This window comes from Carassius auratus, chromosome 9, assembly GCF_003368295.1.
Source record: "Carassius auratus strain Wakin chromosome 9, ASM336829v1, whole genome shotgun sequence".
Classification (NCBI taxonomy): domain Eukaryota; kingdom Metazoa; phylum Chordata; class Actinopteri; order Cypriniformes; family Cyprinidae; genus Carassius; species Carassius auratus.
The window spans coordinates 21,517,230-21,589,318 of NC_039251.1; the positions used below are offsets into that span (position 1 = coordinate 21,517,230).

The 72,089-nt window shown below is 37.1% G+C and overlaps 1 protein-coding gene across 3 annotated transcripts; it reads right to left on the minus strand.

The window, feature by feature from the left end:
* Window positions 1-4,936: 4,936 nt before the first annotated feature.
* Window positions 4,937-49,974, minus strand: LOC113108715 (activin receptor type-2A). Of its 3 annotated transcripts, XR_003292806.1 has the most exons (12): window positions 48,774-49,973; window positions 34,756-34,966; window positions 31,332-31,486; window positions 24,931-25,085; window positions 12,235-12,378; window positions 11,446-11,589; window positions 10,637-10,782; window positions 9,439-9,553; window positions 8,180-8,318; window positions 6,939-7,069; window positions 6,072-6,843; window positions 4,937-5,516 (listed from the first exon to the last, which is right to left on the minus strand). XR_003292806.1 is itself a non-coding variant. In XM_026272002.1 (11 exons), exons 1-11 carry the CDS (start codon window positions 48,826-48,828, stop codon window positions 6,649-6,651), a joined length of 1,545 nt encoding a protein of 514 aa, XP_026127787.1. In that variant the 5' UTR covers window positions 48,829-49,974; the 3' UTR covers window positions 4,937-6,648. The 3 variants fall into 3 exon arrangements, 2 of the variants coding, with proteins under 2 accessions (XP_026127787.1, XP_026127786.1); XM_026272002.1 differs by having other exon boundaries at window positions 4,937-6,843; window positions 31,377-31,486; window positions 48,774-49,974; XM_026272001.1 differs by having other exon boundaries at window positions 4,937-6,843.
* Window positions 49,975-72,089: the final 22,115 nt, after the last annotated feature.

Here is a 72,089-nt window from a genome sequence, read left to right on the forward strand (position 1 = left end):
TCCTCTCACTGCTCCTGCTCCTCTCACTCCATCTCTCACTGCTCCTGCTCCTCTCACTGCTCCTGCTCCTCTCACTGCTCCTGTCACTGCTCCTGCTCCTCTCACTGCTCCTGCTCCTCTCACTGCATCTCTCACTGCTCCTGCTCCTCTCACTGCATCTCTCACTGCTCCTGCTCCTCTCACTGCTCCTGCTCCTCTCACTGCTCCTCTCACTGCATCTCTCACTGCTCCTGCTCCTCTCACTGCATCTCTCACTGCTCCTCTCACTGCATCTCTCACTGCTCCTTTCACTTCTCCTCTCACTGCTCCTGCTCCTCTCACTGCTCCTCTCACTGCTCCTGCTCCTCTCACTGCTCCTGCTCCTCTCACTGCTCCTCTCACTGCATCTCTCACTGCTCCTGCTCCTCTCACTGCATCTCTCACTGCTCCTCTCACTGCATCTCTCACTGCTCCTTTCACTTCTCCTCTCACTGCTCCTCTCACTGCTCCTGCTCCTCTCACTGCTCCTGCTCCTCTCACTGCTCCTGTCACTGCTCCTGCTCCTCTAACTGCATCTCTCACTGCTCCTCTCACTGCTCCTGCATCTCTCACTGCATCTCTCACTGCTCCTCTCATTGCTCCTCTCACTGCTCCTGCTCCTCTCACTGCTCCTGCTCTTCTCCCTGGGCCCCTTGCTCTTACTCTTCCTCGTCCATACATTACAGTGTTTCTCTTTTTCTTTTTCTGTTTCCAAAACATCACTCTTCAAAGTCCTCCTTTTATTGTATAAGTTTAACCCCTGCCATTGAGTCTAAGCCAGATTGGAATCAGCTGTGGTTGGCCCAATTTACACAACATAAATCAGCTAAGATATATTGTTTTTGAACTGATATCATTGCAGAAGCAGAGGTTTTTATACTGTATCTAAGGTTTGGAACATTGTTTTTGTTATTGTGGGATGTTGTGTGTTAACATTTGTAAATACTACAAAAACGATCCATAATTTTGTTGGGAGGTATAGCTTGTCTGTTCAGAATATGTAAGCATTGTGGAAATGTGTTCAATGACTCCATATTGTGTGAAAACGACATGAAATGTGTGAATGGTTTGGCCACAATAGATAGATGCTGTGCTAATTGTGTTTGAAAATGTGACAACTGCTTGGACAAATGCTTGTAAGCGACTGAAAAAAACTGTAAGTAAAGATCATGTTCCATGAGGATGTTTTGTAAATTTCCTACTGTGAATATTTTGAAACATCATTTTTGATTAGTAATATGCATTACTAAGAAAATCACATTTAAAGTTATCCAAATGAAGTTCTGAGTATTTAGATTTTTTGTATTAATTTTTTTGCACCCTCAGATTCCAGATTTTTTAATAGTTGTATCTCTGCCAAATATTGTCCTATCCTAGCATACCAATACATGGAAAGCTCCTTTATTCAGAAAGCCTTTATTCAAAAATGGACCATTATGACTGGTTTTGTGGTTATATATATATATATAACATTTCTGTAATTGATATAGCCCACCAATCAACAGTTTTTGAACTGTAAGATATTTTGTTTTTAAAGAAGTCTCTTCTGCTCACCAAGCCTGCATTTATTTGATCCAAAGTACAGCAAAAACAGTAATATTGTGAAATATTTTTATGTATAAAATAACTTTTTTCCCCTATTTGAATATATTTTAAAATGTAATTTATTAGTGTGATCAAAGCTGTATTTTCAGCATCATTCCTCCAGTCTTCAGTGTCACATCCTTTAGAAATCATTCTAATATGCTGATTTGCTGATTATCAATATTTAAAACTTGAGTTTTTTTTTCAGTATTCTTTGATTAATATAAGGATCCAAAGATCAGCATTTATGTTAAATAAAAAGCTTTTGCAACATAATACACAATATTATTCAAAAGCTTAGAGTCAATATAATTTTTGTTTTTTGGAAAATAAATTATATAAATGAACAATTATATTTAGCAAGGACTCTGTTGTGGGTTCGCGTCTCAGGGCAGCATCACGATAAATGATAAAGCAATAATTTTTCAAAAGATTTCTATTTCAAAATAAATGCTGTTCTTCTGAACTTTCTATTGATCAAAGAAACCTGAAAAAAATCTACTCCGCTGGTTTCAGCATTATCATAATGTGTTTCTTTCTTTCTTTTTTATCATTATTATTATTATTATTCTTTTTTTTTTTTTTGAAAAGCAAATCAGAATATCAGAATTATTTCTGAAGGATCGTGTGACTGGAGTAATGATACAAAAAAATCAGCTTTGAAATCTCAATAAATTACATTTTGAAATATATCCAAAAAAAAAACCAATTAATTTAAATAGATTAGTAAAAATATTTCACATTTTTTTCTGTTTTGCTTTACTTTGTATCAAATAAATGCAGGCTTGGTGAACAGAAGAGACTTATTAAAAAAATAATAACAAGCTTACTGTTCAAAAACTGTTGACTGGTAGTGGATGCTATAGGCAACTTAAATTATTCTCAAATTTCTAGCTTTTAAATGGCTTAGAAATCTATAAATGCTGGACAATAACAAATAATAATGATTTGTTTATACTACGTCCCCCGCGTAATCTACGCCCCTGGAGGGTCACATATGGTATTCGAATAACTGGAAGACACATACACTATTTAAAAGTTTGGGTTAATTTACTGAATAATAGTATTAAAAATAATGCTACTGAGTTCAAACATTTTAAATTAAGGGGAATAGGTAATCTCTTAGTCAAAATGGGTAAAACAGTATTAGGCAAAATGCTGACATCTAGTGGTGTGTTTGGATATAACCGCTATTCACCAAATTCCGATCAGGCTGGACAGTACCAAAGTCCAGTACTCATCCCAGCTTTGAGAAAATATGCATGCAAGTATTTTTATAGGTAAGTTCCAGTGAGACACCGTACACATTCGAGAGCAGTCACTATACTTTATTTGAGGGGAATGGTATCATAAAATCTCATCTGTACATTATGTAACAATTATGTCTGATCAGGCCCTGAAATACTCAAGAGAAAGGTGGACGAAAATGGCATGTCCAGCACAACAGTAATACAGCTGCTTGCACCTAAAATGGAGTGTTTTGGTAAAGTGGAGACATTCACTCAGTGGTGTAGTTGAAGAAACATGGTCACCGAAGACCGAAAAAGTGTGTCTGAGAGAAAAGACGAGAGAGAAGCTGCTGGTTGAATCCCAGGAGCAATACTTGCAATGCTGCACCGTGTTGTCTGTCGTGCTACACTGTTTGTTCAATCTTTTGAACGATGTGAGTGGAAGTCTGAGGTAAAGGATTGATAGTGTTTTATCTGACCAGTTTTTAAAATAGAATCACTTCTCATTGATCAAGAAAAGTAGTAATGAAAGTCGGGCCATGATATAAATTAATACAACTAAAATACAGATGTACAAAATTAACATTAAAATATTTAATAATAATAATAATAATATCAATAAAGTTTTTTTTTTCTTTGAGACAAAAAAAAAAAAATGCATGCTCTTTTCACAATCTAAAACGACATTCATATGTACATATGGTGCATTATCATTGGAGTCTTCTACTAAACACAGGGCTTTTAAAGTCTGCCTTTCCATTTTATTTAACCTTCCCCCCAGATTCCTCAACTAGAAAACCAAAAACCGACAGGGAATAGGACAGCACCTGGTGAAAACACTCTACAGGCCAGCAGCAGTCAGCTTATTGAAACTTCTGTAGCGTTTAGTCAAAAGTGAATCACAAATACCACACGAGATGTTCTCAGACCAGAGCGCTCATCCTGCAAATGAACCAGGTGCTTCAGCTGGATGTTATAACCAACTGACCTTAAATGCAATGACCTTTGCATCTAGAGTCCAACAAAGGGCCTTTAAAAGATGGCACAGGGCCCTGTATTAATTTACCATCAGATGAAGTAAAACAGAATGAGCAGGCTGAGAATGCTACAGTAGAGAGATACAGAGCTTTCATTGAAAGGGCTTGATTGCATACGGTTGTATGGACCTGAACATTATTAAATGCATCACACTGTAAAAGAATTGTGAAAGCAAAATGAACCACTGAATCATACTTCACTTGTTCACAGACAGACATCAGAAATCAGATTTTGTTTCAGACTCAAATCAGTTCAGATGTTCGTAGTCTGAACGGATGAAAAAAAAAAACAACAACAACAAAAAACACAAAAAACTAACAAACATGAAATGCATTGTTTACAAACTGGATTCCGACCACAACCATGTGGTTTGAAATCAGATTAAAATCAGGTTTTTACAAATGTGTTGAGTCTGAATGATCGGATCAGATCTCAATTAATTTGTCATTTTCTGGATTATTTGTTCAGACAGGCAGCATATGATTAACTATCGGATTCAGATTAGTTTAGTTATCTGTAGACTGAATGGGGGAATAAGCACATGAAATCAGACAATTTTTACAAACCTGATATAGATCACATGAAGATTTTTAGAAATGCATTGTATTGTCAGTTCAAATCTCAATTCTTTTTTTTTTCACTCTTTTGGGAAGCAATGTAACTAGAAAATTGAAAGCAAAACGAACCAAAATGAGCCACAGAATCGTACTTCAGTACTTGTTCAGACAAGCAGCAGAAATCCAAAGTATTATCCGATACAAATCAGATTTGTAGTTTGTAGTTTAAAAGGTAATATATATATATATATATATATATATATATATATATATATATATATATATATATATATATATATATATATATATATATATACACACACACACACACACACACACACACACACACACAAATAAACAAATACAAATAAATGCGTGGTTTGATGTCAGATTAATATCAGTTTCAGTGTGAATAATCTGTTCGGATTTTAAGCATTTTTTTTTCTGGAATGGATGGTGACCACACTGTCTGAACAAATTAAGCAGATTTCTTGCAAAATATTTGAAAAACAAATTGGATTCAAGTGCGATGTGAACAAAACCAAAGAACAGCAGCAGAGAAGCTGTTCTTTTGAAAGAGTTACTGCATGTGTTCGGTCCCCATTACAGCATATTATTAGCTTAATACTCTCAGACAACCGTGCATCATAACATATGCATAGCCTGACGTCGACTTTAGTTTGTGATGTACATTATGGTCCAAGCAAACTGCTAGGCGCTTGGATTTTTACCACACTGGAAGTGGCCTGTGAGCTGTGAAACAGTCCCTGCTTAGGATGTTATTGCACATAATATGACCACACTAACAGGGTGTTATATTAAGGGCCCTTGCATACATAATACAACAAGGGTCACCAGAATGGCACCAGAGGGCTCAAAGCAAAGGGAAACGCTTCCTGAGACATACTGAGAGACAGTTCTTGTAGAAGTGTGTAGAAGGTCGCCCGGCTGCTGATCTGAAACCAGTTTGATGTGTCACTCGTGCGGTCGGGCTTCATGAGTAGACTGGTTCAAGCGCAGCACAACAGAAGCGGACAGCAAGAAGACCATAGAAGACCAAGATTGGAAATGAAACAAAAAGAGTGACGCCCTGAAGAAAGGAAAGACTTCAGATTAACCAATAATGAAGGGGTTTCCATGACTGCTAATGGGATCTCATGCACAAGCTCCACATGATAAAGGTTTGAAAAGCGAAGAAAATTAAAAAGGAAAAAGAAAAGAAAACAAGGCATGCAAATACGTCAGTCAATGTTGTGAGGACACCGCAAACCTATATTGGTAAGTGCTTCTGCATTATGTTCACAAAATTCATATTTTCAGGGATTTTTTCTTCTCAACAGGTCTCGATAAAGGTCAACATTTGTTTTAACAAACAAATGATCACAATGCTAAAAAACAAAACAAATGAAAGAATCACATTTTAAACAGCAGGGCAACACAGAGAACAACTAAAAGAAAGAAGGCAGAACACTGGTTTATGAATGGCCATCGTTTCTTGGCATAATCTGTCATATAAAAAAAGTTTTCCCCGTATTTAAAAAGCTTCCGTGCCTAATGGAGGTCATCGAAAAGCCTCTTTTTTTATATATATATTATATAGTGTTACAAAACAAACTTATTATTAGGATGAGAAACTGAGGTATACCTTGTCGAGAGGTTGGTGGTTATCTGACAGAAACTCTGAAAGCTCTCAGAGGAAACGCGTGTTGATTTGGGTTGTATCGTCACCCTTTCTGTTGATATCTGTACAGCAGCGTCACACTACACATTCAAAAAGCTGTTTCTTATTGGCATTACAATGGTCATTCATACGAACACATTAAATGCGTCTTTTTTTTTACGGACGTTGCCCTTTTTTATACTGAAATGACACGAGCGCCGCGCGGAGGAGGAGGAGTCTCGTTTACTCCATGAATGGAAAAGTTTATTCTCCGAGCAGAGAAGCGACAACAAAGAGGTTCGTTTTTGATGTCGGACTTCTAATCCATCCGTCCTTACCAGAGCGCCTCGTGGTACGAGTTTATATATACACAACACATACAATAACGTAGCTGGCTCCAGGTAAACCTGTATTAAACCATTGTCTGCATTTGCTCCAGCCGTAGGTACAGGACGATTATCCAGCACGTCTGATGCCAGCCGTCCGAACAGCAGTCCACTACCATCCCCGACGCGTCTTTTCTGTTCGGTCAGCCTGCAATTCACATGCTGATATCCTCTAGTCATAGGCTGGACTCCTTAGGGGGATAGTCAACGTTGGTCACCATTGTTACAACGGTGACTATTTCCTCCGGGGCGGAGACGCTGGTCTGCCGCTGCATTTGGATCACGCGTTCCTCAACGCATCCCGCGGAGAGTCGCGCCTCGGCCTCATGGTCCCAACACTCCTCTATAGTCTCGCACAGCATGGCCAGACCCTGAGAGACAAATGAACGTGTTTTATATCAAGGATAATATATTCACTTGATTAAAAGCTTCAGAGTAGCGGTAGGGTTTAATGACGATTACGTACCGGATGTTTCTGCCAGCACTCCCTGAGAGTGGGCCGGAGCTTTTTGTGGACCACCACCTCCTGCATGTCCTCTAGAGTGGGGTGTTGGCCCACCTCCTCCTCAAACGGAAGCATGTACTCGTCCACTGGACCTTAAGAAACAATAAACCAACATGTGCTCAGGACACAGGAAGTTCTACCATTGAGTGTTAACAGATGCTTTCAACTAAGGTCCAGAGACTCCACAGGTAAAAGGGCTACAAAGAAAATTGGCAAGAATTTTTTTTTTTTTAAGAATGTCTAAATTTATGTTAACTTTAGACATTAGGTAAATGTGGTTATGTTATCATTTTTAACATTTACCTTGATGATTTTGATGATTTACCTACATTTGATGATCAGCCCTAGTTTTAAATTATTTTGACCAGTATAAAATAATTTCAAATAAAAATTGTTCAAGTAAAATTGTGCCATCATTTACTCAGTCACGTTGTATCAAACCTGTGACATTATTTCCACTATAGAACACTAAAGAAGATATTTTGAAGAAAGTTGGGAACCAAACCATTTTTTCAAAGTATCTTTGGCTTTGGACAAACTAAGGGTGAGGAAATTAGGATCATCTTCATTTTTGTGTGTACCTTTAGTGGTTCTTGACATTAAAGCTTTTAAAAGCGAGTTTTGTATAATAAACAAATACCTATTTTGCCATGCGCATCAAAAATGAACTGAATAATTGCTGATAAAACTGAGAGAAATGAACCCAAGATGGGATACAATTTTTCAACATTAAAAATAACGTTCTTCTGCGTTATCATCAGAAACGCCATACAAATGAGGGAGAAGACACTTATGAGAAAAAGTAGCTAGACAGAATGCCGTTTAACCACCTGATCTGCCATCACACTCTGTCATCCATTTAATCCCATCATGCACTGCACTCAATGAGGTTGTCACACATGATGACCCTGTCACAATAGTCCCTGAGGTCTGCTTCACTGTCCACACCTGATCAATATTGTTCCATTAGACCAGACACCAATAATCGATAATAGTGTACTTACTGCACTTACAGTGACAGGCTTATTCAGGAGCTCAAGTGACACGAAAACATACCGGAAATGTGTTTGGGCTATCAGGGAGTGCTGCCAGACCAGATTAAACTCAAGAGTCAATCAAATGTGTACTATAAAACAACTGATGTAACTGCACAGTTTGATGTCAAGATGGTCTAAAAGGAACAGCAGCTCATGTATACGTACCATCAGACGCAGTGCAACGGGCCGCCAGCTCCCACAGCACCAGTCCCACCGCATACATGTCTATCCTGAGGAAAGAATCGCGCTGGAAGTTGATGGCCCCTTCCAACACCTCCGGGGCCATGTAACGTCTGGTTCCCACCTGGAGCACACAGAGAGACCCCCGTCTGGTTAGCATAACATGTACGTGCAAATAGTATTTCTTGATGAGTAGTGAATTATGGGCAAGGGCCAACTGCCAGAAAACTATTACAATAAAGTATGTTTCAATTATCTAGATACACACTAACACTTGAATATGACAGTAATAAAATGCTGTATATGTAGTGGGGAACTAACAAGCACTTCGGTATCAAGTGTATACAATAAAAAAAGTATTGCTACAAGCTGTTCTACAATCTTTCTGCCAGCACTGCAGTCAAATCATTCATGGTTTAAATAATGATTTATAGCCTAATAACAAAACAAAATGTTGCATTTTATATTTGATTCTTTTGTATTTAAATAAATGACTGAATGTTTACCTGAATACTTCTAAAACGTGCAAAACTTCCATTTAATTTGCATCCTTGTTCTACTGTTTTAATTGTTCTGTTTGTTCATGATTTTATTATCGTCTGTTTTCTTGAATTATGTTTTAGAAAAATGTTGAGATATGATTAATTAAAAAACCCTTGAAGGCTACATGCCATGCTATGGTTTTGTTTGAATTTGTAGGCATTTATATTACCATTTACCTTTTTGCACAAAATACTTGTTGTGCTCAATAACATATACATTTTTGTTGAGGTACTTAAAAAGGATTTCCACAGCTGATATGGTATCGACTAGACATTTTGGTGTCTTTTATGTATGCAGCACATTAGGTTTTGAGATACAGCCTCTGATACACCTTCATAGAATCATATTCATATTTAAACACACTTCACAAAGCCAACTCTCGCACAAAGGATGGCACTTTATGATCAGCAGTGGTTCTCAAACCTGTCCTGGAGGCCCCCTTTCCCTGCACCTTTTGTATGTTTCCCTTATCTAACACCTGATTCCACTCATCAGCTCATTACTAGAGACTGCAAGAACACAGGCCCTGTCCATACGGAGACGCGTTTTGCTGTGTACACATACATTTTGTATCGTATAGGCGTTTCGTCCACCCAGAGTGGATTAATCTGAAAATGGCGCCTTTGTGTTTTCGTGTGGACAGCAAATCCGTATATTTCCTGAAACAATGACATCATCAGCCCACGTCTTTCAACACTTACCTGGCCATGTGTGTCCCCAGCGGACTTTCCTGCCTCAAACCTCAAAGCCAGACCAAAGTCAGCAATACAGGCCGTCAGGTTAGACTTCAGCAGCACGTTCTTGCTCTTAATATCTCTGTGCAACATATGATACAATTTTAAGTAAATAAAAGGTTTGTATTAAAATTGTACATTTTAATTATAATGTTTAGTCAATTTTCACCGGTAAGCACATATTAATAAAATGTAAACTCACAGGCCTAACATGGATTATTTTTACCTCATCTACTCTACTGGCTGAATTATAGGCTTTTTATTATATATATTAACACCAAAGATTTATGCACGCTCTCTATCTTTAATGAAAACATTATGAAATTCTTATGAAAACTGATAAAACGAATGAAAAACATTATAACAGTGAATTCCACTAATTCCAAATTGCAATAGCCTATTTCTCTATTAAAAGAAAAGTGGTTGAGTAAGTGCATTTATTCAGCAACCACGACCGCAAACCGTACATACATACATACAGTGGAGATTTCATGACAGAACACAGAGTAGCTGAGTGACACTTTCATTTAGGTCGCTAAATTCCAGCTTGTTTGTTGCTGTTTTCAGATCATCGGTGGCGGCGCTTCTGTAATGAGGAGCCAGATTGCTTAAAATAAGCAAAGCAGAAAATGTATCCTTGTAACAGCGAAACTCTGATTCTGGGTTTTAAACTCTTGATATCTGGCAACCGTGTTTAATAGCAGTCTGCAATAACATTTTGCTTCCATTTTTGACATAAATAAAAAGAGGTTTTTGGTCAAGTTTTTTTTTTTTTTTAAATTACATTTTAGTCTCGTCTTATTTTATCAACAAAATCGCATGTTGATATAGTCAATTATTGTTTATTGACCTTATTTTCGTCTCATCTTAGTCATGGGAAAAAAGCTCAACGAATATTTTTCATCATAAATTAATTTAATTAAGATATAAATTGATTTATAATTAAAACATTAATAAAAATGCTCACAAAGATCCTTTCAATATTGTTTCAGCTGTTTTTGTCTATACAATGAAAGTCAAAAATGACTTTCACTGCATTGACAAAAAATATATTTAAAAAATCCACCCAATAAAAAGGTGTTCACACACAAGAAAATCATACAGTGTTTTCTCTTTGATATATCCAGTGACCATAATCATTGTTAAAGAGTTGCACATTTCTAACCTGTGTGCGATGGCTGGTTTGTGGCCGTCTCTGTGTCCGGGAAAGTCCGAGTGCAAGTAAGCCAGGCCCCTAGCCATGGTTTGAGCAATGTGACACAGCTCATTCCACGTCACTACGTTTGCCTTTAGGTAGTCTGTCAGGGAGCCCTGCACACAGACATGCGGATCAATCATGGCTGTATATCAGCCTGCAGTGCAAAAAACAAACCTTTTCAATTCACAGTAAAAGGAAAGGAAAGTATAAACTCTGCAATCACACTTAGACTGTTGATACTTTGGGTGCTACCTTGTCACATATTTACTCTAAAATCTGGAATAATCTTTTGATGAAAATTATTTTTTTTCACATAATTGCATCCTACCAGGCATTAACATTACAAATACAATATATATATATATATATATATATATATATATATATATATATATATATATATATATATATATTTTTTTTTTTTTTTTTTACATTTATGGATAGACGCATTTTACTACATCAGTAGCATTCAAAAAGCAGCCAATTCTCATCCTCATTTTTTATCACTGTTTCTTATTCATGTTTATTTCTCAGTGTTCAGCAGCTGGAATCAATAGTTTTATAATGCACAGTTAAAGTCTCCAGTATGATGTTCAAAATTCATTTAAATAAATAATTAAAAAGAGTTTTTAAAGTTTATTAGCAACATTTGAAAAATAATATAGCACATAATCCCTGCTGATTGTGATAGCAGAAATTAATTAGTAAAATTTGAGAAACTAAAAGGATCTAGAATGGTTCCACCAATACTGTCCAGCTCTCATACATCTCCACACCTTTTCATGGTAAGCTGTGATGAGCCACAGCTCAATGTCCAGGTTACTTCCTCTCTTCTCTGCCCCGATGAACTGCAGAATGTTTTCATGCCTCATGCCAGGGAGATTGTAAATGTCATACTCATTCTGCCATGACAGCTTGTCCTGAGAAAGACAGAAAGTACAGTTATTACAGCACACCGGCATGATGGGCAGTCCCTTAAAAAACACTGATCCACCAGTAAGTTGACAGCAGTAGGGCTGCTAACTGACCATTAAAACAACTGATACAAGTTACAGAGCTTTAGCTGACAACTCCGATTATGTAAGTAAGCAGTAATTTACCAGACCAAATTATAACAAGATTGATTGATGGATGAGACTAATGATTTCCCTCACACCAAACTCTAAGCTGTGGAGCGAGACAGCTTTTGATTTTGATTTTAATTTAAAAAAAGCTAAAATATTTATTTGATAAATTAATTATATAATTAATGTATAATTAACTATATAAATATTAAACAAAGATTTTACAGGATAAGTTTGGATATAGAAGATGTATAGTTTCCTTTTCACATTGTGTTTGATAAGATTGCATCATCTTTGCGGTCAAGTATCATAGATTAGCACAAACTGATTTGAGAGTATTGTAGAATAGTTTTGCTAATGTCATACATGCAGTGCACGTATATGCACTTCACCGGCCGACGCATGGCTCAGCTCCACGTTTGGCTGTGTAATTGTTTAAGCAGGTTAGATTATCTCATCAGCTTTAGGAGCTGATTCTCTGGCCTTGGGTCCGTGTGGTACCTGAATGGGGAAAATCTTCACTGCCACATAGTCATTGAGCAGCTGAGCCTTCCACACACAGCCAAAGCGCCCCCTAGCTTTGATTTCCAACAACTGCAGAGGTTTCTGGACCAGGGTGGGAGATGGCGGCAGAGGTCCAGGGTCCTGCAAGACAATAAATAAGGAAGTGTGAGCCATTGGGTTGGCTGAATGAAACATCTGTAGGTGTAATAACTGCTGAAGACTTCATCACTATGGAGACCATCGTCTCCCAGCTTGTTTCACAGCGACTCTCTGAATCACAAGCTGGCTGTGCTGATTTCTGAACAACCTATGCAGCGCCATCACTAACCACCATAAGGTTATTTCAACAAGATGCGTGCACAAAGAAGGGCCATTCAAAGTGGCCATTACAGAAGGACACCGTCTGGAAAGAAGACCCTGGATCAACCCGTGACTCTTTAAATAAAACCTCTCCGTTACGTTGATTGCTGGTGCCACTGATACAGTATGTTGTAATTCCCACTTTAAAGGAGTTAAGGGTTGGTTCATGCTATATTTTATATTCAATTTCATATACTTGCATTCAAATACATGCAAACGAAGGGGAATGGGTACACGAGCACATGCAAAGATTTTGTCTTCTGCTACAAAATAAACTCTGATCTATGAACCTGAGAAAATTTGTTCGACCAATTAAGGCTTAAAACATCCAAAATGACTTAATGGATGAAAATCAAGCATTGAGGAAATTCTCATTTTGGAATCCTGTGTTATAGACACTACCATTTCAAAGTTTAGGGTTGGTTAGTGTTCTTAAATGTTATGAAGTAGTCTCTTCTGCTCACCAAGACTGGGCAATTTTTTAAGATGACAGTAAAACCTAATATTTAAAGTATTATTACAATATCCAAAATAAGAGTTTTCTATTTTAATGTTTTTAAAGATATATATTTTATTTCTTTGATGATAAAGCCATATTTTCAGCAGTCTTCAGTGTCACATGGTCCTTCAGAAATCAATTCAATATGCTGATTTGGTGCTCAAGAAACAAATATTATTGTTATCAAAGTTCATAATAGTTGTGGCACTTAATATTTTTGTAAAAACTGTAATACATTTATTCAGGATACTTGAATGAATAGAAAACTATTTATTTGAAATAGAAATCTTCATAAATGTCTTCACTTTAAAAAGCATTTTTACTATTTTTATGTAAAATTTGCACTTTAGTATTGTTATAGGAGAAGGAAAGTGAAAAGAATGCAAGCCCAGCAGAAGACCTGTTCAGTGCATTAAGATTGTAACACTTCGTGAGAACACTGAGGTTCTCATATGGATATTACAAATACTATTGTGACCGATACCATACCTTACATGAAAACAAACAAACAAACAAACAAAAAAATCCTTCTAATACTGGTTGGGGTGATGTGTTAAATGGGGTAAAGGTGGACCATGTCGTGCCATAAAGCTTGGACAGAAGGGGCTTATGGGAGTTGCAGTTCAGAGCTTGTTAAACATAATCCATAGCTTCTGTAAATGGACCACAGATTTGATAAGCAGCTGACCTAGTTTGTGGGTGCTGTGAAAGACACTGGCATGCCATTACACCTTGAAGGCTTGAACCTTTCTGAACATGCCTCATGTAAGCAGAGACCATTTAGTAGTTCATCTAAATGCATGAGAGTGTGCTCAAACCTAGTCTTACACCCAACATGACCTTTTCGGACCAATTGCCCTTTGTCAGCAAAACACAACAGACTGTTTCCCGCTTATCAAATAAGCTAATCCTAATTATTCAAGTGAATCAGTGCAAGAAAGTGATATAGATGGCATCTGTAGGCACAGACCCAACCACTGCCGGTATGCTTGCTGTACTTGGCATACAACTTTCCTAATACTCAACGCAAAAAGTGAATCCACAACAGAGGATCCGCAAATTTCACATTTTTTTTATTTAATCAAATAGAAGTAAAAAGAAGCTAAATATAGCTGGAAGACAAATTACCCGAATACATTCTTCACAGGTGTCTTGTGAAATTCCCCCTTTAAACTCTGTAACAACCTACTTCCCTTTGTTAGTCATAAGTGCTCGAATAGAGAAAAAGAGCTTCGTTTGGCCTCCTTCTGAAACAAATGCCCAATAAGTAGGTAGGATGAAGAAGGACTGTCCACAGAGCACCTGCTGGATTGTGGTTTGGAGTTCAGGCAAAAGTAGGACAAATGCAGAACAGGCATGTTTTTATATGTGGCCTACATTTCCACCAACCGAACATGGGGGGCGGGGGGGGGGGATTGTCTCTGAACTGAGACTCCTTAGCATATGGATCTGGGTTGTTAACTAACTTTTTCCAAGTCCTCAAGGAAACGAATACTGGAGAAAAGTACATCGCATGACAGTGGGTGGGAGGAGACAAGGTTAAAGAACACAACATCCATCACACGGAGAAGAAAAACATGAAACAGTGAGGGCGCAGGCGAGAAAGTGTCTACTTCGGAGATGGCAATGCTTTGCTGTTACACAAACCGAAAGAGCTGATGCGAAATGAGGAAGAATGAAGGTACAGGGGGGACTGAGCTCCTGAGGGGGACATAAAAATAAAAAGTAAAAAATAAAAAAAACTTCACCCTGACCCTGACTTCACACACCTACACCCACACGGGTCAGGGTCATGTTTACTTTTCCATTTGCCTAAACGTCAGTCACTAAGCAGACACCAGTCATAAACATGAAGACAATAGGTCTAACGGGAAGTGTTTGCCCCTGGGGCAGCGGCCGTGGATGGAGGCACAGACTGACATTTTTAAAGCATTCCTTTGCTAAAATAGAGAAAAAGAAAAACAACACAGGTCATTTAAGAGGGCTATCCGTCTACCCAGACGCCTGTGGCAAATATAGTATGTCAGAGTGCAGGCTCCTGGAGTTGTTTGGTTTATTCAGTGCCTGAAAATAAAGAGAACAGTGGCCAGTGGAGACTATTTATTTCAATATGACTTTCCATTCATACAAGTATTTATTCATACTACTGATGTCCTTAATTCTCATTTTTCAGCCTATACTCTGGATAACTGGTTTGAAAAAGGTAAAATTTAAAGGGTTACTCGACCCCAAAATGAAAATATGGTCATTAATCACTTACCCTATGTCCTTCCAAACACGTAAAAGCTTTGTTTGTCTTCGGAACACAATTTAAGATATTTTGGATGTAAACCGGGAGGCTCGTGACTGTCCCATTGACTGCCAAGTAAATTACAAAGTCCAGAAAAGTATGGAAGACATCAGCAGAATAGTCCATCTGCCATCAATGGTTCAACTGCAACGTTATGAAGCGAGGAGAATACATTTTGTACACGTAGATAAATACAATGACTTTATTCAACAATTGGTCTCCTCTATGTCAGCATACAAGGATACATTTTCTAGTCTTTGATTTGAACGAAAACAGCGTATCCTATTTGCTGTCTGAATAATGTATGCTATATGCGTCCAGCAGATATTCTAAATATGGCGCTATGCTGACGTAGAGCAGATGTGTGAATAGTTTTTGATTCATTGAATTAACTTTAAAATAATAATAATAATAATAATAATAATAATAATAATTAGAACTGCTATTAACTCTATTCTAAATACGTATAGAAAAAAAAACAAGATTTATCTCACCTAACAGAAAGCCACCCTAAGGTCCATGACTGTTTACTAAGACTATATTTTAAAGAAGAATGCATAGACTGCATCTGGAATAGCTTGAAAATTTGGGGATTTTAAATGTTGGGGGCTTTTGATCTCTTGTGAATTATTTACATACAGTAATTCATTTGGAAAGCACATTTAGACCAAAGCAATACACAACAGTTTGCTGTAACAAATGGAAGCATAGGCAGCATATATACAATGTAATACAGAGCTAAATCCTTGCAGAGCTAAATGGACTTCTTAGTTCCAGAGTGTTTCTTATCAGTACTGGCACACAGGTGGATAAAAGCATCAATGTGATGTTTTGTATTAAACCTTTAGGATGGACTAAATCTCAAGAGGAATCAGGCAACAATCTTTGGCTCCAGAAACACTGAATGACCAGTTGATTTCCTTTACTTGGTCTTGGCTGCCCAACATTACTGCTCAAACACCCTCAGGGAACACAAAGCGATTTAAAAAGGTTTTAAAATGGCAATATCTTACACTCCTGCAGCATTTTATTTCCCCCTGAGATCCACACATAATGTTAGTGAAGGTTTCCTGGTCTAAAAGTTAAATGTCCTGGTCTCAATTCAGTTTTTCCTGACCATTTTCAGTTTTTTTCTAGCCCCAAGAAAACAGGCTGCTTTAACCATTTGTGTGGACTGGAAAATTATTTCTGAAAAAAAAAAAAACACACACACAAAAAAACCCACTGTATAATCACTATACCACTCCATTACTTGCTGGGAGGGAAAAATCCAGTTTTACATAACATGACCCTAAAAGGGGTCATATGATGCTGCTAAAAATTCAATTATTTGGTGTATTTGTTGTAATGTAATGTGTTTATACCGTTAAGGTTAAAAAAAACATTATTATCCAAATAATGCACTAGGCATGGGCCAATTACCGGTTTCAAGGTATACCGCGATATTAAAAGTATATTTTTCATTATACCGTTCCTGCAGTATGCGCTGTTTTCCATGTCTCCTCTAAGACTGAAAGAGCAGGAATCCCTCAGGCTGAGTGCAGTGTAGAGTAACACTTGACCCCTCCTTCTCCTGTAGGTGCGAGCGAGCAGTGAGTCACGTGTGTGTAGGACGGCCGAACTTAAGGAGCTGCCCCCAACTCAAGGCCCGGTTACACTTCACATTCAGCATTCCTTTCCATCTCACGCACAACTGTGTCTGCACAGCTTTCAAAAGTATACTCAACTGTAGATGAGCAAGGACAGATGAGCTCAATACATGCAGAGTACCATGGGGTGCGCGGATGTCCGCAAGCCCTCTTCATGTTGAAAATAACAATGCCGAAGGTGCGCGGGCAGCCGAAAAATACTTTGGCCTTTAAGCGATCAGCAACCGGAAGTTTTTTTGCGTTATTGCAACTCTCTGTTCTGGACTTGCACAATGTCATTTATGTGATAATATGAAGTCTATTAATAGAGTGTTCTATTTTTGCAGCCTGTACGCAACAGACGCATTGCAGGCTACTGGTTCAAGAAACAGTCCTCATCCTCCATAAAATGCATAGCACACATCTGAATATTTGAGTTGGACTGTTCTGGAACAGTGTTGAAATACAACTTAACCACTAATTTCTAGTCGTGTCCTCTTTTGGAAGGCTAGTAGTTTCGCTTTCACAAATGAAAACACACAGCGTCTCCATAACATGGCAGTGGTGGGAACAGAGAGAATAAAAGTTACGCCTTCTTACTTTGCGTGAAACATTTGGGCAGCGTTATGCAAATCTTCCCACATAGTGACGTAGACATGTGGGGGCGTGTTAGAACGAGCCGTTTTAGGGGGGTGTGGACAAGTCTTAACCATTATATCTCTTTGCATTTGAGACTTTAGTTTTCGCAACTTTACAGATCTTCATTATGCACCAAGAGCTTGTAACACTCCAGAGAGAAAGGACATTTTTAAATCGCTTCATATGACCTCTTTAGCAAGGAATTTTTATATTTTGCTGTTGTAGATTTATTTAGCTCGTTGACGAACATCTGTCAAGAAGCACATTCAAGCAAATGTAAATACTGCTCAGGACTCATCAGGGAATAATATTAGTTCATTCCAGTTTTTAAGAGCTTTGTCTCTCTGGCCAAAACTTCAAGTGAGTGCTGCAGAGTCTCACATCTTTCAAAGGTATCAAACCACTAATTTGTCATATCTATTTTGTGTGTGCTGAAATGTAGAATGTCCAAGGGGTGACACTGATGCAATATGACACTTTGCCATAAATCTTTCAATATTATGGCAAATTTTTTATAGGTCAAGTACAATAAAAGCACTTTAAGCTGTTCCCCATTCCCACATTCATAACATTCATCATTGCATACATTTGCTGCATGCTTGGAGACGTGCATTTTTAACCTTAGTACTGCCATTTTTCCATGCATCTAAATTAAGGGATCTATGCCTAAATCCCCTGAATCAGAGAGGATTTTGTTTTTGTTATCCGTGCACTGGAAGTCAGAACATCACAGATTGATGAGGCAATGTGCAGGGATAAACGCAAAATAAAATCAGTGGGATATTATAGGAAAATGTGCTAACAAAAACAAAGGGGAGCTTTTGATAGCAATGAAAAAAAAGGTTTAAAATGAGGTTCCAACATAATCTTGAAAAAAAAAAAAATTAATACAAATAAAATAGATGAACGAGTCAGGCTTCTCTTACCTCTATCATTATATGAAAGGCGTGCTAGTTGAGGAAGGAAAGAGGAAATCAAGTGTTAGTTTTAGTTTAACGTATATGAGATGGAAAGATGTGATGGGGAATTTAACGATCTCTTAAAGAGGAAATAAATGTGTTTAACTATTTCTGTAGGAACTTTCACTTGCTGACCAACACAATACTATTTTACAGGTTAACCCAATTACGTCTGTCCAAAAGATTTAACATTTATGTCTACTCAAAAGATAGGAACACTACTTTGTTTTTTTATATATACTTTATTCTTTTTTTTCTCAAGGTGAAATACTTTTTTTTCCGATTAAACATCTTGCCTTATGTTTTTTTTTTATGTTTTTTTTTTTTTTTTAGCTTGTCTGTGATTTTAACATTGTGTAAGTGAATTTAACTGGAAAGAATGAACATTCAGCCCCAAGGACACCACTCAACGGTTGCCATTTATACCTGAGGCCAAATCTGTATGTTACAGCAACTGCCAGACTTGTACAAGTTTCTGAGACTTCACCAAATAAAATTGTCAACTAGGATTAATTCAGAATATTTAAAAAGAAAACATAACAATTCAAAGTACAGCGTTCAAAGCAAAAGTTGAAAGAAAATCGGCATAAATTGTTACCATTCAGTAAGTAAAAACGATCTGCATTCCTATTCATAGATACAATGTAATATTGTACTCATGTTAGACAACCAGCACAGGAACAGGAACAAAATAACAATAAGAAAATAGTGTTTTCAGAGCTGTGGCGCAGCAGTTTGCACATCTTCCCTCCCTATATACCAAAACATTTCCTGTCTAATGCAATAAACAGAAACACAAAGAATAAAAAAGTGAGTAAAAATAAAAACAGTGATTTAAATAAAGCTAGATGTGGAATGACTTTAGGCACATGCATAAGAGCTAATATAATATAATATAATATAATATAATATATAATATAATATAATATAATATAATATAATATAATATAATATAATATAATATAATATAATATAATAGTGTGTGTGTATGTATAAACACGCACACACACAGACAGACACATATACACATACATACATATAGATATAAGGAAATTCTGCATGCGTGCTGCAGCCTGAAAACCCTTTTCTTCCAGAAACAAAAAATTCCCATCCTCACAGTGAAGCCAAGCATTAATGCAGTTAAAGCACACTGTGCTCTCTCTCCTGAGGGGCATGTTAGGTCTTGGGTCCTCGTAGAAAACCGTTAAATAATCAAGAAGCCACTCTCTGCTTTCTAAATGATATGAGACTCTATATAAGTGGAGGCTGGGGGCCAAATGTTTCAAAAGATGACATTATTTTTAACTACATGCTTTAAAACGGCCTGAGAATTGATGGGGAAACATTTCAATCAGAGCTATAAAAAATAATGTTGCTGACAGCTGCTAAGGACATCATAAAATTATTCTCATCTTTGTTGATAAAGTGCCCAATGCAAATGCACACAGCAACCACCATCGGGCCACCAAGCACAGTTAAAGATTGGCCGATCTAAATGAGATGTTTCATGTATTTCCGGCTTGCAGTGTAAATGTTTATAAAGATCATATCAGTGACTAAAAGAACAAACTGCTGAAGTTACAGGAAGACAAGAGCGGAGGCGAGGCTTTAACCAAATAAAAAGAGCAAACCGTAACAAATACAAAGTCAAGACAGCTCTCACGTTACTTATATTTAGCTTGAGTCGTACAAATAAGTTGTTTAGCTCCTCTAGCTTAGCACTGAACACTAGAAAGAAAGATTATATCACAAATGTATCAACCACCCTGTAATAATTGCTCCTCTGAAAGTGAGCAAGCTTTTGGACAGTAATCGTGTAATCACTGAAGAAGAAACAACTGAAGCCTTTTTCTGCACTCGAATGTCTTAGCCGAAAGAAATTACATTTCTAAGGATTTCAAAACAAGCAGATTTCTTTGTGGCACCTTGTGAAATGCCACATTTCCTGTCAACATGTTACAAAATCATTTCTGGCAATCGTGCAATGTTTGTGACACAGTAGAGGAACAGCTAGAGCCAAAATTCTAGAGGAAATTATAAATCCAAACAAAGTACATTAGCATATAAACTACCATTTAAAGGATTGGGGCCATTAGAATTATTTTGGTCGCTAAGACTGCATTTATTTGTTAAAAAATAAAGCAAAAACAGTAATAAAGTGAAATATTATTACAATTTAAAATTACTGTTTTATATTTAAATTTATGGTATAATGTATTTTTTTTATAATGTGATGGCAAAGCTAAATTTTCAGCAGCATTTACTCTAGTCTCCAGACTTACACGATCCTTCAGAAACCATTCTAATGCATTTCCCCCCCTTTTCTTTCATTTTTCAAGATACTTTGATGAAGAGCAAGTTCAAAACAGAACAAAATGTCACTTTTGACCAGTTTATTGTGTCCCTGCTAAGTGAAAGTATTAATTCCTTTCAAAACAATAATAACAATAATAAAAATAAATAATAACAAAATAAAATGTTCTCTTGCTCCAATGCAGTTTCATATTAATGTAGAATAGGATTAACTACTACATAGTGTTGTATAAGTCCCTGAGGCCTTATGACAACTGTATTAAGAGCTAATAAAGTTCCCTACATATCAAAAACAAGTTTGGGCTGATCATGATACTCGATATCAGCAGCACTTTGGGGGTGGTTCATCTGTCAGATCTGGTCTACATAACGCTGAAACTCAATCGGGGAATTCCAAATGCTCACCTGACACTGAGGTAGGGGAAGTAGATATGGCAAAAATATCATATCACATTTGTTATTTTTTTTTTTTGGAATTTCAAGATTTTATCTCAATTCTTTGTCATCTGGATTTTACTATTTGGTCTGAGCAGTACAGCCAAACTAATTTCCCTATTTTAAAAACAAAGCCTTACAAGGTAACAAAATATATTTAGAAAAGAATGGCAGATATTTAGGCTGAAGATTTTGGGTTGGATATAACGTGTTACTGTAATTTAATTAATTTTCCTGGTAACACAGTAAAGTAATGCATTACATTTTAAATTTATGTAATTTGATTACAGTTACTTATGCCATTAAAATTACGTTACTTAAGTTACAAATTCAGTGTTGAACATTATGAAGAAAAAAATCATGTTTTGTGAATCAATATGCCCTTTAATAAATCACTGGAGAATTTGAGCTAAACTGCAGAAGAGTCCTACAACATTTAGATGCAACGAACGGTCATATTTCAATTCATATGAATGATATTTCAAAATGTTGCACTCAAAATATTTTAGTCTGGCATAATAGTTTGGGAAAATTTCAACAAGTGAATGTTTACAAATTTATGTCACAGTAACTCTAATATACCGTATTTTTCGGACCATAAGTCACACCTGAGTATAAGTTGCATCAGTCCAAAAATACCTCATGACAAGGAAAAAAACATAAGTCGCACTGGACTCTAAGTCGCATTTATTTAGAACCAAGAACCAAGATAAAACATTACCGTCTACAGCCGCGAGAGGGCGCTCTATATTTTCAGTAGGCTACAGGAGCACTGAGCAGTAGAGAGCGCCCTCTCGCGGCTGTAGACGGTAATGTTTTCTCTTGGTTCATTTCTCTCAGTTCATGTCAAGTTAATTTTGATAAATAAGTCGCACCTGACTATAAGTCGCAGGACCTGCCAAACTATGAAAAAAAGTGTGACTTATAATCCGGAAAATACGGTAAGTGAAAATAAATGACTCATTAAAATGAAGATCGTCTGCTGCATTAAGCTGCGTCGGCATCACAATTCAAGGCTTATTCCTCAAAGAATGTCTTCTTCCAAAAACGAAAAGTAGATGAGACGAACTTGAATCTTTCTTTGTATATGAAGGTGGTGTTGACATTTACATGTTCACGCATCTCAAGCCTGGGTTCGAGCAGATTATTATCTTATAGCGTTATAGGTGAGCTCAGACGGGAAAGACTGTACCTCGCCTTCGGTTTCATATGGATTATTTTATCAAAGAATATTTGTTGACACCAAGCTTTCTTTAGATATACTGTATTTCTCAGGTCATTTTCATTCATTTTAGTAACTCGTTTCAGAAAGATATTCACAGAGACTGAATGCAGAAAGTGCACCCTATTTGTTTTACAAAAACAAAAAAGTTTTGTAGATATTAGGAGTGTAGGCTATAATTATAAACATTATTAAATTAATGAAAAAAAGAGTTTCTATCTGTCGTGTATTTTCTAGGTTTGATATCTTGAACGTTAAACTTGAAAGTAAAATAATTAGTAATCTGATTAGTTTTTAAATGCAGTAATCAGCAATGTATTCAAATTACAAATTTAAAGTAGTATTTAGTAAATTGTAGAGGATTACTTTTTTGAGTAACTTTTTCAACACTGCCCACATTCTTCAACATAATATTTATGTTCAGCACAAGAAATAAATTAATACAGGTTTGGGACAGCATGTGAGTGAGTGAATAAGAACAGAAATGTAATTTTTGGGTGAACTGTCCCTTTAATGACAGTCAGCTGCATGTTTAGTAGGGCTGCACGATGTGTCATTTAAGCATCGATATCGCAATGTACGAATCCACTATAGTCACATCGCAGGATGTGCGATGTAGGCTGTCATAGTTGATCCGTTATTCATTAACTGTATGGGCCAGAGAGCGCGCGCACGCGAGAGAGAGAGAGCGCGAGTGTGCGGCCAGCGACACACTAGATGCGTGGCGCAAGCGTCTCAGCTGCGTGTCTGTTTTTAATTCGGCTCCCATGTTAACAGGTTAGAGCTTGTAGACTGCCTGCGTGTGACGCGCGGCTCGGGCCGAGTGGAAAACGCGTGCATGCTAGAAATAGAACCGACTCCTATTTTTCATGTGACACGCAAGCGTGCTGGAAGTGTTTTCAGGCAAAATACAATGGGAAAATATGTTTATATGTCATTTTGTAGACAGATTCATATTAATTCATGACACTTAGATGTTTGAAAGTCTATAGGTTGACATATATTCAGATATAAATGTAATTTAAAAAATAAATTAATAATTATTGATTTTCCAATATTGCACCTGTCACCGGCATGAGAGAAAGAGCACGCGTGTTCACGCGAGAGAGAGAGCCCCGGCCGCACGCTAAATGTCTTCAAACAACACAAACACTGTCTTGCTCTCCCTCCCTCACGCATATTAATGAATTGACATGATGGTGTCGATGTTTAAATCATTTAAAAAGAGAATGTAAGTGTGCTCACCCCGTTTTTGTTTGTAAGAAAAAAATTAGTTTTCATATCGCAATATAGATTGCAGCCCTAATGTTTAGTACTGTCCCTTTAAGACCTGCACACATCTAATATACAGACGTGCATCTGTTTTTCTCTCAACTGTTTACTTTCACTTTAGATGTAACCAACTGTGTTTATGTACACTTTGTATGTTTTTGACAGTATAACTTAGTTAATTAATAAAGAAAACGTAGTTCAGGAATCTGTTGCTATTTGAAAGGCTTTTTAGGTGTTCATACCTCCGTTTGTCTGCGCTCAGAAAAATCTCACGTCAGAACATCACATGAATGTACTGTTTAACCAGCAAGGCTTTAAAATACATGCAAATAATGTACTTTTGTGATAGCAAATAAGTGCAGTGTCCCGTACCGTTGAGTTAACATTTGATGTAAATGTATAGTATATTGAGAGGTCCCAGAACTGCAACTGACGGAATGTGCATTGTAGCACGATACCACAATATTTTTTCAAAAGCAGGTGGTCGAGACAATTTTCTCACCCACACAGACCATATAAGCCCAGCACACATAAATGCATCTGCTCTGAGCTTCTAAAGATAAAAGGATTTTGTTTCACTCTGACCCAGCAGTTCAGATTTTGACTTGACTAGCTAAATCTATAAAGATCTATTGTGTAAATCAGAAGATGTGAATCTTAAGACTAGTCACACACAGGGGTAAAGGTCACCTGATTGCTCATGTCTTGTGTTATGTCAGCTCTGTTATATTGTCTTTCTGGTGGGAGAGGAGGGCACTGAAACACAACTGTGTCCTGACAGATCTAGTTTGATTTCAGCTGACAGCATGTTTGAACTTAAGTAAGTGTGACATTGAGCACACTAGATCCCTGAAATCACTGTCATTCACATCAACTGGAGGTGCTGCACAGCTCACAGTAGCACCGTTTCTAGTGGCATGAAAATGTACTGATACACTGAAACTCAAGAGTGATAAGAGCAGATGACTGTGCTGCATGTGATATTAATCTTTCACTTCAAAATATGGGAATACTTCTCTCATTTTACTAAAGGTAAATCAAAATGCATGCATCATACAGTAGAGATATCAATTTACCTGGGTAGGGACCAGAACAGGTGGATACGCCAGCTTGTGATGTCGATACATCCAGAAGGAGAGGAGGACAATGGCTGTGATGCCCATGATGGGCACGATGGAGCACAGAAGGGTACTGAACAGTGGTGGCTTCTGGGTGAAGGGGTTAGATGTTGCTAGGGAGAGAAGAAGAATGAGAGAGTTCAGTAGTGATCAGCGCTTTTGATTAGGTGCACAATACAATACTGCTCAAAAGTTTGGGGTTGGTAATATTTTTTTGAAGTCTCTTTGCTCACTAAAGCTGCATTTAGTTGAACAAAATACAGTAAAAACAGTACTGCTGTGAAATAATATTACAACTTATAATTTAAAAAAATCTATTTGAATATATAATTAATTCCTGTGATGGCAAAACAAAATTTTCAGCAATCATGCATGACATGAAATGATCCTTCAGAAATCATTCTAATATGCTTATTTGGTACAAACGTAACATTTCTCATTATTAATGTTGAAAACAGTTGAACTGCTAAATTTTTTTGTATTTTTGAGTGTACCTTTTAAAGAAAAAAATAATAACTTGTTTTATCCATGTAAATAAATCAAACAAATAAGTAAATATTTTGAAGGATTTCTCACATATGCATATATATATATAAGGGCTGTAACTTTTGTATTCGATATTCGAATATGCCATTAATCGAGAATGAAGCGCATTACTTTACAGTCTATGATTAGACGGCGTTTGCTTTTTTATTTATTCCTTTGCCATCTTACCAGTAGAGGGCACTCTAGTACGTATTGTAGCGTAGGCCACCATGACCAAAATCCAACAGCGAATAATAGCTAGTAGCCAGGCACGTCTGTGCGCTTCGAAACATGTGTTCTCCACTTCGGGTTAATTTTATCAGGCAGCAACAAGCTGTTAATTATCAGTCCAGAAATATTGGTAATTTCACACTATTAAAATCACACAATTACGATCTCTATTGGCTTAAAAAGTGACATGAATGTGAAAGAGATGACATCAGCATTTGACAGAATGACTTCAGCTCGCATTAGCATTACAAAGCAGAACCTCAAATGAGAGTTGGCTCCCAATTCCCTCAAGAGGAGTCTAGCACACACCTTCTTTACATTGCATTAACGAGATACAAGGTGCATGTTGAGAATCTCTCACTGAATACTTATTTTATGTCACACACCTTTTGAACTTGCTAATTGCATTTCTTTCACAGCAGCTTTAAAACAAGGTTGGTTTGATTCCCTGAAAGCTGCTGACAGATCCTGCCTTATGCAAACAGCTTTATTCCAATGCACATGCTACTATGCAAATTCCTGTTAAGAGCGGTTCAACGGAACTGCACGGGTGTGTGTTTGAGGGAGAATAGCATGCATGCTTAGTCAGTGTGCACACGGTGACCCTCAGTTTCCCTGCATCTATTGCCAGAGATTGGATTGGGCCATGGCTGCTGGCCAGATATGCAGCGATCCCTTGCTCTTATGTTATGGCAGAGCATTTCCCATTCACCCGGACTGACCACAGGGCCATGTGTGCGACCCACCCGGTCAAACTTCAGCTGTACCAGTATTAACTTCGGTCCAGCAGATAGAGAACTCATTCATGATGTCATTTCTTCTCTCTCGTGCCAACTACGGAATTGGAATTGGGTTAAGGACTGTGGATTAATCCACAAGCACAAGAAAAAAAAAAAAAACATATCCACCCCCAACAAACCAACTCTCATCCGACCTTACTCCACCCTTCCCCCACTCAGCGGGCAAAATGGTCACACGCAGCCGTGGGGCATTAAAGTACCCGGTCACAAGGTCACAAATAGCACACAGCTCCATGCTCGCAGAAGCGAATTCTGAGAAACTCCAGTGTGCTTTGTGCAACTCTTCATGTCCCTGTGGGTTTTTGCATTTCATATCAAGATCATTCCATATGGAGTGAGTCAGTGCTGGAAATAGACCCATTACATAAGCACGAGTGAGGACCCCATCCCCCCACCCACCTCCTCTGCTACTGAAGTACTGAAGACTCTTCTACCCATCGCATTTGCAGATGATACCGACAGTTGTAGTATCAAAACTCATCAGGCAGAGCGCAACCAGTACGCAACTAAATTGGGCCATGTTTTCAAGAGATCGCGGGCAGATAATAAATCACGATTGCTGAAATGTACAACTACCCCCCTGCAGGGATCTGAGAGCACTGGGCCAGTAGATTAGAACTGCTTGGTCTGTATTCGGCAACATGCCTCCATCCCTCATTTAGTTAAGAGGATGTTGATGTCAGTGTTTACTCAGAAGAGATAAAGCAACCAGATCAGCTTCTGTAATCCAAAAGACACGGTCATCTCTGGGGCTGCGAGAGCACGTTACGCTGTTGAAAGCCCAAAGAAAGCAAAGCAAACCGATGTCTTCTATATGCGCCACAATCTTTCGAAATGTTTCATTTAAAAGCCAAACAGCTCTGAGTTAGCAAATTACAGAATCGCTCAATATAGATGGTGGTTCAGAAGCCATGCTCATGTTCAGTTAATGTATTTTGAGGATCTACTGCAGCGGATGAAGATGGTTCAAAATCTGTAATGTTATGCGAAGACATTTCAGAAGAGTGACATTTCTGAAGTACTGCTATTTATTCAATCACTTCGTTCCCAAACACTAATACAAATTCATCGTTACAGGTGATTCAGCCTTACAATTTGGCTTAACGATGCGAAACAATAAAGTAGTAAGCCTACTTTTTGTAAAGTATAAAGTTGCCTTCCATTTTTATGTACAACAAAACTGATGGGAACGTATGGTTTACTTAGGTACTTAGGTTTACTAAGTAAATAATAATAATAAAAATAAACAAAGACCTAGAACCTAAAACACCTAGCAAACATTCTGATTACTTTTACAGCTACTCCATGATTATTTTCTAAAAAGATATGAATACAAGCCAATGTACAGAATAATTAACAGAGCTTTAGTCAGTAGTGATTTTGTGGCTGGGTCAAGATAAGAAGAAATACAGAATAATCAGAACTAAATGAATGAATAGTCCAAGTCCCTAAGATTTTTTGCTTAAAAGCAATCTGTAGTTTGATATTTCTGAACCAATTGTTAAATTCAAGGTAAAACTATAGAAAGAAGGCACAACGATCTAACAGGAACATCTATTCAAAAGCTAAATTGCACACCCATGAGATACTATCAAACTCAATAGCTCACAGAAACCGAACCTTATCAATGTCACTTTCTTAGAAGGATACTGAAAACATGCAGAACCAATTTCAGCTGCAATATTCCACCAGGAAATAATAATGAACTTTTACACCATAACACTTTAGAAAACCAGTACCTAAACACCCAGTTTATTTAATATAAACATCATAACATTGATGTGTTATGATGTTCTGCTAAATGCATAAAGGATGTTAATATCATAACACTCAGTAATAGAGAAAGTGCATACACTGAAAGTGGTCTTCCTAATGTGCATGTTTAAATTAAAGATTTTCATTGAAGATTTAGGTTCATAAATAACATGCACACAACACTGATGTAAAGACACTACATGCACTGAACAGTTACATAGCACATATGCATTCAATTGTGGCAGAAAAATGTTGCTATACAAATCATTCAGGAAAGGAAACGCATAAACAACAACAACAACAACAACAACAAAAACAATACAATGGAGAGGAAAAAGCAGTGAGCCTGTTATGATTTTTGACATGAACAGTCAAGAAAAACATCCAAGAGGTTCTTCGAGGTAATTGATGATAGAGCTGGGTGATATGTCAAAAATGTCTCATCGATAATCAGCTATAAAAATAATGCGATATCCAATAATATTGTCTACCTTAGTTCCACATCCACCATGCCCCGCCCCCGCTGAGACAACATTGCTGACATGCAATGTTCAGTTTGGTCTTAATTATTGCCACCATTTTTGGTTTTACTTTTCTTAGTTTGTGCTTAAACCAACAGAAAAAAAAAGAGCTTTGCTGTTATTTCTGGTGTTGCTAATAATTTCCACTTTGTTCTTATAAAATTTCAGTTTGAAATTAATTTAATTTAGTTTCATGAGGAGAACTGTTGAGGATAAATAATACAACCCTAAATTCATCATGGCATAGTCGGTAGGGCTGTACCAGAATATTAGATTATTCGTTGGGTTGGCATTTGATTTTCAATTTAGATTGTTTTTTTTTTTGAACACCTGGCATCCTCTGCGAAACAGTTCTCATTCGCACTTGAATATGAACGTCGTGTATGTCATGATTCATTTCATCTGGAAAAGAAGACAGAAATGCCAAAGACCTCAGCTGTGTGGGAGCACTTTAAATTAAATGAGGACAAGACAAAGGCAGTGTGCCAAAGATGCCTGGCCTATAACAACATCACATCAAGTTCTGAAAAAATAAGTTCTGTAAGTAGCATGCCTATAGTATAGTGTTGTATATTGCCATGTTAATCAGTAATTTTACACATAATAAAAACGTGCACTTAATTTCCTTAAAAATACTTGTGAATACGGCAGTCATAAAAAACTAACAGTAGCCCAGACTAATAATAATTTGTCTATATTAAAAGTCTTGCTCTTAACAGACCGGTGTGTTTTGTATCACACGGGCAGTGTCCGTTTTCGGAACATAAGCCCTGCCTGCATGAGCTACAATGCTTTCAGCTTGCAATGTTCCGTAGTTTATTAAAAGTTTATCCATTCTGAATGTGAAGGGTGTCCATATTTCACCATAAGCAACATTGCACTCAACTCAACTGCCATGCGAGAAGTCGACTGGATAGCGGTTCTTGACATAATAAAAATTAAAACAGACAGACAGAGAGATACCTGCATTTATTACACCGTGTCTACACACATTTTGTCATGGCACGGCGTCCGGTGTAGACACGGAGTTAAAGAATATGTCTAGCCCCTCTTTCCGAAGCTCGAACATTCGGTGTTGATTACTACAGAAGTTTCAAATCTGCAAAAAAAAATGTTATCTAGGTATTCTAGGTAGACCTAGAAGTTGTATATTCTGGCAGTGATTCTAAGAATGAAAAATGCATGTTGATGTCATATAATGTCTTGAATAAAATATGCTTGTTTCGCTTTATTTTTGCCATTATCGCCCGTGTAGACACATTTCACTATGGTAAGTTTAATTTCCTTGATTATAACAATAGCAGCGCGGTTTTTAAACTTGTAATCAAGCTATAACATATTTGATATTTATAATTTATGACTAAAATCATGCAGGGGTTAAAAACTAATTGAATAATATTTTTCGATTTATAATTTCGATTTACAATTATATTGTATACATGGTATAAAAAACTGTAAAAAATATCGCACTGAAATGTGCTGAAGGAATTTGCGTATTTCAATTAAACTGGTCATGTTTGTGGTTTTTCATCAAGTCTGTTTAAATAAATATTCAGAAACACATGATGTGCTACTATTTGTCTTTTTTCATTTTACCTTTATTTAACTGCAGATCAAAATAGAATGGGCCTATACCTATATAAATAAGGATAAATTATATTGGAACGCATTTCCAAAATAAGTCGCATACAGAAATACACGTTGCCATTACAGTAGTCAGTGCCAAACAACAGACAAAATATAAATTGAGGTTACAAAAGTGATTAAGATCAGTGAGGATTTTCTTTTCTTTTGTTGTTTTATTAACATTAATGACTGACGGCAGCGGCTGCTGTCAACGCACAGATCCAATACACCCTTGTTTTCTTAACTATTTACGTTCACTAAAGACATAACCGATTGTATTTAAGGGATGTTTCTGTGTGTATTTGTCTATTTAAATGTGTAGAATGTGAGAACGAGAGCTCAGTCCAGTGTTCATATATACGAGGCATGCACTGTGTGTGTGTGATAAAACAGAAAACAGCGCACAAGTACAGAAGTGAGTTCTCTTTCATCTTCTTGAAGTTGAATCTTTTGAAATCACAATAAATGTGTATACAGAATTCGAGAAGCAGAATCGAAACGTAGTTTTATAACAAGTAATTTGACTCCTGACCTTATGCATCTGATCTGATTTAAAAAAATTGGAATAGCTTTTTGATTTTCTAATTATTTCATTCTTGCATGCAAAAAGACCTGTATAGTGACTACTGGGCTACGCAAAATATTTGTTCTAACTTACTAGGTTTATCAGATGTCTTTTTTTCCTCCAATAATGTTGATAATCATCGGTTACCTAACTGCTGACATTGCGATACTTATGAGACATCGTCAATATACAAAAATATCGTCATATCGCCCAGCCCTAATTGATTTTGATAATGAGGTAATACTGGTTATGAGGAGACAAAGACATAAAGGAGGGGTTCACACCGACAGCACAATTACATCAGAGGAAGGGGTATAACTGAAGAACTTCCAATACCCTTAAAGACTTTGCTGTTTGACGGGTCGCTGAGGGGAGCCTTACTCTGAACTGGCTGTGTGTCAGGGTTATAGAAGAATTTCTCGTTGCACATGTTGCCCTCGCAGCAGCAGAAGAACACATCCGGGTCCTCCTTCTTCTCAACACACTCAGTGCTGTAAGATAAAGATCAAGCAGATCTGTCAGCTCACAACTGTTGTTCTTTTATGGACACTTGCAGATTCCAGTTTGACATACTAATACATCAATATACAACAGTAAGTTTTTCAACCACTGAAACATCTAGGAGGACAACATTTTTCAATGTTTCAGCAGTTCACCAAAAAAACTCAACGAAGGTGCACATCATTTTATTAATTACATTTTATTAATTAAATATGTGATTTAATTTGATTTAAAATCAATAAAATAAAAAAAAAGATTCGGCAGCAAAGTTTTTTTCTGAATCATAAATTTCTTTTGGCAATAAAATAAAGATGGCATCACATTTGGAGATAATTAAGATATGCATCCGACAAGGTTTATTTGGATTTTGCTCGGGTTAGAGTGCAAACAAACGGATAAAAACACATGGGCGGAAAAAGCCTGTGCCAAAAATATACTTTTTTAAAAATCTGGCAGCCTACATCAAAGCAGAGCACTCAGGATGGCTTAAAGAAGATAAACAATGCTTAGCAGCACACCAATAATCCTTAAGACACACACGCACACACACACACACAAGGGCAAATGAACAAATAAAAGGGCAATGATGACATTCCAGAGACATTTAGTCAGAAACGTAAGTCCGTTCTTGCTTGCGACGCACACGCGCCATTAAGCGTTTGCAATACTTGCTTAGCTAACTAAGGACTTGACATGGCAGTGAAATGTGCATTAAAAAAAAAAAAAAAACATAAATCCTTCTAATGAGGTAAACGGGTTCAGCAGCATGTTAGGACAAGAGAAGTGCTGCTGCCTTTGCACGCTATCAAAACACCTCTGTTCAGGAGAAACACTTCCTGAACTGCCAGCAGTGCTACCTGTTGCATAGGGGCAGATGCGCTGATAAAACAGTTTTTAATATCTCCCCTATCATGGATGGAGGTTACAAGGTTCACAACCAATCCTCGACATGGAAACATGTTTACACAAGCCTTTATCTGAAATACTGTGAAATCTTGAGAAGGAAGTATTTGGTTAAATAAATGTGTGGAATAATCTCTCTGTAATGTTTGAACGTAGCATTCACCACAGACAATTTATAACATTTAGGCAATTTTGAAGTTAAATAATGCTTTAAAAAAAAATAATAATAATAATTATTGGGGTTGGTACAATTGTTTTTTTTTTTTATAAGTCTCACAAAGGCTGAATTTTTTGAACAAAATTACCATAAAAACAGAAATAGTGAAATAATATTATAATTTTTAGTATTCAGTGATAGATTATTAATTAGAAATTATTCTAATATGCTCACTTGCTGCTCAAAAAAAAAAAAAACATCTTAAAATTAAAAACATTAACTGAGTTTTGTTTTTTCAGGTATTGACGCAAAAAGCTTAAAAGAACAGCATTTTTGAAAAAGAAAACATTTGGCAAATTATGAATATCTTTACTGTGACTTTTGATCCATGAAATGCATATTTTCTATATAATAAGTGCATATACTGTGAATGGTAGTGTACCTCACAATGCAATATTTTTAGTTCTTTAGTTAATACATTCATCTAATTTGACAATAATTACACAAATGTTTCAGATGTCAAAACAAGTGAAAAATGTCAGCAGCAAAAACATCTTCACTACAGTTACAGCTTGAGAAACAACGATAGTCAATAATAAATGCTGATGGTATGTGCGCTGCTGAAAGGTTCAAACACAGCCTCTATAAGTGTAATTAAAACAATCAATATTTAAACAATCAAGACACTTAAGATGATGTTGATTAACAGTGACAGAGGTCAAAAAGCCTCATATCTATTTTGAAAACTCCCAGTCAATTAAACAGAAATGGGCCTTTTTTCCTCCCCACTTCAGTTATTGGTTTCAGATAGGGGTGTAACGGTTCACAAAATTCACGGTTCGGTTCGATACGATACACTGATGTCACGGTTCGGTTCGGTTCGGTACGTTTTAGATACAGCAAAATGCAAAAACATCTCAACTTTTCAGAATGCCGCAAGCGCACCGCGGGTCATGTGACAAGAACCAACCAATCAGCTTCATCCTTTCCCATAACAACGTTGAGAGCTCAGCCAAGATGAAGGAACAGCTAATCATAGTTATATATGGATTGCAATTTTGAAATAAATTTAGTAGCAGAGCTATTGCAAGCGATTTTTAAAGCTGCAAATCCATTTATCCTTTGCTGAAATTTCCGCGTCTCATGGAGAGAGCACGTCATTGTTGCTTAGCAAAGACAGACGCCTCATGAGCGCTTCTGCCCGAGCGCTTTGGAAAGGAGGAGAAAGACGTGCTTAGCGTTTTCCACGCGTTTTTAGGAGCGATATGTGAACGGACCCTAAGGCGCTCGCTCACTCAGCACGCGCTGAAGGCTCATTGCAAAATGTCTAATGCATTTAACAGACCAGAAATATAAGATCCTAAAATAACCAACAGGTCTGGTGTTTGGGTGCACTTTGGATTCCCTGTAAGCTATAATACTGGTGTCTAAATGCTGCAGGCATAGTTTGTTGCGTGCATGTTTCTCCTTTTTTTCGTCTTTTCCCAGATACTGACACAATAAGGTGATGTCGGCGTAAATGAGTTGACATGTTTCAAGTATTCACGCTGGTGTTTTTTTTTTTTTTTAAAGCAATGAAGCAACCGCGCGAAGCCCTCACTATATAGGATTTTAGAAAGAATGCAGAGCACTAGTGTAGTGTGCAAACTTACCACAGTGTGGATTTCAGAAAGTGTGCAAAGACTTCACGTGCACACTTACCATAACATGGATTTACAAATAATGTTCTAAGGAGGGGCTCTCATGTCACTCTGATCGAGCAGCTCATAGATGGAATCATGCATCTCAAACAATATGTTTGAGAGTCATCTTCTTTTTCTAGTCTGTTAAACGCATTGGCCATTTTGCAACGAGCCTTCAGCGCGTACTGAGTGAGCGAGCGCCTGACTGAGTCATAACATAACATAAACATAAGTTGGTGTTTTTTTCTTCTTCGGGAGTGTCAGGGGCGTTGCCTGTTACGTCGTTTGGGTTATTGGGCTACCTTGTTGAACGCATATCATTATATTTCTCTTTTTTTTTCCAAATATAATTAATTAGTCCAACGAACCGTTCGGTATGCATAATGCGTACCGCGTACCGAACCGAAAGCGTCGTACCGAACGGTTCAATACGAATACGCGTATCGTTACACCCCTAGTTTCAGACTATCTTGATTTCTTGGTAATGTCAAACAGGCGTAAAACAACTAGAGATTACCTGTCATAGCAGTTGACGTCATCAAGCCAGCAGCCTTGCTTTACTATTTCAACCGATCCTGACACATTTCGCCAAGTTGCGAAGCAATGAAGCCTCTTGTCCTTCTCTCCCACGCAAGACTCAATACCACTGCGATTTCCTCGGTTCTCCGAACTGGGGTTGTAGTTGTAGAACACACACTCTTGTGTCTCTGATCGGCCAAGAATGGCACCTGGAAAAGAAAACCACAGGGGAGGCTGGTTAAGACATGGTATGCCTGCAGTGAGCTTCATTGATCACTCACAAGACTTTACACTCAACCCAAACCACAACCAACAGTCACAGATTGGCAGCTGAATATCAATTGAAGATGATAGATATTGGAGGTTTATAACCGATATAAAAGTGGTTTAATATAACCCAAAAAAGTGAGATCCGCAGATTGGACTTCATCTTGTTTTCAGAATCTAATTCACAGGCAACCATATGGTTAAAAAAAAAAAAAAAACACACTAGCAAGAGTTGTGGTTAACCAAAACAACAACCGTAAAGTAGTGAACTTGATTAACACAGAGGGGCTCTAAAACAGGATGTGGTGGAGGGCGGTTTCCCAACTTCTTCCTGCAATAACCACAACTCAGATTGTGTTTGAGTATGGCACTGAAGTGATGTGATGAGTGTTGTGAAATTATTCAAATCAAAACATCACCATCACTTAAAAGACAAGACTAAAAAAAATTAATGAACAAAAAGCAAACAGTGGAATCAGATAGGGCGGCGACGAACGCTGTGACAACCGCGTCAAAGCGGTGGTCTGTTGCCTCCGCAGTTGTCTACTGCCACTGGCCGTAGTGCACGTGATGTCACACACTCTGTAACATGCATAATACAAAGTTCTGTATACAAGTGTAATAACAGTAACAGTTGCGGTTTGAGCACAGGAAAATATGTGTATATCAACACAGTGCCACCGGACTTAGTTGGTCCATTCCCGCCACGGTGATAAAAATTCCACACCGTCACAGTCTTAGAATCAGATTTTTACTTCACTTGCTAAGCTTGTTCAAAGACACTATGAATCTTGTGCCGGTTGAGCAGACTTGGTCTCCATTTGAACGTTTACAAAAGATGTGCTCTTGCACTCAAAAACATTTCGACGGAGCGTAACAATAGATGAGAAAGTCAAGAGTTTGAAACATTAGTTTTTGGGGGCAATCTTGCATCTATGGGAACCTTTGTGATTCAGACATTTTGCAACGCTTGAGCTGATGTTATATTGTAGCACAAGGAACAGTTTACGCTTTGGGCCAGGTATTTTAGGACTGGTTGCACAGGTTTAGTGGTGGCACCATCCTGGATACAGTTGAATGAAACAGAAAACAATACACATACACTGCAGTAAAGCAATTACAGGAACATTCTTCACATGTCACAAACGGCACTTCTGTATGCTCCAAAAATTCTTAAGCCACTTCTTTTAAGAAAAAACAATTAAGTTTGTGCATTCCATGACCACATATATGGCATCTTCAGTTCAAAAATTAATTGTCAGTGTTTTTAATACAACAATGACAACAGAAATGGCTCATTAACCTAATGCATCTAAAGCATGCATGTATGCATGTGCACACAGCACAAACCAGTGCTTCCAGCATCACTATTTAGGAGTGGCACAGTGAAATAAACAAATTAAATATTACATTAAATAAAACACACACAATTGTTAAAAAGCTTGAGGTAAAGTTTTTTTTCTTTTAGAAAGAAATTAACACATTTATTCAGGAAGGATCCATTACATTGACCTTAAGAGACAGCCAACATTTATAATGTTACAATTAAAATTTCAAATAAATACTGATAGTTTATGTAGCCTATGCAAATATAATTAGTAATTTTTCTAATAATGAGAAATGAGCACAGAATCAAAATAGTAGAATGATTTCTAAAGTGTCATGCATATATGTAAATACATGCAAAATGAATGGTGTGGTTCTTTTACATGAATTAGACTAAACTGAATTTTGGACTATCACAGAAAACTCACTTCTTTTACTGGCAAAGCCTGGATGACAGATTTTCCTATTACTACAACTGAAAGTAGGTTAATGTGTCTGATTTGAAAATATATGCTATTGAACAGTTACAGTTATGTGTAATTTTAACATTTGACAAAATGTAAATCAGCCTATACTAAATGGCTGTGCATATAACAATGTATAATTAAACAAACCTGCAACAAGTTGTGTTTTATTCACTAGCAATTTAATAAAATGAAACAATTTGTTGGATACAATGGGTATTGTTACGGTTTATCGCACTACAAAAACTGAATCCTGAAGGAAAATTATTTTGGTGGGAATTAATTTGCTAATTGCCCTTAGTGGGGATAAATCCTCAGGATTTGTTCCAGAGACACAAGTCACTGTTATTGGGATTAAAAGGAAATCTGCTAGAATTACGGTCACATCAGGGTAGAGAACAACGGCGGTGCACAGGATGCACATCAATGATCACCAGAGGAAAAATTACATTTACTCATTTTAAATAACAAATGGAGCACCCCAAATTGCTCAAATGCCTTCAGCATCCGTTAAGAAACATTAAGAATAAATTAAAAATTCTAATTACAAGTGCAAACATAAGGGAATTACTCACCTGCCCTCTACACTAACAAGGAGAAGCCTCGATAAATCTTTGACCCATATTCTAAAATTGCTCTTCCTGACACCAGCTCTTGCCCCTCCGCTGAGCTGCTCTCGGTTTTTAATATGAGACGCTGGGATACACAGACTCCTCTGAGTCAGCAGGGTTATACGAGGTAAAACGACAGGGTAAATATATAGAGCTGGTAGAAGAGGCAGCTTAAAAACACTCTGAACACAGCCCATGAATGACAGCCAACACTGAGTGAACAGACCGTACGCCGTAATGTTAATGGACCACTTATGGTGGTTTCCTACACAAAATAAACTTGATGACCAACACTTTGCCTCCACATTAGAAACAAACGTTTTTTGAAAGGTTTAGAAGAGGGCCGCTGATGGCATATTTGAAGTTCTTCATGCTTGCATTTTCCATCATTTTTTAATTCTTAGATAGATAGAAAGATAGAAAGGGAGATTACAGATTACAAACAGATTACAGATAACTGCATTATTGTATTTGGATTCAGGTACATTTGTAATATACACATACAATAGGGAAGTAGTATCTGTGACCAATAACGAACATGCTTCTATAATGCAAGTTTTTAATATGGTTTACTTCTCTATCTGGTGTTTTTAATAGGCATAAAGACAAACCATGATCAAAATCACCAGTCAACACTATTGCTAAGTTTTTGTTCCTTAAAACTGCAGTGCACCAAAGACAGTTTCAATAATGTGGTTTGAAAAAGGCCCGTTTTCTATCTTCACAAACACATGCCAGTCCTGTCAATTTGCTGGAACAAGGTTTGTGTAACGTAAGCAACACAGTATTAGCTGTTTGCCAACACAATCAAGGCAAAGGCAAATGTTATTAATTACCTTTGGGATTTTGGAGTGATTCAAAGAGCAACTTGTGCTTTAAATGGAAGAACTGCCAACTGTACAAAGGTTCACAAAATCAATGTCACAAATTTGATTATTTGCTTCTTGACCCAGAAGTAGAGAATGTGAAATATTTCTTTATTTTACGTCATAACGCTTGTTTTAAACTTCTTGTGCTGTAACAAATTACTTACAGTGTTTGAGATTGAGACAATACACCCAAATCCCTATCACACACTAATGTTTAATTACTGTTTAATTACCACCACTAGTGTTCAATTCGCACTGCCATTTCTGTTGCATATGAGAAATATCAAACAGCAAATGAAACAAAAGCAACATAAATATAAATCACGCTACTTGTTTGAGTTGCGCAATGTGAACCGTTTATCAGCTCAGACCGTGACGCAAACAACCTTTTCTGAGCTCAGAACAGCTTTACTCTGTAATAGGGCTGTGTGTATTGGCAAGAATCTGGCGATACGATACGTATCACGATACAGGGTTTGCGATACAATATATTGCAATACTGTAAGCAAGACGATATATTGGGATATTTCTTTTTTTAAGAATAGGATTCATTTATTTTTTGGAAAGCTGTCATTAAGAACACATCACAATATGCAAACCTTAACAAAAAATAAATACAAATTGTTTAACCAGAATACACTGGGATCTGCATTTGCAATCATTCCCTGTAACATTCAACATTATTGAAACACTTTTTGTGTAGTACAAGGGGGAAAAATTTAAGTGCTTGCAGGATTAAATGTACAGTTAAATATATATGTATAAAATTTATTTTATAATGAACAACTTTCCATTACTGGCAGCAAACTATATTAACACTAACGATAGTGTGCCTTAATGCTAGTTATTTCCTGTCACTGTTTAAGTTCAGAGATGAAGAATCCTATCTAGCAGGCAGGTTACAAACTTTTTTTATTTTTATATTGACATTCTGTTTTTGAGAATCAATACAGTATCGCAATATTTTTTTTGCCGATACTCACATTTATTGAGTATCACATCATTGATTTCGTGACACTGTTACTGCACAGTGCTGCGAGATCCAGTGAGAAGTGTTTGAATTCACTGCAGAATGAATAAAGTTTGCACATAGTGACTAGAAGAACTCACATAGTGCACTGGCCACCAATGAGCTTCATTGCATTTGGCATTAAAAGTGTGTCGGGTAATCAGCTAGTTATACAATTGCCATTCTATTGGTTTAAAGCACACAAAATTGTCCATGTAAACACACCAAAGTGCCTTTATGCGGTTTAGGACAATTGAACTGCAATCAGATAGCAATCCAATTACTTAAGATGCAATTTCACGGCAAGAGCAAACAAGACCCAAGCAATGGAGGAGGGTGGCATGAGGCCTCTGTTTCAGGCCACCCTCAAAACTGGCATCAATAAATTAGAAATGTCAATGCACCAATTCATGAATGGTCAGAATAAAAGAAACTGCATGGACAATTTTTTAAATCAGGACGGTCTTATTGATACAAAGCTTTAGAGATTTCATAGTCTTTAATATTTTGCTTTGCAATCTCTGGAAATCTGGATTTCACTCATCTACTAATGTGAAGTTGCAAATCTGATTCCATACGTTTCATGTTTGCTATTCCGACCACATTCAAATAATTATTTGTCTGAGATATTCAAGAACAGAATTGCACTGCCACTCGAAACAGAGTATTACTGCACATTGAAAACCAGTTTTGCACAGTTCTAAATGATTAAACTTTAAATCTAATGATATGAATAAAATATATCAATACATATGTAATGTTGCATATAATGCTGAACATCAGATATAAACAACTCCAACAAAACATATTTTAAAGAAATTTTTCACTGCATCACTGAGCATCTTAGGCTGTGCTACTGACAAAGCTAAGACAAAAGCCCTCTCAAGCAGTGTGAGACGTTGCACGTTACCATTACAAACACACTTCCTGGTAGGGCTGTGCAATTAATAAAAAAAAAAAAAAAAAAGTTTGATTTCAATTTTGGCCTCCACCGATTATGAAATTATTTATGATTATGATTTACAGGAAACACCTATTTGATATTTATCCCTATCTTTAAATAAATCTCTCATAGAAAGTTGATGATATGGCCCCCTCATAATCGTGTTAAATAATGATTATGATTTTTGCCATAATCGAGCAGTCCTACTTCATTAAATGCGTCTTTACATTGACTTAACATTGAAATCATTCGCGCCAGACCGCCCCCCCCGTTCCAACGTCTATGCACACTGTACAGAGGCAACGGATGAATTAGAAACAAAGAAAATGAGTGCGGGAGATAATGCGGCCGGTGGCAGTGCAGAATCTGACTTGGTGCCAAAACATAAATCATCTTCCATAATTTGGAAGGATTTTGGATTCATAAAAGATGATGTAAACCAGAGTGACGTGTTGTGCTTAGCAAAAGAACACGTAGTCATATCGTATTGTATCGATATAGAGATATCTGGCATGAAAATCGAGATATGAAATTTTGTCCATATCGTTCAGCCCTAATCAGAACCAAAACAGATGCTTTTTTAGCAGGTACGAGCTGTAATGGCACAGCTCTGTTCTGGAAAACAGGGCGGAGAGCAGCAGCTCATTTGCATTTAAAGAGACAGGCACGAAAAAGAGCGTTTCTGCTTCCACATAAAATAGCCATTTTCAAGTTGATATAATAAAACATCTGTGGAGTATTTGAGCTGAAACTTCACAGATTCATTCAGGATCTACACACCAGAAATCACTGTTAGGATTATCCCACTTCTGGTACTTTATTTTGTATTTTTGTTCTTTTCACTAATATCAAGATAGTCGAATAAACAGACACAATAAAAATCATTAATTAGGTTAGCTAAAACTTTATAAAGCTATCACAGTCGGTTCACCTGGTGTTACCAGCTTCTCTGACAACCGGATGAGTGAAGACCAGCTTTCCAGTTTGGTCATGTGATGTTTAACATAAAGCTTATGGCTTCCACACAGACTTTGATTTGACAGCAAAAACTTTCAAATATTAATATTATTATACTAAGCTATAAGTCTACTCTGTCTGTATGAAATACATTTTTGTGTAAATAAATCTGGACACACCACTGACTTGCCAATGTTTACAATTTATAAGTCAAGTCTATCAGCTGTCAATCATATTTAACACACTTTTTGCTGCAAATCCTTTTAATCTGCTTTGATTTCCCTCCACCCCTCAACCAAACACCACCACAGGACTGTGAAAGATCTCATGTGCACAAGATCACAGATCTATGATGCATTAGTGTTGTCGAAAGACCCCCTACTTTGGTACCAAGTCGGTACTAAAAAAAATGAAAATGTGACGGTACCAGGTTTCTTTAAGTACCGGTAGTACCGAGGTCCAGTTCAAACCCGGTTCTTGACGCATACAGCTCTATGATTACCGCGAAGCAGAAGACGTGGATGGAATCTCAAATCGCATGTTCGGCGTGTCTCTGTGTGAATTAATGAATGGCAGAGACGTGCGGGTTTGTTTACTACATAGCAACCCTCTACATTGCGAGTACATCACTCACATATGCGACTAAATCTTCCTTCTGGCGACTAAATGATGTCTTATATTAGCCAATGGCTAATAAATTCTCAGATTTTACTCGCCATTTTGTGAGTTGGAGGATAAGTATAAGTTTAGCTCAGATATATGTTCACTCGCCGAACACTCTCTGACTGAGCGCTTAAAGTTTCACTCTCAGTCAGGCGATCTGTGTGATTCAGTTCATCTCAATGGATGCACAGCACACCTGTGTTTACCTCTAGTGTGAAGGCGCACAGATCGCTTTCGCTTTCTCTCACACACACGCAGAGACCGAGAGAGAGAGAATTGACGCACTGCATTTAAACTATCCTTGGTTGTATTTTCCTATCAAAAAAATAGTGGCAGATCTATGGAAATCTTCACTTTTTAAGAATAGCTGGGTTTTCCTTTAACGTTATTGTGTTGAGTTAATGCGCAAATGGCAATCTCATTGGCTGGCGCTCACCTATTATCGTTCGTTTTGATTTCAGCAAATAAGTTCGAGCGAATGCACAAAACCTGATTAATATTCATGAATCCAACAGCTAATTAATCCTTAGTAATCTTTAGTGTGTTTTTATAGTTCTTCTTATTAGAATTCGTATCAGCATTATCTTATCAGCATTTTTTTTTCTCACCAGTATTATTTTTACAGAATCACTGAATGACAAAAAAAGCACCACCACGATTCCAGTTAAAATGTTCAGTTAAATTGACTAATATGCATTTAAACATGGTTATCAAGTTTACTTCTAATTACTAAAGTTCTAATTATATATCAGTCTGGCGAATAAACTAAAATATTTAATGGCCAATGGCAATTCAATTGCAGAATGTGTCTGTAGAATGTGTTCAAATTTCATTAATTAAAAGACAAATAAAATTTGGGTGAAACTTGTTAACTGTTTTTCATAATTGTATTACTTGTAAAAAAAACTTTAATCACAAATTTATATAAGTATATAGAATGGCATTGGTTTTATTTTTAGTGATAAAAAGTGTGTTTTATATTTTTTATCAGCATATTGTTTTGCGCTTTGGTACCGAAATTGGTAACGAGAACCGTGGATTTTCACTGGTATCGGTACCGAATACTGAAATTTTGGTACCGTGACAACACTATGATGCATGAAATAAAACGATCACATTCAAGAAAACGAGCTGGATCAGCATTTGTTCCTGTTTCTCTGTCGGTAGGCAACTTTACTTTCAAATTCAAAGTTGTTTGCAAACACATTGAAATTCATGTACAAGATGCGTAATGAAACAACATTTGGGAAGACACTTGGAAATCTTGTTCAGGGTTTGACAACACATCCAGGGATGACAGGTTAAATCTGCCATTCTTTGAAAAATCATTCATATACAGAATATTTAGGCCAAGTAGCTCTTAGAGTTAAAAGCCTTAAACACAGCTACAGTTACAGTGAGAAACAGATATACACACACACACACTCGAACACGATTTATCCACACAAACATCTGTCACAAAGAAACAGGAAAACTATGGCACAGGTCAAAGCAGACCGTTAGAGGACAAAGGCAGCACATTTTATTTCAAATAGCCCTTCCGTCAGCAGTGGCCAACCGTGGTTGTAAATTATTCACAGAGGCATCTGCATCTTGGGCAACAGTGGCTGCAACCTGCCTATGTCATGGAAGTCCAGTTGGCGAGGATCAAAATACACTGCAAAGCAACTCAAGGTCAAGCGATCAGTCACACATTAGTGCTTTAGGCAAAATAAAAAAATGTGGAAAATTAAATTATAATGTGTCTGTATCATCAGGAACACAGAGATCAATACAAAATAACTTTTAATTGAAGGACGTGCCATTCTTGAGCTGCTCCTCCTGTGTATGCAGTTTAAATATTAGCGATGTGACTTCACTTAACAGGGTGAATAAGTATTGTTTTATAACAGTGTGACAAACTGAGCACATGGGTTCACAACGACATTTGATACTGGGGCGAAAACTTCCATCCGTTTGGCATTAAAGAAACATGGTGGAGCCGAGAACACTGATTACATCTGCGTAAAGATACTTTACTGAGATAAACCAAATAAACTAAGCAAGCCTAAGGTCAAATACAGTAAATCAGAAGTTCTGACACTACTCGTTTATGCATTCTTCATTGCGCAACAAGAACGTGCCACCTCTTCTCCTGCATGCTAGAAGTGAGTCAAACTCACAGCACTTGCAGAATTCATGTGGAGGAGCATTTACTGTGAACCAAGCCTCTCAGAGACACTGGAAACACTGGATTAATAGCTGCTTATGTAAATAAAATAGTGCTGTACTTCACTCTAAAACACACAGTTCATCAGACTATATATTTTAATAATTAAAGCCTTTCATAAATCACACCAACTGGCAAATATTGCTGTCTTAAGAAAATATGGAAAATCCCCGGTACACTTCACATACAAGTAAACATGAAAACATGCTTATTTAAAATAACAATACAATACGATAAGTGTTACAATCTGTTCCTGATCATCAGTTCTGCCCAATAAACCCTCAGGGTTTCCAGGCATACAGATAACAGATCATAAACAATAAAAGCACTAAAAGCACACACAAAACACAGATATGATTAGCTGCAGCATAGAAATAAATAGTGAACTGACCTTAGGCTAACTATTCAACCTGAAAATGAATCCATTTAGTAGGGGTTGAATGACTTTTTAAAAGTCGAATTTATGTGATGAAAGTATAGTCGACTAGATCAGTTGTTCTCAAATCCAGTCCTCACGACCCCTGCTCTGCACATTTTGTATGTCTCTCTTTGTTAACACACCTGATTCGCATAATCGGGTCATTAGAAGTGAGCTCTGTGCATGAAAGGTGTTACCATTGACATGGTCCCTACCCAGTGTTCATTGCTCAGTACTCTCTGAGAAGGGGAAATCTTTTGAAGTTAACATCACTTCGGAACATTCATTCACAGATTTGTGCTGCGCAATGTAGGGGTGTGACGATTAGTATATAACCGTGAGACTGGCGGTTATAGTTGAACAGCTTCATTAGAACTCTATAACCGCCAAAACCGTGTCATTAAAATATTTTTTACAAACATTTTTTATCAAATTTTTTTTCATTTTTTAGATAGGATCATAAGATGCGCAATATATCAGGAGACATGGTTTTTACCACTTCATTAAATTTTGCTTTGTAGAAAACCTTTCTTAAAAACGAATTTCGTGCAAATATAGCAGACAATGATAACCGTGACATGGAAGCACCAGTGCGCCGCATTCACTTGCACTGCACTGTGAACTAGAGCGCATCTCATCGTAAACGAAACTCAGCGTAGGCCTATGGCTTATACATTAGCATTAAATATCTTTGCTGCATCCTTTCTAGAACAGACAAGGGCTTTTTTTTTTTTTTTGCGGCTCGCATCAGCAAAGCATTGCATCGTCCATAGACCGCAAAACAATCAGTGGATGGCGGGCGGGTGCGGCTTTGAAATTTGCTCAAAAAACATTGGCGCGGATGACGAGTTTTGTGACAGATCTCCTTAATAAACGGAGGTCTGAAATCTCTGCCCCTTTACCGATCAGAGCGCGCGCTGACACGGAGTTAACCCGCTATCTCCAAGAACAACCAATTGACTCTACGGCAGATCCACTAGCATGGTGGCGAGACAATGAAACGCGCTATCCGCTCTTAGCAAAATTGGCACGTAAAGACATGTGTATTTGTGCTACAAGCACAGCATCAGAGCAAGTTTTTAGCACTACGGGGAACATAGCTACCCCTGTCAGATCGTCACTAAAACCGAGTAAAGTGAACATGCTGGTGTTCCTGTCAAGGAACTTGGAAGTCGAAAAAGATTAGGAAATGAAAATGTCATTGCACTTTTTTTTTTGTTTCCTTTATTTAGTTAGTTTAATTAAGGTATTATTACAACAGTTGTTGTTTGACTTTTTTTCTTTGATAAAGGTATGTAGATTTCATCATTTGTAATTTAGGCCTAGGCTACTCATTCATTTTTATGCTCTTATAGAATTTAAGTAGCCTACTTTTTTAAAAGGATTTGTTCACTGTGTGTGATTCATTTAATGGAAAGCACATTCACTGCTAGTTGTCTTGCTGTTAATTTTAAATAAACGTAGAGCAAGTAGCTAATCAGTGTTTGCTCGTTTATTCAAACTAATTCTGCTCATTCTTAATCAGATACAGATAAAGCAGCACAGTAAAGATTATATTTATATGAATGCATTAGTGTGAGAGCAATTGCTTGTGTGAATTTATTCAACCTGTCAGCATCTCTCTTCTCATAGTGAAGCTGTGGGTTTTAGTTCCGAACAAATACACGCTAGAACTTTTCAGTTTTCTAAGCTATTTTTTTTTTTGAGAAATCTGAGAACAGTTTTGGGAATACATTTCTGTGCTGCGCCAAGTTACTGAATGATTCTGTGTGTGCACGATTTGCGGGTGATGTACGAGCTACTGTCTGTAGCCTAAAAAGGGATTCAATAAGCTACTGTATAATCCAAAAGCACATTTATCGATTTGCCCATCAGCAACCCTGCTGTGACTGTATAAAAGAAGATTTCTAGAGTAAATATATATTATTGTCACAAAACGTCCTTTGTTTTGGTTTTGTTTTGGGTGTTATACAAGGGAAATAAAATGTACCCCCAACAGCTGCGTTGATAGATTAAGGAATAAGGAAGAGGAACCACCATAACTTCCATTCTGCAGTCATGATGTAGTCTAACACACTAACACAATCACAAACGCACAAAACACTGCATATATGCATTATTGTAAAACCGCAGGTTTTCATTTGGTTTTGTTTGTGTATGTTTTAGCCGTGATTCACATCCATTATAAGATTGACAGACTGCAACGGTTTGTGTTAAAAATCTTTGTTTGTGTTCTACTGAAAAAAGTCACCTACATCTTGGATGCCCTGGGGTTAAGCAGATAAACATCACATTTTCATTTTTGAGTGTACTATCCCTTTAGTGCAGACTGTTAAATGATAAATCGTTATGTGAGGATTGAGGAACACTAACTGATTTTTCCTTTCTTTAAATGCTAATCTTGCATGACACAAGACACGAGATCCACCGAAGTTCTCATGAAAAACAGCTGACCATAGCATGTACTTTTAATAGCTGGTAAATATTTACATCAAAAACAGACACAGCAAGTGAAGCCACTGAACAAAGTTCGTAAGTTCAACTAAGATGTTTTCAGTCAACAATCTAAGGTCAAATATAGCACATTACGTCCAACTTCTATATCATCCATTGCATCTGAGATACTGTGTGATACTCACAAAGTGTTCACAAAAATCACGATAATAATAATAAATGTATCTTGTATCGGTTTACAAATTGCTATTGCTGATAAATTATAACTTGTCTCATGTCAAAACTACAGTGTAGATTTGTAATGCATCAATGGACTCAAGTGTAAGCTATTCACTCTAATGCTTTAATAATAATAAAAAAAAGTGTAATATAATCGCTTCTAAAAGGATTATATTAGAACTTGGAGGGGGAAAAATATTTTAAAAAAAATACACAATTTATGTTATCTTGTCAAAGGGACCTAAAAACAATCCACTGGAGAATTACAAAATAATACAACAACTAAAATATATATATTTAGCCCTATATCTTTTTCTGTCATCTAGCATTGAAAAAGCTAAAGAATTTCCATTAAATAAATTCACAAATCAAATTCCTCTCTATGCTTCCTATTTTTCTTTGTGCTTTGGTGAGATGTTGCCAGTTGTGATTTATTTTAAGAGTTATGACGTTTAGGGCATAATTTACATTTGACTGGGCAAGCGCTCAGACTTGATTCTCTCAGCAGTCATAAACTCATGCCTGGGCAAAACATCTGTGATGGCTTAGATGCAATACTACCAAACTCAGCGACTACAATCTTAACAGTGGATCTAAAAAAACACAACTACAAAAAAGGGTGAAAGTGTCTTTGTGCAGAGATCTACAAAGGTTTATTATGCTCATCCCATTAGTTTACACCAATTACTCTCTGAGAGAGCATGTGCAATGTGACCCAAAATATATGGTTTCTTATGTTACCCAGAATACTCCTGCCTTTAGACTGATATAAATACCGAAGTGATGTGCTCAAATATAACATTGTATTGATTAATTGTCTCTGTAGCCAAAAGAGCGCAGGGATGTGTAGGCAAGTACGATCCGAGATAAGGGGTGTAGTGGGAACACGGAGTACAGGCACAGACTGTGCCTCTTATGCACTTTTCAATAAAAGCAAAATTAAAACCTTGATCACAAAGTCGGTTAAGAAACAGCCGACGTTTGCCTTGCAGCTCCTTAAATATCCCTGAATAAATATACCATTAAGGTTCATGATCATGTAACTCCAGCACTCACCCATATCTTATCTAATCTTCTCGCATGCAAATATGACCTTTGGCCTTGCCAGCCTCATCAAAGCTTTTATTTGTATTTTTTTATCACTAATATAGAAACATGTAACAGTCCTCATCCATGAAAAAAAGAGCTACCAGTAGAGGGGGTTTACATGCAATACAAAAAAGCATGCATGCATGAGCAGCAGCAGCAGCAGCCTGCAAAATGTTATTGGTTAATATTATTGGCACAAACAGTAGTTTTCTCAACTCCACCGAACAACAAACACAAGTCTTCATGTTGGGGACTCGTCAGACCAGATACTGAGGAAATAAGATGCAAAATCGTGGCAGCAAACGCTTCTCCTGTGTGGTGCATGCTCGGATTATATTCAGATGGTATTATGTAGCTATTTTACGAGAAACCGATGAATTCGATCTCAATGCGGAGTAACACGAGAAACAGCCTCCGGTGGCACATACATACACACAGAAAGATACATGTCATGATACAAATGTACACTCTGCATATGCATATTACATTTAAAGGGGTCAAAGCGTATTAACACCCACCTGAGGAGCAGGAAATGAGGAACACTCCAAAAGCCAGCTTTGTTGCAGGTCCCATTTTTTCAAAAACAAAACAAAACAAAAAAAATATTGTCCTAAAAAATCCAAAAGTCTTTGCATTCAAGTTTCTCCTCGATCCACTGATCAGCAGTCAGTGAAACACAACCATGTCACCGAGTCAGTGATATATGGCAGTGCAAAAATCCAATGCCAGCTTATAGTCCTCGGCGATTTAGAAATGGCTTTACACTGCGGTGTCCACTGATGGTAGTTTATTCAAAGCAGACGAGCTTTTAGAAAAAAGTGATCTATGACTGTCCATGCAGTTCGCTTTAAAAACCCATAGCAATAACGAGGAAATTCCAATGCGTACGAATACTGTATCTACACAAATGTTGCCCCGCCGCGCGTTTAGAATAACCGAGCTCGTTCAATAAACTCGTTCAGCAAATGGGCCAGCTCCCATACCCAGTGATCAGCACAACTGGACAATCGATGCATAGAACCTGCCATAAAATATATAGATAAAAATATTATTGTTAATGCAAAGGAACTAAAATTGTAAGCAGGGCAATGCCTCCAAATCACCTTGGAAGTATATGGCAGTACATTAAATGCATGCACATTTACGGGGATAAAAATGGAATTAACATCCCTAAACGGTGTTTCCACATCACGCTCACTTCGCTTTATGCTTAAATACAAAATATGTACTACATATCATAGATAAGCGAAATAAATGGGGTCACGCGCACGCGCGAGCTCAAGTCGACAGCGGAGGACTTAAATATGGCCAAACGCGCTATATCCACACTACCTTCTGGTGTTAATGATTCAAACCTGCAATTCACGACCTCACAAAGCTTCTCCAGAACTGCTAAGGTATGTCGTTGAAACAAACAGTCGTTTTAAACTAAGAGATGTTGACGGCAGAATAAAGCTGAGCACGTAACGTTAACGTTACAGTCTCCGAAATAACTTAATCAGCCAATATGAAGCCAAAAATGAGACGGAATTGGCAGATAACGTCGCTAAATGTAATCCTTTAATATGTATTGTCCCCGGTGTTCGCGTTCGGTTGACTTTTTAGAGTGGTCGGAACTCAATTTATTGCGATTTCCCTCTCCGTTGCTGTCAGTCGCCGTTGGCTTACAGTATCCAAGATGGACGCCTGGATGGATTGTTTTTGTTTTTTTTTTTCTGTCCGCCGCTGCCTTTACCCGCCCATTTCTTTACGTAAGCGCACCGCAGTGATTGACAGGCGTGTTACCGAATCAGAACAACATATGTAATTAATTGAAACCAACCATGGAGCTGGTTACACATAGACCCAGCCCTCTCTATGAGGGGTTTGTGTGTGCTAGTAGAGTGACGGGCGTTCGGGATTTGTGTAATTATGTTGCACTTACATATTGGGTAGACCAAGCTACTCCAATTACAAAAGTGTTTGTTTTCTCTAGTAAGGGTTTTATATGTTGGTTTTACCCAGATCAACATGGCCAGCATTATTTACAAAATTATATTTTTGTAATCAAGTGAACACAGTAAACCACTCACTAAATTGGTGGATTTTAACATAAATGTATTATCCATAAATGCCAGGTTGTGGTAAGCTGTCATTGTTAGCTGTTTATACCATTCATTTAATTAATTAATTTAGCTTTTGAACATTTATGCTGTGTTATGAATTGTTTCATAGTTGTTTTACAGTTTTAAATGTAGCTGAAAACCATATAATCCGGTTGTTAGGTCTGATGTCAAACGTCACCTGGTACAAACAAAACCAGATGCTTAAAGCAAAAAAAAAAAATAAAAAAAATAATGGTGCCGATATATACTTACTGTGTGCTGTAGTGCTACTGAAGATTTATATTGATATCTGCATATACAGTAATTAATTTTCAGAAATAAACCTACCGTATAAATATTTGTAATTCATGAACAGGAGTCATGAGAGAGAAACATAACAGTATTGTGAAAGATCAAGAGGCAGTGAGTGATGTATAGTTTTATTCTTAATAAAAAATATTAAATGCCTGCATGGTTAATGAGAAATCATTCGCTATTGTTGTTGTCAGCATTTAATGAAAGAACGACAGCTGGACGTTTCACCTTAATATTGATTTGCCTTTAAATAAAATATCATTCATTATTATTTTTGGTTCATCAAAGTATAAACCCAATTAATCTTTCTTTTTTCTTTTTTTTTTTGTCATTTATAGGTCAGGCATTTTGACAGGCACTTCTGAATTTATAATAAGTGCAATGCACTAATAGTTTGAACTTGCATTATAAACTGGATTCTCCTTGGCATGAGTGGTAATACTAATTTGAACACCTCTGTGCTATACAGTAAATTATTTTATTATGCTTTTGTCATGGTCAACAGTAGCAACTAATTGTCTAATATCATGCAAAACATTTTTTTTTTAATTCAGACATTAACTCAGACATAAATTAAGGTATAAATATTATAAAAAATAAATAATTAGTAGCATAAGATAATTACTAACTAGACCATTAAAAAAATGAAATCCATCATACATTCACATCACAAGGTCTCCACAGAGGACTGTTCTTAGTGATTTGTGTTCTGCTCTCATTGTAACATAATAGCAACTCCCAACCTGGCCCAATGCAGCCTATGTAATCTGATCCACAAATATTCACACATAATCCTGATGCCCTATTTAACTATAAGCATTTTTTCCCCCATTGCTGCAGTGATCTGAACCTTTGTTAAAGTCCTTCAGTTTCCACATTCAGTGTCTGGAATGAAAAAGCTGAAAGTTTTGGAACTGAATGTATGAAAAGAGCACTCTGGAGCATATTTCAGAATGAAATGTCAATTTGACTTTGGAAATCTCCAAACTAAGCTACTGTGAAGGTCAAAGACATGTGATCAATGACAGTGCCCACCACACTTTGTCTCCCTCTCCTGATATTTCAAACCTGAGAGAATGCTGAAGAACGCTCTTTTCTACCCAACCTCCACAACCTCTTCTTTTCTTTTAAAAGTGAACCAATGCAGTTCCAGATAGATGGATGGATTGATGGATATATAAATTGTAGATTATAGTTATAATAAAAATTATACATTATTATTATTATTATTATTTTGTGGAGTTTTGTTCAGAATAATACAAACATTTTTGGCCATGGTTTAAATTTTTCTTGCAATTGTGAAAAATAAATTCAAACCACAGAGCATCTTTCCTACCATCTCGCCACATCTGCTCTGTACTGATCAACAGGAACTACTTCTCAATTGCTCAAGGCCAGAGCAGTGTTGTCAAGCAATTACAAAGAATCCTTGCCATTGTCATTACCAAGAAACCCCGTTGGTCCATATTGTGCAGCTAATGATTTTGGACTTGTGGTTTATAATCTAGAATGGAATTTCTCTTTTGTGGCCTTTGAGGGATTGTCAACTTAACCACGAGAGGCTGTTAAGTGTTTATCTTTCCTCTAGCTCATTGTAATTAAGAGCTAGGAAATCAGAATTTATCTACAGCAGCCGTGTGTGCTCCCACTGAAGGTCATTACAACAACCCATTTAAACGGCATTCCCTCACGTGCCATTTTATCGGCCTTGTGACACACAGGAGCCACTTTGCTAAGTCAATCACCCATACCGCACAATGCTCAAGCGGATACTTATCACATACTTCAACTGACACGTTGTCAGCACAGTGTCTCACAGCAAGCATGCATTCTCTCTACTGGACCATGAAGAATATTTTGCCATGCCGGAATTCTACAGATGCCTAACATAACTTGTCCTGTAAGTTCATTAACTTTTAATCAAAGTTATAAACGTGCCAGAGATTATCCTGATAGATTTCAAAGGGAGCATGTGAGATGGCAATGCATCTGTCAGTGCTTGTCATCCCCGTCGAACCAGGCGTCCTTGGGCAGATGGACATGTAGCTCTTCTGTGTGGCTAATTAACATTTCCCTTGGTGCTTTGTCTGCCACTGCTGCACAATAATTATGCACAACCTACCACCAGGTGCGAAATCCCAGTCACAATGGACCTGGGTGGGTGTGTTTGTATACCGGCATCAGGCTAAATCAATGAATTACTGTGTCAAAGATGAAATCAGCCAGATTGGGTGGTTGATGCAAACATGACCCCTGCTTGGAAAATGAGCTCACAAAAACTAAGCCACATTCTTACGTCTTATATTACCTCTTCCTGCTCGTGGCTAAGCGCACGGCCTAAGCACGGGCAAATCACATTACATCCTGTTCTCTTAAAGCACATTAATGCTGAGCCTTGACACGTGGCAAGAATACCCCTATTCATTCACCATAACAGCAAATCAAGGCATCATCTTGCATTTTCCTTTCATTTCTGGATGTAATTATTTTATGGCAGCTGTAATGAGGCCCTATCATTTACCTCTGAAAGCTTTAATCAAGTCTCAAATGCTAAATTACAGCTATTTTGCTGATCGGTGTTCAGCGATAATAGAGCAAATATCTGAAAACAGTCCAGAAATGTATTCTGGGGGAAAAGACTGTACATATGATGTATGCTTGAGATATTCACGGTGATGTTGATTTAACCATGCATATGATACTGTAGTGAATGCATTGTGCACAACAGCATCAGAGAGTAAGACTCTGAAAGCATATATTATGTCCCCACCTCTGTATTATACAGTTACCTTTAAAAAATGCATGTATCTTAGATTAACTTGCTTTGAAGAACATCTAGAATTGATTGCATTAAATTATGCAATGTATCATTTCAGTTTTATAAAAATGCACACTTTGTCAATTTGTGCATCAGTTTTAGCTTGTATAGTTTTTCCTTTTTTAAAAAAAAATTAAGTTTATTAACTTTGTTTAATTTGAGTTAATTTTGAATTTTTGCACACAGAAGTTTCTTAGATTTTTTGAGTAACCATTCAATAGGCTTTCATTAGTTAACTACATTAGTTTGCATGAACTAACAACAACAACAAAAAAAAACCTCTAATGTTAATTTCAGCTAATACATTATTTAAGATAAAAGTTGTATCTATTAATATTATTTAATGGACCTGCGCAAATAGGAACATTTATTCTAACTAACATTAACAAAGATAAATAAATATTGTAACATGAACTGACATTGAACAATATGTTTTCTTATTGAATAAATCAGTAATGGGGTGTTGTTTTGGATCCCAGTGACTTTCGCTGTATGTATTAAAAACTGTTGAAATATTATTCAAAATATCTTCTTTTATGTTCCATAGAAGAAAGTAAGTCATACCGGTTTGGAACAACACCAGGGTGAGTAAAGGATGACTTAATATGTGATATACTTTAAATTTCAAGTAAATGTTGTTTTAAAGACTCAGGAGTCAAGACCGATTAAGAGAACAATTTACTGCAGTTTTAACGCAACACCAAAAAAATAAAAATAAAATAAAAAAATACTGATGATCACAGGCTCTTTACAGCTGGACCATTTCACATCAGTGGCTCTCTTTTATGCATCTTTAATATTATGATATAAACACAAACATATATATATGCAATGGCATATTTAATTGAACAGCATTTACTAGATACAAGGAGCACTGTTACTGCATACGGCTGTGAAAGAGTAGAGATTAACTTGTACGTGAAACAGATTTGTTTTAAGTGCAGAGTCTTAAGGTTGTTGAGTGTGACTGTCTCAGAGACTAAAGGTGACTAGAGATTACCTGAGTGACTCAGGGCCAAAGTGACACATGCTCAAGTGTGTCTGAGCACGTGAGTGGCATTCAAAAAAATTTAACTACATGTTAAAATCATCTAGGAATATTTAAATAATTCAAACCCAAACATATATCAATGTTCAAACTCTAAGGCATTAGAATGCAGCAGGGTCTTGCTTTCTATTCTTTGCATTTTCAAATATCACTGACCATGTCATTGTCCTGCTGTCTACATCTCCAGCTCTACAGTGTGAAGCTGTGCTAAATGACTCTGAAACACATATGGAGAAGCTTGTGCCTTACAGCAAACACATAAAAAGCAGAAAGAGCTCTTAATTATTTTTTCAGTTCCTTAGTTAGAATCAATGCCTCTGGGCCACAGACACAGGAGGAGGAATAAATGACTTTGCCCTTGAGGATAAAACGTCTCGTGAAAAGGTAGGAAAATAGTTACAGCATATGGTGAAATAAGAGCCTGTACGCCCCACAGTTTGACTTCACACTCAAACATACTCTCACATTACATGCTGAAGCCTCCCTGTTTTTACTGTATTTAAAGCTCATAATGTGTCATAGCAAGTCATGGCCTAGTGGTTCAGCCACATGCTTCAGCACATTGAGCCGTGGTGGCATGCAGTGTGATGTGAGTTTCATTCTACTTTCAAATCTGGTTCCTACGGAGCCTCTAAGGGATAAAAAAAAAAAAAAAATAGCCACTAAAATATATAAATGAGCGCAAAAGGGAGAAAAAATGTTTGCGTCCTCTCGAGAAACTTAACGTTCACTCAAAATACATTTGCGTTTTCTTGCAAAACTATTGCGTTTCCCCCAAGAAACTTTGCAAAAGGGAGTACAAAAAATAAATATTTCAATACATTCTCTCATTAAACTTTTGCATTATCTCGAGAAACTTTGCATTTGCTCGCAACACATTTGCATTCTCTCAATCTCACTTGACTTCGTTCACTCAAAATACATTTAACATTTTTTGCAAAACTATTGTGTGTCCCCAAGAAACTTTGCAATAAGCAAAATGGCCATTGTTTATTATCAATAGTGTAGACAGAGTATGAAGCACAGTTCACACAGAAGTCATTTTCACACCAAGCAGCTTTCTATTGGTCAACGCGGATTGAACACATTTCAAAATCTGCTTAGTGAAATATTTTGGCCTTTTGATCATGTGGATTCATATTGGAATATTATACATTATAATTACATTATATTTGTGGCATTATTTTTTTTTTTAACCTGCTTTGTGTAAGAAAATCACAGTCAATCAGCCCAAAGTTCCCTTTTAGAGAGAGACTAACTGCAGGTTTCAGTCCCTGATGGTTTGGTTTGTCCGTGGCTGAAATGAAAAGCTAGTGGCCAGTGCCAAGTGGGGTTTCATCCAAAGACTGGCAGCTTGGCTGGGCAGAGACTGATGGAGCCATAGTGATAAATTCCTCACAGCACGAATGCGTCTGTCACTAGACATGCTGTTCCACTGGACATCTTCACTTCATTGTTATCTTGACCACTGACAAACAGTGAAGCGCAGAGACATTTGTTTTGTAAGAGCCGAGGCATAAATTGATTCTCTATGTATGTGACAGTCTCTCCACATTGGCACTGCTACTGTTGAGAAAAGTTTTGTCAAAAGATACGAATCTATCTATCTATCTATCTATCTATCTATCTATCTATCTATCTATCTATCTATCTATCTATCTATCTATCTATCTATCTATCTATCTATCTATCTATCTATCTATCTATCTATCTATCTATCTACCTACCTACTACCTACCTACGCTCACAAACAGCTCACATCGGGAAACAGAGTGGTTGTGACAGCATGACTTTCAAGGAAAGCTTGCCTGATCTAGCCCCTCTTTAAAGGTTGTGAGCTGCCCCCTGCTGCGGTGTCGCCCCACACCTGGGCAAAGCAGCAAGGGGTCACTTCTGTGTTTGTCTTTACCTGGTGGTAGTGGGGTTGATGGCTGTGTTGTGACTACACGACCTGAGAAAGCGTTCCTGGCTGTGCCTCTTGACATCCACTAGACCCAACACAGCTAAACACTTCAGACACTGAAGCGTTCTGCCCTCATCTACACTCTTTCAACTCTTCAAGAGGGGTGAAAGAATATTGGACGATTCTGAGACATATATTAGACAAGACATATATAACAGTACTAGAGCTGTAAATCCAATTAAAATGAATATGGTGTTAACTGCATAATATGTTAATGATTAATTGCAATAAATTGCATAGCAATGTTTGCAATTGTAAAATGCCTTTTAACTGCTTAAAATGTTTTATTTGTATTATTGATATTTATATGATTCATTTGAATAAATGATCATCACAATGACAATCTACAGTATATGTTTCATATACTGCACAAAAATGAAAGCAGTCACAGACTCACAGGTAAGGTTGCAACAAGAGGATGTGGTGTCTGTGGGTAACAAGCGGGGAAAGTGAAATGGAAAGATATAAATATCTAAGTCAGCATCTGTGGAGTTCAAGAGCGAAGTTAGTTGTTGCTTGAAAACATGAGCAGTATAGAGACCAGTGTGTGTGAAATTACTGTATGTGTTTGCACTTTCATTGCTGCAGCTTTCTTTGGAAACCACAAACCTTTCACGGTGAGTACTAATGATTAATGTAGCATTATGGGTTGTAAAAGTGTCATGGCACCATGTGACTCAAATGTGGTCATAAAGAGTTGTTTTATGGAATACAGTGCAGAACCTCACACTTTAACAATACAACACAGGCAAGGATTTTATTTTAAATGTGTGCAGTAATTTACATCATTGAACTTTTTCATGTGTGATGACTGAAACTGAACCAGATAGAATCTCTCTCTCTCTCTTTCTCTTTCAGTTTCTGCATAGATCTCTTATCGGTAGCTGAAAGCATTTCAGTAAACAAACATGCGGTAGATCTTCGTGAAAGACAAATGTTCCAATTCTGTGAAATTCTGCCGAGTTTTCTGTGCACAGATTCCATGTGGACCCGCTAATGACCTTCAAAAGCATAGCACAGATGGCACTGCATATCCCCCATTACAGTACTGCTGCAGTCTTTACACCACATTTTTTAGATTTACAGAACATCAGGAAATAAAGATCACAAGATGCTCATTTTATATCATAAGAAAGAGATAATAAATAAGGAATCGGTGAAACTGTAAGCTTAGCAAGGCTTTGAAGAGTAAACAAAGGGAAACTTTGGAAAATGCCACATATGTCAGAGTTGACACCTACAGGAGATGACACCAGAGTAAACTCTTCAGGAACATTTTGTTTACCCTCCTTGCTCTTTGTTTAGTCTTCTGACCCCATTGCATGTCTTGTTGTCCCCACATTTTATCTTGCCCTTTTCTGTAATTATCACGTCTACTGACTGTGAGTGAATCTCCCTGCTGTTTTTATTGTCTTTCTTGGCTTTTTCATGTTTAATTATTTATATAGGTTTATTTGCAGTGGAATGTGGTAGCGCTGGCTGAGCAGAGCTGGTTCCGCGTGGGCGCGTCACTAATGGCCTCTCTCCTGCAATTAAAAAGCCACTTCATTTGATCTCCTTCAGTTATTGTAATCATTGTTCACTCCTCAGTGTGTCCAGCCCATCAGGACAGAACCATCTCTGAATGGCTGGAAAATGGCTGTCCTCCAGTGCTCTTCCTCTTAGGTCCGTAGATTTTACATTGGGCACAAAATTAAAGGAATAGTTCACCCAAAAATGAAAATTATCATTTACTCAATTTTTTTTAAAGATTGTACTTACTCATCTGAATTAGCCACCATTTTCCCCAAAGCATAACATAGTTGTAGATTGCTATAAGAGTGTGTCGGCTTCATCTGAGAAGGCAATCGTTAAATTAGTGGACTACATGTTTGCTCAAACAATGGAAGATCCAAATAGTTTTCAGGTAAAAATATGTTGAGTGAAAGATTTTTGAAAATGTGAAGAAAAATAGATTAATAATTCTCTTAATGATATGAAAATGAGAATGGCTGACCAAGACAGATCAATATTTTTTGACACGTTCATGCACATGCTGTGAGGCGAGTAACATGCAAAAGATTATTAAAATCATTAACCATGTGAGCAATAGTAATTTAACAAGTGCCACTAATTACATACAGGCCTCTTTCAACTTAGCTCAGGGGCGTTTGGGGAAATAAGGCGGTTATTCGCCTTCCCAGCTCTTTCTATGCTGAATGTATTTACAGGAAAATCACAAATTCTTGAAGGACAACTCAATCACATTGCTGTGCAGAATGCTTCTTGAAGGTGTTACACACGAAATGAACCACAAGAAATTAAAGGTACAATAAAACCTGCAGAATAAATATTGGAGACTATAAATAATCAATAAGAAAATAAACCGTAAGAAAACCTGTTGATTGACCAATAGTGCTGAACAGATGCCAAATGTTTTGGGACTGTCTCCTCAAAATGCAGATTATTTTCCCTCAGGCCAACCCGATCGAGTCTCTCTAGAGGAATGTTCTGGCCTGAATCCCCATGCTACTCCTGTCCTCAACTGAACCCAGTTTCCAAATCGGCTATACGCTTACTCACATAAACCCGCTTCTGAGAAACTTGTCTTGGCAGGCTGTCCTGATGTCTCTCTCAAGCGTGGCCGGCATCAGAGTCTCTTTAATCTCAGACCATTGATCAACTAGCACTTTAGTGCTGATAAAAGAGCCATTTCTCAAGTTCCTGCTTATCCCCTCCCCTCCTCGTACCTTCCTGCCGAAGTGGTTTTGTCCAAGGTAGTTGATCTAAATCACACTGAATGCTTCAAAGTGCTCCATTTGAGAGCGAGGGCCAAGGGGGACTGGTGGGGTTGACAGGCCTCAACCATTCCAGCCATAGGTTGAAAAAGATATTGTTCAAGATGTCAGAGAGAGGAGCTTGGAAAATTGCAGTCGCTGTGTTGATTCATTGACGCTGTTGCTGTCAGCCACGGACGCATTCTGGAAAAGTGATATAGTCAAGCCTGAAGGGTTGCCAGGTGGGTTTCAATTCCCCATAGTAGTTCAACACAATCTGTTTTCTCAGATTCACAACTGTTTTATTTAAAATGAAACTATTTATGTCAAAAACTAAACCAAACTGATGTATATATTTCTAAAAAAATTGTAAAATAGTGATAATAAAATGCTGAAGAAGATAGAAAAGAGACTTAAAGTCATCATTGCTAAGCAAACATTACGTTTCTAAGGGGAACGCAATAGTTTTGTGGGAGAATGCAAAGTTCATGCAAAATTATGACAACAAAATTTAGTCATCTACAGCCTTTATACAGAGTGTGCCATTGTAAAGTGTAAAATATTGTTTCTATAAAAAAAGTATGTATAATATTAATATTTTAAAAATATAGGTTATGGGAAATTAATATAAAGAAAATAAGCAAGCAAAGTTTTTTTTTTTTTTTCATCTCTTTTTTCGATAAAAATATTGGCTCAAAAAAGGAAACATTGAGACCTAAAATGTTGATTCTGGTTGAGTACTTTTCCTGATGAATGTAATTATTTAAATCCAAAAATCAAAAAAATCAGCTCTATTTTTATTTTTTTATTTTGTACTGAATTAAAGAATGGCCAAATAAAAGAGCTGTGACCGCTGATTCCATCTGAAACAATAGAAATCTTTGTGCAGCATGAAATGTTCTGTATGCTGGCCCAGTGTTGAACGACGACACATTGGAAAACGACACATTGGAAACAACTTTGGGGTGCATTTTAATTGCTTGTCTGTGTGGTAATGATTTTGAATAATGAGTCAACAGTTATGAATAATGTGATTTGCCAGAGGACATCAATGCAAAGTCAGTTACCAGACCCAAGAAAAAAAATCAGTTGTCAGATTTATTGGTGTTTTGTTTTTTGTTTTTGTTCTTTGGCAGAAGAACACGCGCTTTTGCTGTAAGCTCGTCAGACAATGAAATGTTGCCATTGACAATTAAAACAGTCTCTTGGAACAGATGCTGTGAAATCGAGGCCTGTTCTCGTGAGCTCTGCAAGTTATGAAACCTGATGTCCTTACCTGGCAGAGTCATTTTATTTCTTTGACCCTAGTATTTCCATTCTAAGTGTCTTACTATAACCACAATTTTGCCTTTTAAGCACCAAATCAAAAATATTTTCTTTGCTAATCAACATTATGCCACATTAGGCCAGAGCTTAACTTCTGCTGAACCTGGAAGTCTCCTTTAACGATTCAGTTCTGCCTGTAACCACATATAATCCCTTCGAGAGAGATAAAGTCCTCAAATCTGCACAGCACTTTATCCTGAGGGGACCGACAGCACGGACGACACACTGACAGCTCCTTATGTCATGGGTAAACACTTATTCCGTGGCAAGCTTTTTGATGCCTGTCTCTTTTTACAAGAGCCCCCTGATATCAGATTCTCACTGCGCTTGCGATCAAACGCCACAGACCAGGAGACGAGATGGCGTCTGCACATTATTTGTAGATAAAATCCTGATCAGAGATGCAAATGAAACCTGATCTCGGGCCCTGCGTTCTTAACTGCTGAAGCTGTCTGCAGTAAATGTATGATATATGGTACATGGTTTATGTGGATGACTCAAGGGTATTTTGAGATGTACAAAAACCCATCAGATAAACCAGAACCTTTTAATATCAGATATCACTTGCATCACTGAACACACATTGAAACTGCCAGGGCAAGTTTCTCAGAAGATGAGTAGCACTATTCTTTTAAATGCACATCATGACTGTCAATGTTTTATTCATCAGTTGTAAAGAAAATAGTGTTCCAATTATATTGTTTCAGGGGTATTTACTTGTATAGTTAGTTCTCATTATAGTTATAGTTATGGTCCTTGGTGCGAACAGGCCTTTTCTTTGTGCAGACTTGCTTCACCAATGAAAAGATTTCCAAACAAAGTCCCAGCAGAACTGACCATTGCGTCGCCAAGCAACACACATTAGTTTAGTTCCTGAATGAATGGTTTCGATCTAATCAAGATAAATGAGTAAATGATTCATTCATAGAGACTATCACTAGATTCATTCCAGGATGAATCAGACTTTTGAATGAATTGATTGAATAAATGAGTAAAGAACTTTCTTATGAAGGCATACCGTCACTTTTTTAAAGTGCATAGTTATTTAGAAATATCAGATCGCTGTATGACCAATCGAGGACCAGAACTAACTGCATGATATGGTTTAAAAGTAACACATTTCTGGTTTGGTTGATTAAAGGGTATTACTGACATACTGAAGGGGCTGGATCAACAGCATTAGACAAAAAAGCTGGAAAACACTCAAAACAAATATGTAATCGCCATAACTATAAACAATGAATTGTTTTAAAACAGTGTGATATTGGCTCAGTTGGTTTCTGAATCTCTCCACCAGCACCCAGGAGATGGATTTCCTCACACCTTTAAACTTCTCACTTCACTCCGAGCTTCAATTTCTCACTCCAGTCACCTCATTTTCATTTCGCTCTGCTCGCGCACTCACCCTGAAGCTGGCAAAACCCCTTTTGAAAAATGTACTTATTCAAATCTCGCTGAAATTATTCAAAGCAGAGAACTGTTGTTGCTTGGCGAGAGCTCCAGCGTGACAGCTGCTGCGGATCTTTGAGGCGGCGTGCGTGGGCCCCTCTGACGGACGGACCTCTTTGTGGCTTGTCCCTGGGAAACCCTTTCAGTCTGCAAGGTCGAGAGCCACTCTCCCACACTGCGCCGCTTGCGCCAGCCAAACCTACAGTAGAAACCAGTCACCAAAAGTGTGCAAGGCAGCTGTAGAGAGCTCAAAAAATATTTTTCACGTTCACATAGCAGCCTCTCACCGTGCCTTTGTCTGGAGCCGTTGTGTTGCCATTGAAAAGATATAAAGCTAACTGTGTTGACAGCATATAAATAAAAGCCTTTTATTTTAAAGGTGCTGTGGTGGTTGTGCATTATGTGTGTGCCATCTTTTAAATAGTGGCTCATGTTTTGTTGTAGTTACTCAGCTGTCACCCCCTGATGCTTCGGTCCATTTACATCATGGCTTCGCCATAACCTTGATGCTCCTCGGCTATTTATCCCATTAAACAGACCGTCGTGAGTGAGGACATGGTCATGAAATGAAAAATGACAGAGTGTTGCACCTGCGCAAGGCTTTCTCAGAAATAGCATACAAAACATAACTTATATATCTAACAAATGTCCCTCACTATCCCCTTTATAACTGTCTCTAAATGATTATTCCAGTGCATGTTGCAAAGAGAAACTCTTTCAGCATGAGGTCAAGGAGGACATGAGGAAACAGGAAAGAGAGACACATATCGTTCAAATGAGTGGGAGATTATAGACGGATGTTTGATTGACATACAAAATAATATATATATATATATATATATATATATATATAATTATTATTAGTTCCCAGAGCTGCGAGACATCAACTGATTTGGCATTTAGCACTGACGTAACAGAGCAATAAACCTGAAGTTATTTGAATATCACATGAACAGCTGGTCTAAGACTGTTGTTCCGTAGCCTGCGAGTAAGTAGCTGAAGTGACTGCAGTACATGATGTGCAGTGATGGAGGGTTAAACAGGAAATAACCATTGTGGCTGAGCTTTGTTTGGAAGCCTCAGGGGTTCTTAAAGGGATAGTTCGCCTAAAAATGACAATTCTGTCACCCTCATTCACTCACCCTTGTGTCGTTTGACTTTCTTTCTTTCGTGGAATGAGTCATATTGACTATTTTTATAGATATTTTTGTCATTTTGGAGGCTTATAGACTGAGTTCCCATTTTCTTTGGTATATTCTAAGATTTTTCCCTGTTGTGCTTCATTGCAACAAAGAAAGTCATACAGGTTTGGAACAACATGAAAGTGAGTAAATGATGATTTAATTTTCAAGATTTGATTTTGGTATTTTCAGTATTTTAATCTAATTATTTTGCCTTCCCAGAATTCACTTCCTGCATGCATAGGTGTCCTGAGCATGTATTCAACCGAACTCTCAAGTGTTTACGCAAGTAGTCTGTTCATTCTTAGTGAATTTACCGCTCAGCTGTTGAAATCCATGTTACCTGTGATAGTTCACATCTGACTGCTAGAGCTTTCATTAAATCATTATGTGCCAAAAGACTCTCTTCATTTGCATTTAATTTCATTAAATATCAATTTGACAAATTTTGCATGACTAATAAACATTTTATTGATCATATATATAAAAAATGCCCTTTTTTTGGATAGCCATTCCACTTTGATAATCATCAATTTATATACGATTCATATCCAATTAACAGAACATGTGATCTTAAATATCAATGCACATTGATATTGAGATTCACCGTTTCTTTTTCTGAAATGCATAAAATTATGATATATAAATATAATCATAGAATTCCCACAAGAACTCTGCCCTACAAAGCAAAAAGGCAGTAACTGCATTTTTGGTTAAAAAAATTTTTATTGTCATTTTCATGACATTCAAGGCATCCTTTGTTATGTGACAAAACATCTTATCTGAAATGTGTGTCGTTTTGGAGAAAAATGGTAGTTGTTTGTACAGTAACTACTTAGGCTGGATGACAGGATAACTTAAGTCATTTTTCTCAGTTCTGCACTCGGCGTAGTTACTGCCTTTTTGCTTTGTAGGGCAGAACTGGTCTTTAATGACACATTATCCTGAAAGCACTCCAGCTGTCATGGGACACCAATTTCCCTCCCTTATGAGAAGTGCCAATATTGTCTAACTAAGTGCTTTCTAAGCACATATAAAGAACTTTGTTGTCATAACGTTAGGTCTCGTATAATACAGTGTATCAATTGCATAGCTTTTTTTTGTCCTCCATCCACCCTCAGGATCACTGTCCCGCCCTACTGGGACACAAAATTACCAGAGACAGGTATGCAGGCCATCACATTTGCTTTTAGGCAGATGAAAAGGTGTTATTTCAGGGCAGTTGGCCCACATTTCTAGATCAATTACAAGTATTTGTTTAAAGTGAGAGGAGGAGATTAAGCAGGACTGTTTTACTGGAACATAACCACAAATGCAATCAGAAAATGGACTTTTGCAAATTACAGAGATTAGTTTTTCAGGAACTACCTATCAGTGTCAGCAGTGACCAGCTGTTGTCTTGTAAGTATTTGGGTGTATGTGCTGTTCTGGTTATCTGACTCACTTGGAATCGATAGTGTCTATGTTTGTAAATAGGAATGGCTAAACTCATGCTCATATATGAGGTGTAGTAATAATAGTCACACTGGTGTGGGTCTGGGATGGGGGGATGGGGGTGTAGGGGGGTTAACCCTCCCTCTGGAGTTGCTCATTATTGGCTGGTTGTAATTAAGGAGCAATTTATACAAAGATTACTTTAATTAGCCAATTAGCTGATCATTTGCAACATGAGAGTCCTGAAGCAAGTGCCATTTGCAGAGCTTTGGTCTCGTCAGAGGAGCGTACTCTTACCAGCTCTCTGCTGAGATCTCTTTGATCGGGTGAACGGCTGTTCAATTGATGAAAGCTGTGCGCTGACATTGTCACGATCATGACAAATGGCTCGAGGACACTTCTAAGGCTGTTAGTGGTAGGGTCACCGAGTTCAGGTTTGCTTTTAATGTGGGTTCCAATTATTACTCTATCGATGTACATCTGACATCCAGTTGCATGCATTAATCTGTGTAATCATGTGTATGGCAGGGGTCAGCAACCTACATGAAATTCCAATTATATGTACAATAAGTATGTGTGTATGGCTATAGTGTGTAGATGTATACTTAATGTTCCATTTTTCTTCTTCAATGTACTAGTGTTTTTTGTTCATTTCTCTGATTACTGTTTGAAGCAGTGTTATTTAAGTATCTTTGGGATACTGCGTTTGAATAATAATAATTTTTTATTTAAATTTTAAACTTGATAAAAATTATGAGAATATCAAATAAAATTATGTCTATGAATATGTATAGTTATTTTTAGCTTTTAATTTATTTCACTAACAAGTTAATCTAAATTAAAATTATAAATGTTGTCTTGTCCTAGTAAAAAAAGTAATGCATTTAAAAAAAAAAAAAAACATATTTAAGTATAGTTCATATATACATTAAGTATAGTTCAAATCTATTAACATATTTACTGAGAGATAATTCAAGACTAAATCTTATATCGAAACTTTACTAGGCTTATTACTTGTGCACAATGCACCTTTCCTAATATTAATTATTAAAATGTGTTTTAATGCCAATTTAATGAGGATTGTATGATCTTTGAATAATATCAGACTATAAATTAAAAAAAAATCGTGTACCTGAAGTATACTTGCAATAGTTCCACTTCAGCACAAGAAAATATACTATGTTTTTTTTTTTTGTACTTCAGCACTACTTTTTCTACAGTTTGGCATACTAAAAGTACAACTGCAGGACATTTTATTAAGTACATAAATATAAAGTGTTATTTGTTTTATACTTAATAAATGTAATTCAAATACATTATATTTATTAATTAGCTGAAATAAAGTTTTCTTATTTTATTACAGTTAAAGTTTATTATCCTTTAAAATATTCATTAGTTAGTTTTTATGTAGGTGTTCTGTAAACAAAACTGTACAGAATGTGCAATTTGCAAGAGTCACAGAAAATTCAGCATTGGCTAAATTGACTGCTTAAAAACATAATTTATACTTTAAAACATACTTCGTGAATGGTTGTTAATGTTCACCCAAAGGTTTTTTTCACAAAATCAAAATTGCTATACGCACATCATAAGTTATCTCATAAGTTGCCTTGCAAATTAAATTAATCTATATGCAGAAATGGATGAGCTGATCTTTTTACTAAATTTGTTTTCATTTCTTTCAGCACAATGGATAAATCTTTATTGAAGTTATTTTGTTGATTTGGTAAAATGTTCTATTTTCAATATCTACATTCCTAGAACATGTTAACACAATTTTTAATCAGAATTAGAAAATCATTATAATGCATAATTATGAGAAAGACAAATAAAGAGAGTTGTTTATTTGTTACATCAGGCGATCATGAAGAACCCAATTCTACTTCTGGTAAAAGAAATGCAGTTGTTTCCATGAACAGTGTGCTTTTTGTTGCCTATTTCCTGAAACCCCATTAAATTTGCAAGAAGATTTTAAAATCCTGGCATTTTCACCACTAGCTGTATTCGCTGTCTTTCATGTTCAGTGGAACATTATGTTTTCAAAGCTTTAATCTTTAAAAAAATAAAAATGTCAGCAAACATGCACCGAGACCATTTGACTATTTCCTCACACAGAGGTCTGTAGCAGATATTTCATCATATATCTGCTTGAACTGCAATCCACAGAGGAATGAAGAAGACTAAAGGGCATCAGTGCCACTGCTCTAAACTACAACTACACTCTTCAAACACTGCAGTGTGTGGGAGAGAAGAGAGAGACCTGATGAACCCATGCATAACAGATCTAATAATAGATTCTGAACCAATTCACAGATTATATGTACCATTACATATTATATATATTTATGCATTACATTTCATTCAGTTCTGTGTGGTTTTGAACATTTAAATGAGCACCAGTACACACACACACACACAAATTCAGTTCATTCCTGTTCTTTTTTACCTTCTTAACAGCAAATTTATTTCTAATCTCATTCTAATATTTATAATAAGCTCACATGTACAAAATATCATCAGCTTGTGTACCATGCTGTTAATGAGAAGGCCAGCTATGGTGCCTTTAGGCTAGAAGCAAAAATGCATTGCATTCATTATTTAAGAACTGAATCCATTACACTTAGAAAATAAAATATGTATTTCTTGGAAAATTTCAGCAAATTTAAATAAGTCCATAGCAAGCAGGACATAATTTGTGCCATGCTATCAGCGGGGTCGTGATGCACTAAATACAATATACTTTTGCTACTAGCCTGCAGCGTGCAGTTTAGTGGACTGTGCAGATGAATTGCTCAGTGCATTTTAGTTACTATTTGACTTCCATTCAACTCCTAATTAATAAACAGTCTTCATGATTACAAAGGGTTAGTCTGTAATAAAAATACTTACTGCTGTCCTTCTTTATTGCTCATATGCATGTTAATCTACAGTAAACTACAGTAACATTTTCACAGTAAAGTAAGCCGGATACTATTTATTCATCAGCCCTTTGGTTTCCTTGGTTCTGTCTCTCCATGGGGATAGAATCCGATGCTAGCGATACGTTCAGCTGCAACCTGGCAAGGCCTTGCGTGGGCATTCTTATAAAAGACCACGCTGCTCCCTCAATATATTTTATCTGAAAACAGGGCTCTAGAGCTACTAAACAGGTCAAAGTGTGTGCGCTGTTCTGGACAGCAGGGGTTGAAATAGGTAAGCTGCGTGACATCGCCACAGCTGTAAGATTGATGTTGTTTCCCTCCTACACGGCTGCGCTTTCCCCATGTAACAGATTAAGCTTGAATTGCAAAGACTAGGTGCAACAAGGGTATCTAAGGACAAGCTTGGCAGTAACAAATCTAGTCAGCTGACCAAGCTGAAAAAATCCTCCAAACAAAGAGTAAATGACCAGAAATATGTAGCACAGTATGCCAAGTTTGCCCTTATAAAGAAGACTTGAAGAAATCCACGGAGGCCGTAAAAGGACTAGCAGCTTTTGGTGGAAAAATTAAATCTTAACTTGTAACCAACAGCTGCAGAAATCAGCATCAGGCCATCTGTTAAGAGCATGTAGCTAGAGACCAGTGTGCCAACAATCAATTATTAATGCAGTCATTTACATCACCGCTGATGAACACAACAGATGACTGCAAGCGCTAATTAAGAAGATTACAATTCAGAAACGCATCCTCATATGATAATCATCATTAACACCCTCACAGAATCACCAGAACGATTTTAATCCTCAAAATGTGACATTAATATTTGAACATATACCCAGTTTTACAGTTTTTTTAGGAGCAAATTCACTTAACAGTTGTGCAACTTGAGCGCAAAAGCCTGCAGGTTGCGCAAAAACCATTATGCAATCTTGTTTAACCTTACACCGAATACATTGAAATCATGCTGCTTTGTGATTTATTTAAATTAAGTCAATGTTTTATGCAAACATGCATCCTTTATATGCAAATTAGACTCATTATAAATTGCGCTGCAGAGTAATCTGCAAGACTGGGAATCGTAGCTTGCAAATTGCGTTCAGGACGAGTTTTGAATGTTCTGTTTGGCATCAACAGCTATATGTTCTCCAGTTAGTACAGTATGTGCACTGATTGGGCCTATGCTTTGGCATGAGAGGAATGTATTTTCGGCGCTAGCATGTGCGTGCTAACGGAACAGATCTGCTCTCTCTTAATGCTGGGCGGTGTTGTGAGGAGCGTCCCGCTGGGATGCGTGTCCATGCTGGCTCCGCAACCACTTCAGCTATGCAGCCTGGGCGAGATGGTCCAGGCAGTGTGCCAGGCGAGGGTGGTTCAGGCCTTGGCACAGGATGCACTTCCACAACAACGACAGGAAGAGACGATTAGCTGCCACTAAACGCTCAGACCATGTAGTCACTCAGCTCAGCCAAGAACAGTGGGAAAATTCACACACTTTCTCACTCTTTCCGATGATCTTTCTCTTCTAGGCAGGAGAAGAAAGTGGCAAAGGTTCCCAAGGCTATGCTGGACTGTCCATTAGATGGTTCCTTGTTTTCGCTCTCAACTTTTTTGCCTCCTACCTTTTGTGTGTGTGGAGAAAAATGTTGAGAAATGGCTTGGGAACTGAGTTCTTATTCAGAACAGATTTAATTGTTTAACTTTTTTGTTTTTGTTGTTGTTTTAATTGCTTGCAAATCTCTTGCTATATCTTTTTGTCAACTTGTTTTCTTTCATTTAGCACAGGTTTTGTATTTCTTTTTGGAATGTGTTGGTCATAGGCCTCTTTAATCTGAGCTTATGCACCTCAGCTTTTGAGTGAAAAAGCATTTATTTGTGCATAAATTTGGCAATGCTCATGGAAAAACCAAGGCACAAACGCTCCGATCAATGAGGCTTACAATCAGTCAGTTCCAAAAAGAAATAAAAAACCTGTACTAACTTAAAGAGAAGTTGATAAAAAGAATATAATGTCAAAAAATATATAAAAACAGAACTTGAGTGTTAATATGTTATTCAAATTCTGTTAATCATTCAAGAATGTCTGAATTCTTATGAATTATGAACTCCTTTTTAATGGAATGAAATTGTCACAGGCAAACTCATTGGTCTAATACGACTCATTCACTCACTAAATCAGTCAGACATGTCACTGAATTAACATCAGATTCATTATGATCATATATATGTACTTGTGAGACTAAGTTCAACTGGAACCATATTCATCCAATTTTTTATGATTCTCATCCCTAAGGCATGACATTCACTGCAGATGAAGTCTTCGTCCCTCAGGTTGCTGGGTCTGCAACATGTCTGTGAAACTTTGAAATATTTTTGTACCCATCCTTTTATATGTAATCTATAAAAATAAATTACAGGAAACAGCTGATTTTCATTAATGATCTGACTGGCCATTTAGTAAAATAGTAGTCTAGTTTCCCATTAGTAAGGTTTATTTTTTCCACAAGTTTACAATCACTCTTTAGCTGATCGATTCCACACAGTGTTGCAGTGTTAGTGCTGCGTATGAAATCAATAGCGATCTCTATTCCTCTGCCAAGGCAAAAAAGGAAGCTAAAACATTATGTTTAGCTCTTAAAAGGTACTTGAATATGTTACCAAAATAACTGACCTCTACAAAGGATCGCGATGTTCATGTTTAAATGGTGTTTTCATTTTCATCGCCACCACCTTGTGAGTTCCATGCCCTTTACTGTATTATATAGACCATAACTCATTCGACTCATTTTACTTTTCAGTGTACGAACGTTGAGACAGTCAACATTTCATGTCCCAGTCCAGTTGTTGAACCAAAAACCTGTTCTGTTTCACCCATTCCAGATATCCTTTAACAGGAAATCACATAAAATGGACTTCATAAACAGGTCAGGGGGCATGATTAATTGCATTATTATTATTTTAGTTTTTTTGACCAATTACATTTTTGTGTAATCATTCAATGAATGAGAGTGCCATTCTTTCCCTTTCTTCAAAAGCATACTCCATTGTCGTTGTTCAATGAAATCTTAGCTTTATACAATTACCAAGGAATTAAAGCTTAAATCTTCACCACAATAAGGACATCTAAATGCTGGTCCCAGATCAGCGCTGAAGGCTTTCATGTTCTGTGGCTATTTTCCAGATCCTCTCCTCCCTTCCTTTGCCTCGCAGACTACAATACAATGCAGAACTTGAGCTCCAGCCAGCACAGAATCAGTTCTTTACTGATTGTGCGAGTACTTACGGGTGGGATATCAGATAATAAATGTATGTTACCCCACTGCACAATAGTGGAGCATTTGACTGTGTTTGCGTTAGTTGGAGTTATCGCTGTACTGCTGGTAAGCCTTTGTTCTTGTCAGATATAATCTGCCTTATCATTGTATACAGTGTTTTAGAGGTCATGTCTTGTATTACCTATTGTCCATAATACAATTTACATCAATTGTCAATAAAAATCAGAATGTACAAGGATGGTGGCTGACTCTAGGCAATTAAAAATGAGAAAGAAGAAAGCAGTTACAGTCCAAGTTACACTCTAATAAATGCTTAGTTGGAAACAACCCAACTTGGGTTATTTGGTAAACCAGCGTTGGGTAAATATTGGACAGAACAGAACACATGCTGTGTTATTTTGACCCAGCTGGTTGGGTTAAGTGGATTGGTAATGCATTGGTTATGGACATTACCTAATAAATCTTCTGTTGGTTAATGTAATACAAAGTTGCAGATCAGTTCACCAAACTTGATTTCTGGAACACTGTGAAACTTCTTTGAATGAGCGTGTGTGTAGCTATAAATACATTATGTAGTTTGAGGGTGGTATAGCCTGCCTTAAACAATATTTAACGTATGCCATCTGTTTTATAATTTTGATATTGTTTCACATTGTTGATAGGCCTACTTGGCTAAATATTTTATGTTGAACAGGTTTTCATATGACAAGGTTAATGCAACAAAACTCCACCTCTTGCCTTTTGCTTATTCCACCTGGGTGTTCTCAGAAACGTATTTTCTTTCATCAGACAGAGCAACGTCCTCCTCCTGTCGGTGACGCCAGCCTATTCAACTAGGCCTATCTAATGAAGACGACTCACGCCCCTATCAGTTTGTTTTCTATCCTTGCTTCAGCGGGTAGATGCGCTGCTATCCTGTTACTTCAACTCATTGCTTTTCTGTAACCATATACAGTGAATCAGATTCTGTGGCTACAGGTTCACTTTTTTTCTGATATTGATTAGTCAGTAGGCTTTCAGTCTGGTTTGCATCTGTTGTAAAACCATAGGTCGCACAGAGCAAAAAATAGATGCGCAAGCTCTTGTTTTCCTCACAGGCCCATGAGCGTGTGTGTGTGTGTGTGTTTGTGGATTACTGCGCTCGCTGAAGGAATCTGCTGCTCGGGCAGTTTGCGCTCCCGTGAGTGAACTGATTGAATGATTAGTGACAGTTGACTCATGCTGGAAAAATGATTCTCTGGAAGAACAGCTAGAGCTGGAGCTCAGG

What these genes read in the sequence shown, in the direction of transcription:
- LOC113108715 (XM_026272001.1), bottom strand. Translation starts at nt 48,828, where the DNA reads ATGGGACCTGCAACAAAGCTGGCTTTTGGAGTGTTCCTCATTTCCTGC. An exon ending in AAACAGCAAAGTCTTTAAGG is followed by an intron (nt 25,086 to 31,331) that starts GTATTGGAAGTT and finishes TTCTCTCCCTAG; the next exon opens with CAACATCTAACCCCTTCACC. An exon ending in TCACAGCTTACCATGAAAAG is followed by an intron (nt 10,783 to 11,445) that starts GTGTGGAGATGT and finishes GTCTGTGTGCAG; the next exon opens with GGCTCCCTGACAGACTACCT.